The 64645-nt window shown below is 38.9% G+C and overlaps 1 protein-coding gene across 2 annotated transcripts; it reads left to right on the top strand.

Annotated features, from left to right (window-relative positions):
- Positions 1 to 47914: 47914 nt before the first annotated feature.
- Positions 47915 to 58056, top strand: Ts (Thymidylate synthase). 2 transcript variants are annotated; one of them, XM_065238719.1, is made up of 4 exons: positions 47915 to 48177; positions 48249 to 48639; positions 56657 to 57003; positions 57065 to 58056. In XM_065238719.1, exons 1-4 carry the CDS (start codon positions 48175 to 48177, stop codon positions 57272 to 57274), a joined length of 951 nt encoding a protein of 316 aa, XP_065094791.1. In that variant the 5' UTR covers positions 47915 to 48174; the 3' UTR covers positions 57275 to 58056. The 2 variants fall into 2 exon arrangements, with proteins under 2 accessions (XP_065094791.1, XP_065094790.1); XM_065238718.1 differs by lacking the exon at positions 47915 to 48177 and having other exon boundaries at positions 48191 to 48639.
- The last annotated feature ends 6589 nt before the right edge of the window (positions 58057 to 64645 follow it).

Below are 64645 nucleotides of genomic sequence, written 5' to 3' on the forward strand. Positions count from 1 at the left end.
GGAGGGATCGTTTTTGCTTACCGAGCAGAAAATCATGGGTTTGAACCCAAGCCCTCCCACAACAGAATAAACCGCCATCGCTAATCTAAAGCACCGTAATAATAAAAAAATGATATCTATATTTAAATAATTTTTAATTTTAAATATAAATAAATATTCCGTATTAATAAACAACAAAATATTTCGTTGATTTACGCCTCAGTATTTTTTCTGCATGTTCAATAAAATTAGCCGATTATTGTAAACGTTAGAACAGCCTGTAGTACAATTAATTTTCGTTTCGTGTGGAAAACCTGGAATTGGGTTGTATAATTTCGAAAAGCAAACAAATTTTTATACATCATCTGAACGAGCTTCGTGTTCTGAGCACAAATATATTTTTATCGTTCCCATAGACATTCATCTCGATTTGTAAACCAAGATTTAAATTGTCGATAAATTGCATTAGATGACATTAATATCCTTTAAATGACAGTTTACTCTATGGTGAGGGCCGCTAAAATGGTGATGTTTGCAAATGTAATCGCACTGATTTATCATAGTTCATGTCAACCAAAATTTATGAAATTTTGGATTTAGGTTCCATTTTAAAACCATTTTTTTCAACCTATTAATATTGGATTCAGAGAGCCGCAATAATGGCGGCAAGCTCCAACTCGGATTAACTTTTAATACCGTCCCTGTTTGGATGATCTGCGAATTGTTTGCATAGCATCGTGTTGAATAACTCTGATGTCGACATCAAAGCAGCCGGATATTCTTGATCGGGATTTAATCCGAGGATAATACCGATTGGAGCTTACAGCCATAAGTGATTCGCTGATTGCGACTCTCTGAAAACTAAATGCACAAGTTTCATAAGTCAAACTCATCCTTTGCAACGTCCTCTTGTAACTTAAAAATACAAAATGTCATCATAACGTATAATGACTTCATAATTCCGAAAAAAAAACATTTTTCCGAGCGGAATAAGTTTCATCAAGCCTTATGATGGTACACAAGATGGGTCACAAGTTTATATAAAATTTAAAGTGTGGTTCGCAATCTGGGAAAGACTGAGATTTAAGAATTCTAATGTAAATTTTTCATAAATAATGCCAATTTAGAATTCTGTACTATCTAATAACTACTTCTTCGAACTTTTAGGCAGTTTGGATAACACTTTAGCCAACGTATAAGATACTTACTTTACTTTTGCTGGTCCGACGTCCCTCGGAACCTAACCTGCATAACAAAGTTGCACCAACTAACTCGGTCCCTGGCTGCTTGTCTCCAATTTCTCGAGCGTCCCACACTTCCTACATCTTGCTCCACTTGGTCTAGCCACCTAGGACGCTGTGCTTTTCTGCGTCTTGTACCGGCCGGATTTGAGGAAAACACCATTTTTGCGGGATTGTTGTCCGGCATTCTTACAACGTGTCCCGCCCATTGTACCCTTCCACCTTTAGCGACTTTCTGGATATTTGGTTCACCATAAAGTTACGCCAGTTCGCGGTTCATTCTTCTCCTCCATACACCATTTTCATATACCCTGCCAAAGATGGTCCTAAGCACGCGTCGTTCGAAAACTCCCAGTGTTCCTCGAGCATTGTCCATTGTCATATTTTTCATGCACAATAATTTTGTTTATTATATATTTGCAGTTCGTCAATAAGGTAGAAGACTGGTAGCCCAAAACTTTCCGCATTTGTGGAACAGGCAGCAATTTTTGGAGCGATCCGTGAAGGGAAAGGCTTGCCACTTGTATATCCGAACAGTGGACCAAACAAGCCAGCAACCCCGTCCAAAGTGTCATGCATTATTGACAAATTGGCACAGCGGGTCGATTTAAAGGGAGATCTGGAGGCGCAGCGATCTTATTGTCATGATTGTCTGGTAGTTCACTCAAAAATGCTATAACAATCGCCAAGCTCGCTGTAATGTCACCAAGTGCCTCGTCACCCACGAATAGGCGCCTATGTCAGTGGTCTAATAACTCTTAGCGCGCTAATGGCATAGTTCCCCTGCCACATAGAGAGTTGCCACAATGATATTAGGTTAGCTAAGGTCAGTTAACTGACTGGTGGGAAACGGGAGCTTAAGCATTGACTGTTATGTACGCATTTTTATGATGTTATCTAACAACAATGGTGTGTAGTGTTTACACGATCATGTTTCTAATTTCTGTATTGTAAATATAATTGAAAGCATTTGAAAAGTAAGATTCTAGTGTTTGTACTTCTAAAAATATAAGTAAACATCTACATTTGAAAACTTTCAAACAACGTTTACTTTAAACGTTTTGTACATCTGAAAACATCAGAGAACAACAAACAGGAAGTACAATTGAAAACATCCGAACAACGTTTAGTTGTGTACATCCGAAAACATCCAAAAACGTTTTGTTCTAACATCAGGAAACTTCTACATCAAAAAACATCAGAAAACATTTACATATAAAAACATTTAAACAACGTTTAGTTCTAACGTTTTTTACATCCGAAAACATCCGAAAACGTTTGGTTCTAACATCGGGAAACATATACATTAGAAAACATCAGAAAACGTTTATATATAAAAACATCCGAACAACGTTTAGTTCTAACGTAATGTACATCAGAAAACATCCTTAAAGCGTTTGGTTCTAATGTCAAGAGATTGAAATTTTTGACGTCAGACCGACATTAGAATGGCAAAATTTTGTTCCAAAATTTCTGATGTATACACAGCAAAAAAAAATGTAATATCGATCAACGTAATTCAAGCTGATGTATGAAATAATGATGTAATAGCAAAAAGCAGATACAATATTACATCAATGGATGTAATTTTGTTCGCAAAATCGATGTACATCGTACAATGTGATATTACACAACCGATGGATTGACCTGGTTGCATCAGTTTCGATGTAATATTCAACAACTTTTTTTGCTGTGTACACCATGTTACGTTGCTTAAATACAACTAAATCACAATGTTTTCTAATGTTTGACATCAGGCATACTTTTGATTTCGATGCTGATGTAGACATCAAAATCAAACGTTGGGCTAATGTAAATTTCTATTCGGGAATGTTCAAAAAATCGTTGGCTTTGACTATCGAAACAAAACAAAAGTGCCCGAATTCCCGCGAGAAGGTGACAAAATATTTCCCAAGCCATGAGTTGCACAATAACTGCTGCATCTGCTATTCTGTTGAGGCTTAACAAGTTTTGTGTACATAAGTTGATAGACCCGTTTGAAATGTTACGTGAGTATTATTCATGTGTTCATTTTTAGTAAACAGGGCCCCGCTGTTGTGTCACTTTTTGTCGAGTGAGTGAACTCAAATCCATCCGTGCGATAACAAGATTCTCACTTCGTTGTGATTGCATCCATTTTCAATCATTACCACGTTATACGCATCAGAAAAGCTTGAGAAAACAATAATAAATGCAGATACGTCCCTTCGAAAAAGTAATCGAGAATTGATGATTTATGAAGCTGTTGCTCAACATAACAGAAGTTGAATAGAAGTATATATGGAAAAAACGCAACGTATCGAAATCATTGCTAAACAAACGTAATAAAATATGCCTTCTTCCTTGGCCAACGCTGCACGCTATTGGCTATTCAAAAATTACGATGGAATAATGATTACTTTTCTATTTTATAAAGAAGGTATTTTTCAATGACGGCGAATTAAATCGTAAACTAAAGCTGCCGAAGCTGAGTGATGACGATGAGTGATGACGATGAGTGATGACACCGCTTCGTGTTTTGATTTGAGCTGTACCCTCCGCTCAGTGGTGTGGGTTCGTACATGTATAGATGATGGTGTGCGTGTTTTCTTCCAACGCTGCAGTTCAACCATAGAGGTAACTCTAAGACTAGTCGGTCCCGAAGAAACGTGCTCAACTTTTTGGCTCAGCTCTGGTACTATTTTCGGTCCCAAGCTAATCGATTCACCCCTCGAAACATAGGAAAATCCAATAACCCCTCATTTTATCTGTCAAACTTTCATAGCGAATCAAAACAAACATTATGTAGTACTAGAATTTAGACTAGAATGGGGTACGTTAATCGATTTGCTTGGGACCAATAGGCTAGTCAAGTAGTGAGCCAATTTCAAATCGATAGTTTCGTATCAACGTTGTATCGTCAAAGACCTATTGGCGCTGTTATCTGTCTCTATCAATTCCACAGAGTGAAGGGGGTCTGCCTGAATCGAAAATACACAAATGAATCGCCCCTCGGTATTATACATGAACATATTATCATATAATAAACAGTATTCTGATAAAAATGTGATTTCTTTAAAACAAAACAAACGAAAATTACTGTTCTTCCAGCAAAACGATTGCCAATTCATTTTACTGGATAATCGGTACATTTTGCTGGTTTTTCAGTTAAGTGCTGTCAAATTAGCTCTGGATCAATTTGCTGGCCGTTCAGCAAAAGCATGTTGTTGGAAGGATTGCTGGATTTCCAGCTCGGCAAAATCCAGCAAAATGTTGCTGGTTTCCAGCGAATAAAAATGGGTGTGTAGGTTTTCAAAATTCCCCCATTTTTTGACAGCTGCATACATGGTTTGAAAATGGGTATTTTTTTACCCATTAATGGGTTTTCACGAAACACAGTGTACATGTGTAAACGTGTTTTCAATTTCCTTTGAACAATTTATATTTTAATAGGGGAATTTACGTATTCTCGTCAATCTAAGCAGCGTCCGCACTTCTATTAGTTTTGTCAGCGTTACGCACATATATCACGTGTCTGTTTGTTAACATTCATCTGCTGCTTGCTTCTCTATCCATTCCAATCGACAGAATTTTTCAAACCGGTTTGAAAGCGATTTTACAACGCTCCAAACTTCTCAGGTGAGTGTGACTATTGTCGGCAGCCTCTTTTTCTTCGGCAACCTTCCCATTAGAACTGCGTGTTAACCAGCTGTTCTATTATCGGCAACTCGAAATCAGCCCCATTTTGTAGTGCGTATACTTCATTTGAAGAAAAATCTGGCATAATAGGATTGCTCGGTCGTACAAATATAATCAGATTGAAGCTGAAAGACTAAAGAATCGTTTGAATACATTCAGGGAAGTGTGTTGATGGGAAAACATAGTGAAATTATAGTTTAAATTTTGGTTGCCGAAAACAGTCAATGGGTGCCGAAGCCAACATTTACCCTATAATGAACACATAAATTTTTGATTTAAATGAACAAAATTTGGTTCCGTGTACCCATTAATGAATAAACCATAGTTTGCCCATTAAATGAGGAGGGGCTTTTTAGCGAAATGGGTGTTTCTATACCCATTAATGGGTTTTCGCGGAACACCGTGTGCGCTAACGAAACAGCATACAGCAAGGTTCATATGCGTAGCCAGAGGGGGTAAGGGGGGGCAACTGCCCCCCCCCCTAAACTCAGCAACACAAAGGCTTTCGGGGAAATGGCGTTCGGTGAAATGGCATTCGGCCAAATTTTCGATAGTAAATTTTTTTTCGACCCCTTCTAGCTCGAAACCTGGCTACGCGCTTGCCAAGGTTTGAAGATTTTTGTACCCATTAATGTGTATAAAAATACACATTTTTTTAATGGTATGTACACAGCAAAAAAAGTTGGTGAATATTACATCGAAACTGCTGCAACCAGGTCAATCCATCGGTTGTGTAATATCACATTGTACGATGTACATCGATTTTGCGAACAAAATTATATCCATTGATGTAATATCATAGACGTAACTCTAAGACAAGTAGGTCCCGAAGAAACGTGCTCAACTTTTTGGCTCACCTCTGGTACTATCTTCGGTCCCAAGCTTGTCGAATCACCCCTCGAAACATAGGAAAAACCAATAACCCCTCATTTTATCTGTCAAACTTTCAAAGCGAATCAAAACAAACATTGCGTAGTACTAGAATTTCGACTAGAATAGGGTACGTTAATCGTTTGCTTGGGACCAATAGGCTACTAAAGTGGTGAGCCAATTTAAAATCGTTAGTTTCATATTGATTGTTGGTAATATTGTATCTGCTTTTTGCTAGTACATCATTATTTCATACATCAGCTTGAATTACGTTGATCGAAATTACATTGTTTTTGCTGTGTTATTCTTAAAATGTATATTTTTTCACACATTTTAGGATGTGAACCATTCCCTAATAAAAAATAACCATTATCAAACGATAGCCCAAATCGTTGAACTATTCCACAAATTGTTTGGATGATACCCAGAACACGTCGTTAAGCAAATTAATCATACCATTTTTATTAGGGTTTACCAAGGGGGGCGACACATCTAAATCTCAATTTTAGATGCTCAAAACATCTCACACTAGCGAATTAATCTTCAAAAAATCTTCTTGCATTTCTCGCATCTACTTGCATCGAGCATCATCTTTTTGCAGGAAATCTTCAGAATCGTCATCAATCTTCTTTCTATCTACTCAGCGTGCAAGCAGCTAACCATAGCACAACGCAATCTTTCCTGCAGCGTAGATAGAGTCGTCCCCCTCGGGGTTTACCGAGTTAAATTTAACTCGTGGTTAAAAGTGACATTTCGAAAGTTTTTTTGCTTATGTTCGAAAATACCCCTGCTGTCGTTCGACCGGTTTTCGAGCCACGGTCGTCAAAATTTAACTTCTTGTCGGTCAGAAATAACCATGCTCGGATAGCAGGGTTAATCGATAACTTTCCATCTGTCAAATTTAAACAAAAGTTAAAAAATTCGCCAAATTGGCGTTGACGGCACCGTCGAAAAATTTGCTCTTCCACCAAATATAGACAGTTTCTTATGGGAATTTTCGGTGGAGTGAAAGGATAGTACAAAGTTCGCCATGTTTCACGCACAGTCTGACGTTTGCTTATGGATTTTCTCATAGGAGTAAAGAGCTACAGAGTCGCCGTCAACGAAAATGGTTCAGAGCCTTATACACAGAAGAAAAAAAATTGTTGCATATTACATCCAAACTGCTGCAACCAGGTCAATCCATCGGTTGTGTAATATAACGTTGTACACGGACAGAAAATTGTTTGCACTGAACCAAAAAACTTTAGTTGTATTTAAACAAACAATTCCGGTTGAAATTATATTGCATTTTGTTGTTTCAATAATACTTATTGATAAAAATTAAAAATAGGATTCTTGTTGTTTTAATAAGCCACTTTTCAACTGCAACTATTGTAAAAATAACAATGTTCTATTATTAAGCCAACAATAGTTAATTTTGATTTAGCATTTATTTTTTGTGTCTATTCCCTGGGCCATAAATGCAAAAATAACTACCAACCATTCCCTCATTTTCACCCTGACAAAAATGTAAACAATAACGAAACTTGTGAATTTCGGGAAATAAGTTCAAAATTTCAGAAAATCTTGAGACTTTTTTTTTATCTAGTTCGTTTATTTGTAAGGCTCAATCGCGTTAGCTTTACGGAGCCGATAATTCATTGTTCTTTGTTTGTAACAAAATTCACTTAATTCTATGTCTAGTAGGAGTTGGGCCGATTACTCGCGGCTTACTCGAGGTTAGAAGGGTACATTTTCGAAGGATAGGATCAGGGGAGGAGCTTGGGGTAGGGTTTTGTTGTCTCATCAGAGCGTTGTCGCCAGTATGAACGGTAGTGCTGTTCTAGCTTCGTCCGGAGTTCGACCGGCTATGGTGGGTGACCAGTGGGCGACGATGAGACTCATCGAGACGGGGGGACAAGACAAACAAAAACTAATAAAGAGAGACAAAAGACAAAAAGAATTAAATTCTTATACTAGACATTTGAAGAAAAACATAAACGGACTGCATATAGCAGAGATCACGGGTTGCCAACACGTCTCTGATAGGAACATAGGGTTGTCTTCCTTGGGCCTCGAGGGTATTCAAAAGTCGCTCTCTGGCGGCGGCATTATCCGTACATTGCCAAACTGCGTGTTCGATGTCATCGTAACCGTTTCCACACCGACATATGTTGCTGTCCACGAGGTTTATTCTATTGAGATGCGCATCTAGCGAGTAGTGGTTGGACATAAGTCTACTCATCACGCGAATAAAGTCACGACTTAAGCCCAAGCCTTTAAACCACGCTCTCGAAGAAACATTAGGAATAATTGAATGTAACCACCGTCCAAGATTTCCATTGTCCCAATCGGTTTGCCAACTCGAAAGGGTACTCTGACGCACTAAATGGTAAAATTCATCGTGTGAAATTTGCCTGTCATAAAATTCGCCTTCCTGCGCGCCCACCTTTGCGAGAGAGTCCGCCTTCTCATTGCCTGGGATTGAGCAATGTGAGGGGACCCATACAAAGGTAATCATATATGATCTTTCGACCAGTACACTCATCTGCTCCCTTACCTTTGAAAGGAAATAAGATGAGTGCCTACCTTGTTTCATCGACCGAATAGCCTCAATCGAACTGAGACTATCCGTGAAGATGAAGTAATGGTCTGCGGGCATGTTGGAAATCATCCCCAATGCGAAGTTGATTGCTGCCAGCTCAGCAACATAAACAGAACAAGGTTCCTGAAGTTTGCGGAAGGCGCTAGAGTTTTCATTGAAGACACCGAAGCCAGTGGACCCATTGAGACGTGACCCGTCTGTAAAATATCTTTTCACGCAATTGACGTGTTGGTACTTTTCAGTAAAAATACGCGGGATAATAATAGTTCGAAGTTGATCTGGAATCCCATGAGTTGCTTGTTTCATGGTCAGATCATATTCAATTGAGGAACTGCGATTGGTGAAGTGAGCATGGTCTGGAGTGTAACAAGGAAGACACATATCTGACGATATGTAGTGGTGGTAGATTCTCATAAATCGAGATTGTGTGTTCAGCCCAAGAATTTCTTCAAAATTTTCAATTATAAGTGTGTTTGTCACTCCGCATTTGATTAGTATTCTGAGAGAGAGCTCCCAGAAACGGTTCTGGAGGGGTGTTACTCCTGCCAGAACCTCGAGACTCATGTTATGCGTTGAGTGCATACAGCCTAGAGCAATACGCAGACAACGATATTGAATTCGTTCCAATTTTATTAGGTGACTTTTTCTTGCCGAGAGAAAGCAGAAAGAGCCGTACTCTAGAACAGAGAGAATAGTTGTTTTATAAAGCGTTATGAGGTCTCCCGGATGAGCACCCCACCATGTGCCACAAATTGAACGGAGAAAGTTGATCCTCTGTTGACATTTTTGCTTCAAATACGTAATATGGGTATTCCAAGTGCACTTTGAATCAAACCAGACCCCAAGTTACTTGAAAGACAATGATTGAGTAATGTTTCTGCCCAAAAGATTAAGATGCATTTGGGCTGGGTACCGCTTTCGAGTAAACACTACCAGTTCAGTTTTCTGCGGCGAGAATTCGATCCCTAGATTCCTAGCCCAAGAAGACAAGTTATCTAAGGAATATTGCAATGGTCCTTGCAAGTCCACGGCATGTGGACCTCTTACGGAAACCACACCGTCATCTGCAAGTTGTCTTAGCGTGCATTGTTCTGCCAAACAGTTGTCGATATCTTTGACATAAAAGTTATAAAGAAGAGGGCTGAGACATGAGCCTTGGGGCAGGCCCATGTAGCTAATTCTGGAAGTTGTCAGTTGTCCAAGGGAAAAGTTCATTTGCTTTTCTGACAACAAATTGTACAAGAAATTATTTAAAATTCCGGAAAGTCCACATCTGTGCAGATTGTCTGACAGAATTTCAATGGAAACTGAATCAAAAGCCCCCTTAATGTCCAAGAATACTGAAGCCAATTGCTCCTTGTGCGCAAAGGCCAGTTGAATATCTGTGGAAAGCAGCGCTAGACAATCGTTTGTTCCTTTGCTCTTGCGGAACCCAAACTGTGTATTTGATAGCAAGTTATTTGATTCGACCCAGTGATCGAGTCTCCGAAGGATCATTTTCTCCAACAATTTCCTAATGCACGAAAGCATAGCAATCGGACGGTATGAGTTATGGTCAGACGCTGGTTTGCCAGGTTTTTTAATGGCTATTACTTTGACCTGCCTCCATTCAGGCGGTACAATGTTGTTTTCTAGCAAGAAATTGAATAAATCCAGCAAGCGTCTTTTAGCGATATCTGGGAGATTTTTCAGAAGATTGAATTTAATCATATCGCTTCCCGGTGAGGAGTTGTTCGATGAAAGAAGAGCCATAGAGAATTCCAGCATTGTGAATGGTCTATCCAGAGAGCTGCCGCTCGGAGACGCTTCTCGAAGAATGTGTTGTGCTGGAGCTGAGTCCGGACAGACCTTTTTAGCGAAATCGAATATCCATCGGTTGGAGTATTCTTCACTCTCATTGAAAGATGAGCGGTTACGCATGTTCCGAGCCACCCTCCACAAGGTGTTCATTGAGGTTTCTCGTGAGAGTCCCTCGACGAAATTGCGCCAATAACCGCGTTTCTTTTCTTTGACTAATTGTTTCAGCTTTGTCTCAAGCTTTGAATATTCCTCGAAGTATGTGGAGGTTTTGTGTCTACGAAAAGCTTTGAAAGCATCAGATTTTTCTACATACAATTTTGTGCATTCTTCGTCCCATCCAGGTGTGGCTGGTCTCCTTTTGAAGGGCGCACTTGGAACTTTTCTTTTTTGTGCTTCCAGTGAGCTTTTGTATATCAAATCGGCGAGGAATCGATATTCTTCCAATGGTGGAAGCGTATCTATTGATTCGGCACCGATTGTCACCGCCGTTGCATATTTATGCCAATCTATGTTCCTTGTAAGATCAAATGGAACTCGAGATGGTTCTACAGAGTGAGGGGCACACTTAATTGAAATGATGATTGGCAAATGATCGCTACCATGGGGATCATTGATAACCTTCCACAGACAATCCAATGATAGCGATCTAGAACACAAAGATAGGTCGAGTCGGCTTTCTCGAGCCGGAGGTTTTGCTATACGTGTCGCTTCACCAGTGTTCAAAATAGTCAAATTGAAATCGTCGCATAAATCGTAAAAAATAGCCGCTCTATTGTCGTCATATAGATCGCCCCACCCAGTACCATGGGAGTTCATATCACCCAGAATTAATACTGGAGATGGAAGAATCGAAACAAGATTCCAGAGTTGACTACGGCTAATGGAGGTTCTTGGTGGAACATAAACTGAAGCTATGCAAATATTTTTGTTCTTCACATTTATTTGGCAAGCGACGATTTCGACGCCTGATAGAGCAGGAAGGGACATTTTGTAGAAAGGGTAGCACTTTTTGATCCCTAAAAGTACTCCTCCATAAGAATCGTCTCTATCCAGGCGAATAATGTTAAAATCGTGGAAGTTGAGTTCTTTATCGGAAGAAAGCCATGTTTCACAGAGAGCAAATATATCACAATCAGAATTGTGAAGTAAAAATTTGAACGAGTCTAGTTTAGGCACTAGACTACGGCAGTTCCACTGTAGCACAGTGATCATATCTTCAACCTCGTTCGACGAATTATCCATCGAAAGATATGATTGATGCAAGGAGGGGCCATGAAACAGTCAATTGCTTAAGATATGATTCTAGTGTTGGAAGCAAGGCAGAAACTAAGCTTCTAAGAGGGTCTTGTATGTTGAACATATTTAATATGAATTCCACAATGTCCGAAAAAGCTAGCAAACCTCGTTCGGACTTGGATTTCTTTTGAGAAGTTTGAGGAGCAGCTTTTTTGTTTTTCTTATCTTTGTTGGGTAATGGCGGAAAATCCTTACTGCAGCCAGGAAGTGGAGCAGTGGGAGCCTTCGATTTAATTTTTTCATCCCCATTACCCTGGGAATTTTGCAATCCTCTGGGAGTGACTTTAGTTTTCTTACGGCGCACTTTCGGGGAGGAGCATTTTCGTTTTGAGGATCCGTTTGTTTTCAAAGGTGCGTGTACCACCGTAGAGTCACCCTCATCGGATGAGTCAGAGTCCGATTCTTCAGCTGACAAAATCGAAAATTGGTTTTCATCTTGGACGGCTGATGCAGCCTTCACCATTTGTGCATATGACTGCTTGGAGCGTCCAGAGATTGAACGCTGCACTTTATCGGAGTGCTGTTTGTATATCGGGCACTCCTGCAAGGGGTGAGGATTCTCGCCACAATATGCGCATTTTACTGATTCTTTGTGGCAAGAATCCTCTTTGTGGTTTTCACCACATTTGCCACAACGAGTTTTGTTGCCGCAATGGCTGGCCGAGTGTCCCAGCATTTTGCAGTTGGTACAATTATATACCCTCTGTACAAACAACCGCACCGGAAAAAAAGCACCATCAACTTTAACAAAGTTTGGGAGAACTGAACCAGCGAAAGTCACCCGAAACGAGTCTGAATGCTGATAAACTTTCTTGCCATCTTGCAAAGATACTGAATGCAGTTGCCTGACATCCAGTATCTGTACCTGCTCTCCGATTTTCGAGTTTTTGAAGCAACCCGATGCTCGTTTTAAGTCCTCGACACTCAGACTCGCGTCGGAGACCACACCTTCTATCTCCACATCTCGAGAAGGGATGTAGATGTTGTACTCGACACTAAACAGCTCGTGTTCAGCAATTTTATTTGCCACATCATACGTCGGTGCTTCTACACGCAGTTTATTGAATCTCTCTTTATGTACCAAGATTCCCGGATACTTACGCAGCAAATCTCTCGAAATGTCGAGAGTTTTCAAAGGTTTATTTTTGGGCCGAAAAAAGACAACCCATGGTCCTTTTGAAGACGGCTGGTAGTACCTGGTTCGCGCAACGTAGACATCCGAAGACGCCATAAGTGTTGCGCAAAAGCGGTGCACAACCGCTTAAAAAGGAAAAAAAATATATAAAAAAAAACCTTCACCAATTAATCTACTTAACCACTAGTTGTTAATATTTTGTTGCCCAGTGTATGAACAACCAAAAAAAAAAAACAATAAAAAAATTATCAAAAAAAAAAACCCAAACAAAAAAAAACTTTTTATTAGTTGCAAGAAGTTGCACCACTATAGCCCTCACAACCCTATCAGGGGAGAGGGCAAAGCCACGCGCAAAATTGAATAACAAAAGCGCGGCAATGGGCTAGAGAAGACTATTGTATAGTATACTTAACACCGTTTGCTGCTTTGTTGTTGTTGCTTGCTGCTTTGGAGTGGTGATGAGATGATGACGGTGAGATGATAGTCCACCTATAGCGTCGCTAAAGGTGGCTACTTCCTCTGCTGACTGCGGTTGCCTTGGGCACTGAACTTCGTCCACGGTAGGAATAACGCGCGATATAAAAAACCACTATGGTGGGAAAAAAAACTCCACCGGCTACGAAACCAATACCCGCAACGGAGACACGAACAAACTACGTCCGGCTACTTCAAGCTATCGGCGAGGAATGAAAATCTTGAGACTTGAGGTAAGTAAGTATGCTGCAGTTCGAGCTGCAGTTGCTAAATATAATCAATTTTCCGTTTTTTTTTTTTCCTTCATTTTTATCCGTCGATCTTGTTTTCCGTACTGAGTACCAATGCTCCCGATGCCAGGAAGGCAGCTCCCACACCTGGATCCTACATATCGACCCATCAACTAATGAACCGGGGACCAACGGCTTTACTTCCCTTCCGAAGGATGATCAGTGAAAAAGAAATCAAAACATATAAAAATTGGCCATATTATTTCCGAAGTGATTTGAGATTTGGGCGTAATTGCATTTGTAAACAAACACGTCAATCACCGATTTCTCGCGAATAAAAGCTCAATCTCGAAACGTAATAGCACTATGAGGTAGAGAAATGATTCCTCTATCATTTGGTATAGTTTGTTTGTGAGATTGAGCTTTTATTCAAGAGAAATCAGTAATTGACGTGTTTGTTTACAAAAGCAAATCAATAAACATATTTTTATTTCTACTGCGTGAATTGTCAGACTTCATAAAATAAATATGATTGAATCAACAAGAAATCTCTTTTAAAAACAAACATGTTTTTGTTGTTGACCCAGCTGCCAAATTTGACAGCTTACGTCAAAACCATGAAAGCTCTTGTAAATTCGAAAAGATTTTCGTTTTGATTTAACAATCCATGGGTTTTGAGGAACAAAAATACTGGATTGTTGAAACAATAATGATTTCTTTTTGGAGCCAAAACAAAATGAAACTCTTATGGATTTTACGTCAAATCTTATTAAGTTTAAAGTATTTTTTTTTTCTGCGTATACAATGTACATCGATTTTGCGAAGAAAATTACATCCATTGATGTAATATTGTATCTGCTTTTTGCTATTACATCATTATTTCATAGGGGAAATGACGGCTTCGGCATGCCAGACTATTTTCGGCAACCCAAATTGAAACACTATTTTCACTGGATTTTCTTACAAAAACACTTCGCATGCAAACGATTCTTTATGCTTTCAGCTTCAATTTGACTATAGTTTTACCACTGAGAAAAAGCAATCTAGCAAGGTTTTCTTGAAATGAAACACACGCACTACAAATTGTAGCTGATTTCGAGTTGCCGATAATAGAACAGCAGATTTACATGCAGTTCAAATGGAACGGTTGCCGAAGAAAAACTGGTTGCCGACAATACTCGCTCTCACTAGAGAAGATTGGAGCTTTGTAAAAGCGTTTCAAAACAGTTTTTGACAATTCTTTCGACTGAAATTGTTAGAGCAGCTGGCAGCAAAAGATTGTAAACAAACCAATACTGCATATGTGTGCGTTCCTTAGAGAAAAGGGCTATAGAAAGAAGGTCGCTGCTTAGGTTGCCGAGAATACGTAAATTCCCCTACATCAGCTTGAATTACATTGATCGATATTACATTTTTTTTTGCTGTGTAAGATCTCCTAATTTACACATTTTTTGACAGCTGCATGAACATAAAAATGGGTATATTTTTACTTATTAATGTTATTACGCTGGTTACAGTGCATGCGCCGTCAACGCCTCACGGTTAGAAAAAAGTACCCAAAATTATGTTCTTTTCACTCATCTCGGCACTATAGTGCAGGAACCCAAAAGTAGGTAAAGTGGGTCAAAGTAATTTTCATTTACTTGTGTGCAGTTCGTATGGAATTTTCCACTGGCTTTTTAACCAAAAGTAAGTTAGTTGTACCCAACAGTAGGTAAATATGATTATTCATAACGTTGGGTTCCCACACTTTACTACCCCTGTTTGGTGGTTTTGCTCCTCCGTTTTTGACAACATTTGAAGGAGAAAAGGAGACAAACTCTGGAGTCTTTTTTGATTAGGTCGTATGTAACAAAAGTAAACAAAATTGGGTAACTACATTATCCCATTGTATGGCCTCAGTTAATGATGCACTAAAATTTTCAGGTCGATACTACATTTCTATTTACATTTATGGACACAAAACGTAATGACGTATGTCTCATGACAACAATAACAACAACATACATACATTCGACCTAATGACTACAAGTGGTCGAATGTACGGTTAACGTCAAAACAGAAATTAACTTTAAATTGGACCCATGTTGTGTACACTGTTTTCGTAGTTTTCAAACGTTGTTTTGTGGAAAAATCTTATTTATAAAGTCCTATCACATTTCCGAATTGGTGTTTTTTATTATACAATTAGTGGATTTGAATCATTATTAGGTTTGTTAAAATAAAATTACAGGAAAAACTACTTTTGAGATAAAGCTCTTCTCCAATTCCATTCAGATGCAGCTCAGCGACTGGCGGAATTCGAAACACTTTTCAGATTTGCCGGAATATGTTGAAATTCAACTGGAATCCACAGCTGCAGCATCTACGTTTACGGAACATTCCTACTCCTTGTTCAGCAAGGATTCAGCTCACTTGAGGGACCGGAAGGTGAGCTCACCGACAGCTTGGCACCTTCTGAATCGATCGGCACCTTAAGGCATGTTTTTTAATCGTTTAAATCAGCTAGGTGGCATCCCTATCTTGTTTGCCTTGCCTTGAAAAGAGCTAACATCGCTGCGGACCCGCAAATTGCGGGCCCCACTGACAGCTCATAATTTGTAAACAAATAGAAGATTCAAGCCAGAATTTCAAAAAAGGCGTGACTGATATTATGGATATTCTTAATATTTTTGCTTACATTTTGTGAAAAATAAACTTAGGACTCATAAAATATTATTTTCTGATTTTGTACCACGAAGTCAACCATTTATATGGCATAAAAGGGAAAATAATTTCATTTGATAAAAATAAGACAATTCAGTCACGCCATTTTTGCAGTTCACACTGGAATTGTGACGTTTCAGATGTTGGTTTCAATAACATGGCAGCATGCCACCCAGCTGGTTTAAATATATTGAGGTATATTCCAATTGTAGACTTGATATACAACGATTGATGTATATATATATTTATATTGCTCATTTTTGTGTAAGTCTATTTTAACAGTTTTTCCGCTAAATGTTCATCTACATTCAACGGTCTGGATCAGAACTGCGTGACAATCAACGAAATCCGAATGTTACACTTGACGTGTCGTTCAATAATATTTTAGCATCGACACCGTTACCCACCTGGCATAAATTTTCTGAACTACCGGTGGCAAACAAATCTTCTTCAGAACCAGCATCAATCATTAAAAAGCGTAAATGTAAGGCGTAGCTTGTGTTATGTGTTTATCGATGTATTGTCGTTCAAGTTGGACATCGGAAAATCCCACACGCGACATTCGATTTTACCCTCGTTCTGTACTGAAACGATAATATATTCCGATTAATTTATCTCTTCAAGTTTTGTCACAATTGTATTTATAAAAATCATATAGATTGATTTAACTAACTTTTCTACATTCAAAGTGTTTTTATGTTACTTCATACGCGAAGTTAGCGATTTTCAGAGTTGGTTGGAAATGCTAACATGAAGCTTTAGTGTGATAATTTATTAGCTAGAGAATGGTCTTTAGAAGAGAGTAGGTGGATAGTTCCGTTAGAGTACGGCAATTTCAACTTCTATTAGGTACTGCAGCGTGACGTCACGAATGAACTCAGTGTTAATCGGCTGAACCTTTTTGACAGTTCAGTGGTACTGTTTACAAGCACTTAGTCGTTTTTTCCGAGGGGGACGACTCTATCTACGATGCAGAAAAGATTGTGTTTTGCTGTGGCTAGCTGCGCGCACGCTGAGTGGATAGAAAGAAGATTGATGACGATTCTGAAGATTTCCTGCAAAAAGATGATGCACGATGCAAGTAGATGCGAGAAATGAAAGAAGATTTTTAGAAGATTGATTCGCTAGTGTGAGATTTGTTGAGCATCTAGACTTGAGATTTAGATGTGTCGCCCCCCTCGGTTTTTTCTTAAAAAAATTTCTAAAATTTCCGAATTTTAACTTGAAAATTGTCGAGGAACAGCGCGTTGCAAGGATGTTGCCCGTGACCATTGCAGATATTTGGTTTACGTCTCACTGCAGTCTAAAAAATTATCGAGAAAATCCATCCAAGAAAAAATCGACTAAGTCCACTTAAACAGTACCACTAAACTGTCATCAGATTGAGGTTAACCCCGACGGTGCAAAACCTAATTCAATTTTCATACTGCCGTACTCTAACGGAACTATCCACCTACTCTCTTCTAAAGACCATTCTCTAGCTAATAAATTATCACACTAAAGCTTCATGTTAGCATTTCCAACCAATTCTAACTTTTCTATTTAACTCTATTTCAACAGTTCATCCACTGAATATTCAACAACCTTTAACGGCCTTGAGCGCCTATGAATTAGACTGCTTGAGAATGAACGCAACTGCATTGTGACACCAGACGTGACGTTTAACAATATTGTTGCATCGTTATCTAGCATTAAAGGATTAAATCTGTCACAATCAACAACTCTATCTGCAATTGATCTCGATTTGATCGAAATTTATAAAGAGGCGAAATGTCAAAATTGGAACAATCGATTGTCTGTCAAAGTCATAGGAAAAGTCATTCCAATCGAGCAGAAGACCTGTCAAAAGGATAAGATGTCGTCTCTTTATAAATTCAGGCTCTTTAATCTCGATCTTTCGTTCAAACCCCGAACAATACCGAAACCAATGAATTTGATCTTACCAAAAAATGAAAAATATTTGCCTGAATCCGTATCATCGGCAGCAATAGATTTGCGAATGGCAAAACATAATCCGACAGGAAATGTATCTGGAAAAAGTGTCTTTGAGTCTTGGAGCACCCACGATGATCCAGATAAGGATCCAGACTGGTATCCCAGTCCTGTACTTGAATACAAAATAGTAAAAAGCGATGAAGATGGTGATGCAGAACTGTTGAACGAGCTTTCAATTTTCGAATATTTCGAAAAATATCAAACTATCGATAGCGACAGTGAGAACGACTCGGACGAAGAATTGATTTTAAATTCAAAATCATCAGCCAAAAAAGATGGTAACAATTTGGTTCCAATGGAACGGATTTATTTAAATGACGGTATGTGATGATTTTTATAGACTGTAAATAATATGCATATTACCTATCCCCTTCGAAAACATTTTAGACGAACAATTTAACACTTTCCCAATCCCGGTGGAAGTGTGTCCAAGTGTAACTCCCGGATTCAATATAAGCATACATGCTATTGACGACATAGCCAAAGAGTCATTGGAACCACCTATATCATATAGTATTGATAATGGCGAACGTTATAGTTTATTTCGCAGTGCTGTGATAAATATTCAATTAATTAAGTGTGAAATTGTGCTTGTGCCGCAGTAGAATTGATCCTACGCGTGCCCCGTAGTGATAATTTATTGGATAAGTAGGAGAACGGTTTCTGTTGCCGCTGGTTCTCGTTCAATTTTTGTGTTTTCCCTTCGCCCGGCAAGCTATTTGGTACCCTTTTAGTAAGCTACGGCATTGTAAATTTCTGCTTTCGTTCATTTTTACTTGTGTCTCTGTAGTGTTGCATGTAAAGTGTATGTGTATAGGTGAGGTGGCTGAGTGTGAAATATGTAATTTGGGGATTTTGGGAAGTGATTTGCCGGTTATCTGTGTGGGTAAGTGTGCTTGTGTATTTCATTGCAAGTGCACTACACTCACGCGGACTCAGGCAAAGCTTATCACAGATAATGCAAATGTTCTATTCAAGTGTAGTAATTGTCTGTCAGATCAGAGTTGTGACGAGCAGAATGTATCGGTTTCGGATACCAAAATGCGGGGGGAAGCAATGAAGCAATTGTCTTCTATTGCTGACTCTATCACTGGTATACGAAACAACGTTGCTGCTCAGATAGACAACGCGTTGAGAATTGGCATGGAAAAAATGCAACAAAATTTGAACGATTCATTAAGTTGCTTTGAAAAATTAATTAGTGAGAAATGGAATACGATGACTAGTTCTTGTTTTGAAACTAGTACGGAAATTTTTTTAGCTACAACGAATGGCGCATCTAGGGCGGTTCATTCTGAATCGGACCGAAATCCCAGACGCAAAAAACGTAAATTTCAAAATAGTGACAACGATTCGACTGATGATGTTTTTCAAGAAAATGTGAGTTTTGCGGATGTTGTAAAAAGATCTAGTCATGCAAGTAAAAGTAAAAATATTAGTAACAGTAACATTAACAGTAACAGTAACATTAACAGTAACAGTAACATTAACAGTAACAGTAACAAACAGAGTAATCGTAAGACTCGTCCGGTCATTGTGATCAAACCAAAAGAGTCCAAACAAGCTTGCGAAGATACTCGTAAGTTTTTGAAAACTCAGTTGGATCCAAAAACACACAAAATCAGTAATTTTAGGAATGGTAAAGATGGCTCTATTATTGTTGAGTGTGCAACAGGAGCATAAATAATGATGTAAAAAATGGTATTGAAAGCAATCTGGGTGAAAAATATAGTGCTGTTGTTCCCACTTCGGTGCCAAGATTGAAAATAGTGGGCATGAGCAGCGAATCCAAACACATAAAGCAACCAACGATACAGACAAAACGGTTGCTACGACTACCATGACAAACTCGTTCTGTAACAAAGCTCGATCCGAGTGGTAGAAGGATAATGATATATTGCTTGCCTGCTTTGTTGCAATATACACGGATGAGGACCTTGATATGAATCGGGAAAAGACATAACAAAAAAATTCCCATTAACACACGTGTATCATCTTCGGTTTTGCTTCGTGAAGCACCTTGCCAACAATTTGCTCGTTTCCTTCTACCGCCCCGAATGAGTTGTGTCGCACGGGCTGCTTGTCATGAAAAAGTACAAAGAAGATTATATCATTATTGCTTTCAACTTCTGACATAGCGTTATTATTCGGTTCGTTGATCGCTTGTCATTTTTTCATTTGGAGATATTTTTGATTCCTTGGGCATGAGCGATCAGTTTTCCTCCAATGTCTTTATTGACTACTTAAAAAGTCAAAATGAAGACATCGCTATAAATGATGTTAAAGTAGTGAACATGTTTGCAAATCCACGCTTCACTTATAACAAGTTTAGTGTTATAATTGAAGTCGATGTCGATACTTATAAATGTTTGTTATGTGCGAAAAAAGTAAATGTAGGGTTTGATCGGTGCTCGATAGTTCCCGCGATTAATGTGTTGAGATGCTTCAAATGTGGAGAATTTGGGCACAAGAGCATGGATTGCAAAAATTGTGATAGATGCTCTAGGTGCAGCCAACAACACAAAACGTCAGAGTGTACGTCAACTGTATTGAAATGTATTAATTGTTTGAAAACGAATAAAGAACGAAAAATGAGCTTGGACGTCAACCATGCCGCATTTAGCTCGGAATGTTTGCTCTCTAAAGACTTTTTGATCAGAAGCAACGCAGCTTGCGTTTCAATAAATAGTAGCAAAGTTCCAGGAATGTGAATCAATTCGATTTTTTATACTTGAATATTGCGGGGTTGTCAACAAACTACGTAGCATTACGTCAGATTGTTGAGGAAAAACGTCCTCTTTTTATATCTGAAACTCATATTGTAGAAACTGAAGCTTTTGATCAGTATAGTATTCCGGAATATATTGTTGCTGCTTGTTTATCACATTCTAGACACACTGGCGGTGTTGCTATTTATGTCAAAGAATCAGTTCAATTCAACCTTCGTACCAACGAATTTATTGATGGCAACTGGTGCTTGGGCATTACAGTTGTACGTGGCATGAAGATGAGTAATTATGGTGTTTTGTATCATTCTCCCAGTTCTAGTGACCAGCGTTTTGTTGAAGTTTTAGAGAACTGGCTTGAGACATTCCTTGATTCTAGTAAATTAAATGTATTGGCTGGTGTTTTTAATATTAATTGGCGTGATAACCATAATTCAACTCATTTGAAGCGATTAGCTGAGTTTTTTAATTTAAAGCAAACGGTAAATGAGTATTAGACTGATGCAAAATTTGACTTTTTCGCTTCACAGTGCTTAAATGGTTTCAAATCGGGTCCTGATGAGCCTCCCAAAGTTACAACTCATTTGGTTAGAAACAGGCTTCGCACAAGCCATTTGAAGTTTACATGTAAATTACTATGGGAAATCTCAACTTTTTGTTCATTGCCTTCTAGTCTTTTTCCATATTGAGCTACGAAACAGTTCGATAGCCATTCTTATAAACAATTTTCTCAGCTACAACTTTACTGAAGATCGTGTCTATGTAAAACGAGACAGGAAAAAGTTATTAATTATTTAAGAGGTTGGTAAACTTATGACATGATCCAGCAGCTGCTCTGTAGGCAACACTGTATTTTGCAGTGTGACATAGTAGCCATGATTTTAGCAACAATCAATACGAAACTAACGATTTTAAATTGGCTCACCACTTTAGTAGCCTATTGGTCCCAAGCAAACGATTAACGTACCCTATTCTAGTTGAAATTCTATTACTACACTATGTTTGTTTTGATTCGCTATGAAAGTTTGACAGATAACATCAGGGGTGTGTGGATTCATGCAAAACATGCAGGGGTGAGTGAAATAGCTTGGGACTGCTTGGGACCGTTGTTCTGGTACTGAGTGAGCCAAAAATAATAATGATTTTCTTCGGGACCCAGTGGTCTTAGAGTTACCTCTATGATTTTAGTGTCCTACTCAACGCCCCAGAAACACCAATGTTGCCTGCTGAGCAGTTGATTGGGCATGATCATAAGACATCAGCGCATTGAACCATTGATAACTTTCGATCCTTGCATTTATTCAAAATGTGGTCTTCAGCAAAGTTGTAGCTGGGAAAATTTCCTTTATGTACAATTGAAAATTTTTGAAGCAGACTAATATGGTGAATTATTAAATAGACATGAACAAAAATCTTGGTTTTACCATAGTAATTCCCATACAAACTTCAAATGGTTTGTGCCATCTCAGTTTCTCATCAAATGGGTTCAAATTTTGAGAGGTTAGTCAGGATCCGATTTGGAATCGTTTAAGTATTGTGGAGCGAAAATTTCAAAATTTGCATCACTCTAATGAGTATACGCGTATTTCCAGGCACAGTAGAACTTTAATTGACCACGTTTATTCCAATTTCGATTCCATTTGTTCAGTTACGGATACTTATTTGAAAATAACCGATCATGAGACTTTAGTGACTAATGTCTTAGACCATGTTAACGATAATGATAATTTTGTAAAATTGAAGTGCTGGAGGAAATATTCGATGCTAGCTGTTTCGAATCTTGTTGAGAGAAGCCTGGATTTTCCATTCGCGGCCGGTAACTTAGATGAATCTACAGCTGTTCTTAATAACGCTTTGAAAACGTGTACCAATGAACTAGTTGAGCAAAAGTTTGTTTCTTTGAAAAACTCGAACAGCTGGTACAATTTGGATCTTTTGTGTCTTAAACGGAAAAGGGACAAATGGTACAAAAAGTTTTGTAGATCTTATAATGATAATCATTGGACTAGGTACACAATCGCGCGTAATAAGTATTCACAATCGATAAAGAAACTCGTTGTGAATATGCTCAAAGGAAGATTGATCAGTATCAAAACAACAGCAAAGAGCTATGGAAAATTTTTAAATCTTTATTAAAACCTAGTAATTGCAAACCGCGGTCCATAACTTTTAATGGCTTAGAACAGTCAGAACAAGTAATTGCAGCTAAGTTTAATGATTATTTCGTAGATAGCGTTTCATTGATTCATCAATCTATTGAATTGGTCGATGAACCTGACGAAATAAAACAGCCAGTTAATAGTAGTTGTAGATTTGAAGTTTTTCACCCAATCACATTAGATGAACTTAGAGTTATTTGTTTTTCATTAGGAAAATCGGCTGGAGTAGATAATGTTAATGCTAGAGTTATTCAAGATTGCTTTCATGTCATTGGCCACATCTTGCTGGACCTTATTAATGAATCATTACAAACTGGACATGTGCCACAAATTTGGAAGGAATCCTTAGTGGTCCCTATTCAAAAAGTTGCTGGAACGAGTTTCGTCCCATCAACATGTTGCACACATTAGAGAAAATTTTAGAACTTGTTGTTAAAGGCCAGCTGTTGGAGTATTTAAATAGTAATAGTTTGTTGATACCAGAACAATCGGGATATCGGGTAGGTCATTCTTGTGAAACCACGTTGAATTTGGTATTAGCGAAGTGGAAAAATAACTTGGAGTGTAAACATACGATTGCTTCTGTTTTTTTTTTGGATCTGAAACGCGCTTTTGAAACAATTTCTAGGCCCTTATTGTTAAGATCAATCAAGCGCTTTGGAATTACGAGTACTGCATATAAATGGTTTGAAAGCTATTTGTCTGACAGAATTCAACGGACTGTTTTTAATGATTATGTTTCCAGTCCCGTGGGGAATACCCTTGGAGTGCCCCAGGGAAGTGTATTAGGGCCCCTGTTATTTATTATGTATATTAATGACTTGCGACGTGTTTTACGATTTTGCGACATTAATCTTTTTGCAGATGATACTGTGTTATTCATTGCAGCTAAGGATTTAGATGATGCCGTTTTACACTTGAATGAAGATTTGCGTTCTCTAAGTAAATGGTTGAAGTATAAGCAATTAAAATTGAATACAAGTGAAACTAAATTTATGGCAATTTCACGGAATCGAGTAAATGAGAACGTCTCTGTTGTAATTGATGATGAGACTATTGATCGCGTTCGGGAGATTAAATATCTTGGCGTGATTATTGATGACACACTTAAGTTCAACTCTCACATTGACAATGTCATCAAGAAAATTGCCAAGACGTATGGAATTCTATGTCGACTGAAAAACGATTTAACTATTGCCAGTAAAATACAGCTATACAAATCAATCATCTCTCCTCATCTTGGCTTTTGCCCTTACATTTTATTTCTGGACAATGCAACACAAATATCGAGATTACAGCGCTTGCAGAATAAAATAATGCGTTTGATTTTGAGATGTAATAGATTCACTTCCTCAACTTTGATGTTAGACGCCTTACAATGGTTGTCGGTGAAGCAAAGAATTGTATATTTGACTATGGTGTTCATTTTTAAAGTAGTTAACGGCTTGCTGCCTCGATATTTGTGTGATCGAATTGAAAGAGGAAGTGACTTTCATAGATATAATACTAGAAACGTGGTTGAAATAAGAACACCACATTTCTTGACTTGTGCTTCACAAAATTCACTATATTATAAAGGAATAAATGTTTTCAATTCGATGCCTAGACATATCAAACGTTTAGCAACACTTACAGAATTTAAAAGACACTGCATTTCACACGTTAAAACTGTCTTTTGAACAGTTATCCAGTGATTTTTTATGAATTGACAAATGCAAAAACTATTTCTGTTCGCCACGAGGGTGATGATGGATTTTTAATATTTGATTTAATAGTAGATTAATTAAAAAAAAAGTAGTCGCGCGCGTATTACGGATATAGAGGACTGAATTTAACATTTGATAAAAAAAAAATGCAATTTTAAAGCTTATTTGAAAGATACCTTGATACTACTAAAGTTTTCTGGCAAATGTTAGGGGTTCGTGAGCATTCCTGACATTGCTGAAAATTATGATAGCATCAGATTGCGGGGTTGCTAGTGTAATAGGATGCTTTGTTGATTGTTCATTAACTCTTGATTGCTTGTAATACTTGCTTGTAATACTACTATATGAATATTTTAGGTGGACAAAAAGGCGAACTAAGAGGTGGACGCCTGGGATTTTCCACATTTATATCGCTGTGAAGCAACTGTAAACTCTAGAGGGAATTTATATCTGTAACTGAAACCAGTTCGATTTTGTTTGCCAACCTGGTTAAAATGTCATATTCAATTATCTTAAAGATAAATCGTCCAGCTCAAACCTTTGTAGGGGTAAGAGGTGGGACCATCATCATCATCATCATCATCACCAAAAATAAGTAAAGCAAAATTAAAGTTGCTGAACAAGCGTCGCAAAGAAAAGGGCGTACAGTATATCCGGCCAGATGGGAAATTTGTGAGCGCAAGGAAGATAAGAGCACCTTGTGGATGTAGGCTTACGTGCAAGAAAAAATACTCGGATGCTGTTCGTGCAAAGCTCCTACACAATTTTTTGAACTTGAAGTTATCTGGTCAAAACCAGTTTCTAGCCAGTCATATAACAGTGACCAAAACTGTAAGACTAAAGGTAAGTTTCATTACACTTCAATCAGAAAATTTAGTGCCAACCATACTCATCAGTTGCCCCTGATTATTTTACCTAACTGTTTATTAGTACAAAGGAGTTTCGTATTATTTTTTTATGTGATCAATTCTCGTCGAGCTTATTCTCATCTATATAGACTACCTGGCGTTGATGGATCGGTGCCGGTTTGTAAACTTATGTTCATGTCAACTTTCGATGTTGGCGATCGAAAACTAAGAAACCTTGCTGCAAAAAAGTCGCTGGTTTGGGTGTAGCATCTGATGACGGAAGAACAGAAAACACCTCAGCCCGAACCATTAGTCCAGAGCATGTACAATATTTAAAAAAACATATGCTTTCCTTTCCGGCTCACACGAGCCATTATTGTCGAGAAAAGTCCGACCGTTTGTACCTTTCTGGAGATCTGAGCATTTCATCTTTGTATCAATTATATCAATCACAATGCGGTTCTGATAACCTGATTCCTGTCGGCTACAATAGCTATCGGTTGATATTCAAGTAGGCTACAAAATGGTGAGTTGACAACCTGGAAGGAGCGGAATACCTAGCCCTGGTCCTCACAAGTTCCTACTTCACGCCTCCTCGAGTCATATAATAACAAAAGACTACCAGCTGAAACATGGACACAGCTGGTTGGCGTAGCCTGGGCAATGTTACCAGTCCGGCAATAGCAAAGTGAAGAGGTGCGACGCGAACACTGGCGCGGTAACCATAGTACGGTGATAGAGGAAATGCTTCACTAAACCTGAGCGTCTGCTCACCATGGAGGTGCGGCTCAAAACGGCGTCTGTTCTCCATGTTAGGAGCGGCTGATCACCGTCCTAGTGCCAGCGTGGGACTCTAAACAGAGCTGTGCACGATGGTCCCCCGGCGAGACAGGGGGTTGGGGCAGGCCCAACAAGCCGCCCTGGTAAAAAAAAAACAAAGTTGCAAATACCGAAGAAAGAAATACGGATCGGAACAATCGGCACAGACCTACGCGACGAAATAAGGACTACGATTGGAAACTCGGAACATGGAACTGCAAATCGCTCGGCTTCCCGGGTTGCGATAGGTTAATCTATGAGAAGGTGACCTGCGGACCCTTCGCAGACTACGAGGCTGGCGAACTGTGGCCATGGATCGAGTAGAGTGGAGATGACTTCTTCGGACATCAGAGGACAACAAGGCCTTAGCCTGATTGGTAAGTAAGTTGATATTCAAGTCATTGAATTTGCATTTTCGTAAACCCAAGTCGGATACTTGCGATGAATGCGATCGTTTAAAGGTACACGGACAGAAAATTGTTTGCATTGAACCAAACAAAACTTTAGTTGTATTTAAACAAACAATTCCGGTTGAAATTATATTGCATTTTGTTGTTTCAATAATACTTATTCATATAAATTCAAAATAGGATTCTTTTTGTTTTAATAAGCCACTTTTCAACTGCAACTATTGTAAAAATAACAATATTCTATTATTAATCCAACAATAGTTCATTTTAATTTAGCATTTATTTGCTGTGTCCGTTCCCCGGGCCATGAATGCAAAAATAACTACCAACCATTCCCTCGTTTTCACCCGGAAAAAAAATGTAAACAATAACAAAACTTGTGAATTTCGGGAAATAAGTGCAAAATTTCAGAAAATCTTGAGACTTGAGGTTAGTAAGTATGCTGCAGTTTGAGCTGCAGTTGCTAAATATAATCAATTTTTTTCCTTGATTTTTTTTCCGTCGATCTTGTTTTCCGTACTGAGTACCAATGCTCCTGACGCCAGGAAGGCAGCTCCCACACCTGGACCCTACATATCGACCCATCAACTAATTAACTGGGGACCAACGGCTTTATTTCCCTTCCGAAGGATGATCAGTGAAAAAGAAAACAAAACATAAAAAAAATTGCCTTATTATTTCCGGAGTGATTTGAGATTTGGGCGTAATTGCATTTGTAAACAAATACGTCAATCACCGATTTCTCGCGAATAAAAGCTCAATCCCGAAAAGTAATAACACTATGAGGTAGAGGAATGATTCCTCTATTATTTGGTATAGTTTGTTTGTGAGATTGAGCTTTTATTCAAGAGAAATTAGTTATTGACGTGTTTGTTTTCAAAAGTAATTACGCCCAAATCTCAAATCACTCCGGCTTTTTGATTCAATAAACATATTTTTATTTCTACTGCGTGAATTGTCAGACTTCATAAAATAAATATGATTGCATCAACAAGAAATCTCTTTTAAAAACAAACATATTTTTGTTGATGACCCAGCTGCCAAATTTGACAGCTTACGTCAAAACCATGAAAGCTCTTGTAAATTCGAAAAGATTTTCTTTTTGATTTAACAATCCATGGGTTTTGAGGAACAAAAATACTGGATTGTTGAAACAATAATGATTTCTTTTTGCAGCCAAAACAAAATGAAATTCTTATTGATTTTACGTCAAATATTATTACGTTTAAAATATATTTTTCTGCGTGTACAACTACGAATGGAGCTTGAGGATGATGAGAAAGCAAGGCTGAAAAAAATCAAGAAAATCACCAACTTTCGGCACAGAGAGTGTATTTAGAAAAGAGGAAGGATGTGAATAGATCCAAATCGGATGCAAGGGTTCGAACTGTTTCATTTGATGTCCAAAAACAGCTACCCACTCCTTTCCTTAAAAATGGGCGATCATTCTACTCAAGGCAACTGTACACGACGAATTTAACATTCTTTGAAAGTTGTTTGGGAGAAAACAAAGCTTATTGTTATTTGTGTGATGAAACCAGGGCAAGGAGGGGGTCCCAAGAAGTGGGTTCCTGCTTAATGAAAGATCTGCTGCAAATGCCGACGACCGTTGAAGAGGTTATATACTATAGCGATCGCTGCTCGGATCAGAACCTGAATAAAAATGTAGTATTCCTGTTCACCCACATTTTGGAAATATTTAAGAAGCGTGGTCGATCTCTCCGTATACACCATAAATTCATGAGAACCGGCCACTCGCACATGGAGGTGGATACGGTTCACGCAGCTATAGAGCGGGCCAAAAAGCGAACTGCAATGAATATTGAAACTCCGCGATGGGGCGACCCCGGCGTAGTGGTTAACATCCATTCCTCTCACGCCAAAGTCACGAGTTCAAATCTCACCCCCGGACAAGTCACGAATGACCCAAGAGTGTTAAAGTTACCATAATAAAAAATAAAAAAAAAATTAAAAAAAACTCCGCGATATTGGGTAGTTTTTATATCTGCCACACGGCGGTCCATACCTTTCGAAGTTATTGATATGGACCAACGGGAATTCCTAAGAATTAAAGATCTTGAGGAACGCTACTCTATACCGAAAATTACTTCGGCCGGCGATCAATTTCGTTTCAAAACTGTTATGGAGTTCGCATACAGTACCGAACACATTGAAAAGTAAGTTTCAAATATGATGTTGGAGAAGAGACCTACCAGGAAATAGACCTGATAACCAAGCAAAGGAGCATCACGGGAGAAATGGAACTCAAACCGATCGAGATGCAACCGATACCTTTATCAACTGCAAAATTAAAAGATCTTCGTGGCCTTTTACCGCACGTATCCCAAAAACAGTATTATGAAACCTTACTCAAAACTTTAAGCGAACCAAAAAGGGGAAGAAAATCCAAAAATAATGAAGTGGAGGACCACTTTGATGCTGATATATACGACGCCAGTGAACCGCAAGACGAGTTAAGTTAGATTTTATTTGTGATTTTCGTTCTAAATTCTAATCAATTCGATTATTCGACAACAAGGCTCTAAAATATATTTACTGTTGAATGTTGATACCGTTATTTCGTTTCGGATTTCGTCAGATTAACTTTACTTCTTCTTCCTCGCATTTCAAGCTTATTGCGTATGGCATATTAGCTTATTGCGTGCTCTCAACTTAGTGTTCTTGATGCACTTCCACAGTTATTAATTGAGAGCTTTCGATGCCTGTACCATTTTTGCATTAGTATAATTGTGTGGCAAGTACAATCATAATCTATGCCCAGGGAAGTCGAGAAATTTTCCAACCCGAAAAATTCCTAGACCGGACCGGGAATCGAACCCAGCCACCTCCAGCATGGTCTTGCTTCGTAGCTGCGCCTTTACCGACTGAGCTAAGGGAGGTCCCGAATTAACAGATTAACTTTAATCAACTCTAAATCATAGATCGGGATAGCAGCACTCTCTCATCCTGTAGGTAGTAGGCTGGATCCGGTAGGTTCTGCAGCTTTCGTTCCCTTCAGTGAGATGACATCGTTGAGACACTATCGCGAACTTCAAATCCACCCGGTTTTCGGAAACGTCACTACTATGGCCTAGAAGCTCCCATTGATGAATGTCCAAATCGAAACTTGATCAGAAATAACTATCCTGTATTAGCAGACAAATCCAAATTCATCAGCATCCTAAAAAATAAAAATATCGATGAATACCTTCAAATAGCCGATTTTATAAAAGAGGTTGGAACCAATGTTTGAGTAAACCGATCGCGAATTTTTAATTGTTTAGACTTTTAACATTTTCTTAAATTTAAATCTTATATTTTCAGGGCTGATAGCAGTGTTAAGCAATAAAAATAGTGAATTAGTGACTAAAATCATTATAAAAAGTGACTAAAAAGTGACCAAAATCATTTTAAAAAGTTACCAAAAAGTGACTAACCTTATCAGAAAACTTTCAGAAATAGAATTATGCAAATTGATTTGTCAGTCACCCAAAAAAATGTAGGCATCGATTTTCTATCTGTACGAATTCGTCAAAAGTTTATATTGCAAGATCTTGCACAACTAGTTTAAAAACTAACAACACTGTGTAACACGACGTCCAATAACAGAGATATTTTACCATATTTGAAATGATTATGAATTAAATGAATTAAATGAATTAAAGTCTAGAGTAAATCTATTCTCTAACACGTCACGCGTTTTAGATATGAACTATGATAATCTTTATGCGATCTGCGAACTTGCATCAAGAAGGTGCTCCGCGTTTGCTTGGTTACCTAATAAGAAGACATTACCTAATTATTAGAACTATTTACGAAGTGAGGAATGAAACGTCGAGATAGCGTTTTAAAATATTAAATAACATAGTTACCCAGATCTAATTCTTGAATTACAAAAAAACAGAATTCTTCTACAACAGGAGTTGCTATTCATGTGCCGAACATCTACTGTGCCGAAGATTTACTGGACCGAACAAGGCTGAATAAGTCATTAGGTCGTCTTGGGACAAGTTTTTCCGAATGTTTCTACCATAAAGTACCGTAAAACGGGGTAACATTGATAGTTTTTTTTAAAGTATATTCTAAATATTTTTTACAGCAATGAATGTTTTTCAAATTTTATATTTTTAAAACAAGTGCTGACGATCCAAGACTTAATGCGTTAGTAATATGTTTAACGGAAATTAAAGCATTTGCACTATTTTTTAAGTTCTGTGACCGAACTTCAGTATTTTGATTTGGGGTTACTTTGATAGTGCTCGATGAATGTAGAAAAAAATGAGTCAAACTCAAACAATTCAGTTCTCTAAATATGAAATTTTGAATGAGTACATAATCAGAAAACATCATAACAATAAGAATACAACATTGAATTTGTGATGGCTATATCGTAAATACATTTCATAAGTGATGGTTTGAGTGCTTTTTCAAACAGGCGAAAAACACGAAATTTGTTTTTCAATATGTTTGTAAAATATGTAGCACATACTATATAAGAACTATATACGATATCAACGGAAATACCCTAAGCTACAATATTAAAGCAATGTTACTAATTTAGAAAAAGCACAACGAGTAAATTTAATCTTAAAATTATACTATCAAAGTTACCCGCATTATCAAAGATACCCCGTTTTACGGTACCATAGTTTCATTAACCTATGATCCTAATTTCACGCATTTTTCGAAAATACAATCCAAATGTAAAATGGAAACATTTTAAATTGAGATATTACAACATCTTAAGAAAACTATTTTAATTGACTCTGCAATGCTCATTACATTATTAAAAATTCTTGCTAGGAATTGCCAGAAGAATTCTTCTGAAAATTCACTTGGAGTTCTCTGTGGGAGAGTCGGATTGACCGCACAGGGGAATCAGCGTTGGTTTCGGATTACCGAAAAAGGAATCGACCACGAGGATTTAATAAAACTATCAAAAGGGAACTTTTAATGGGTCTTTCTTGTCGGATGTACAAAGTTCAACTGAAACACTTCTCTATTCGCGCCGTCTCAGCGTCGGCGAGGTTTGGTCGTCCCAATGGAAAAAAGATGTGTGGGGCACGACCAACCGGTAGATGACGAGGGGCAGCACACATTGCTAATTCTCTTCACTCCTCCTCAATGGTTGACCCTCGTCTCGCCACTGTCCAATCCAAGCTGCTTGGCAAAGCCGTGATGCTTGATTCCACCCAACGGCTTCGTGAGAACGTCCGCCTTCATGTCCTCCGTAGGGCAGTACTTCAGCACCACCTCATCGCGTTCACAAAGGTCCTTCACGAAGTGTCGTTTAGTCTCGATATGCTTGGACCTCTTGCTAGATCGTTCGGACCGAGCAAAACTGAGGCATCCTTGATTGTCGCCGTTCACCACAGTTGCGGCGGCCTGCTTCTCTCCAAGATCATCAAGTAGTCGACGCAGCCAGATCACCTCTTGGCACGTCTCCGTTAAGGCGACGTATTCCGCTTCCAGTGTCGACAGCGTTACACATTCTTGCCGCCGACTGGCCCACGAAATCGCTCCTCCTGCATAGAACACGACGAAGCCCGTAGTAGACTTCCGTGTTCCGACATCTCCTGCCCAATCACTGTCCGAGTATGCAACAAGTCCACTATTTTCGCCCCCGAGAGTCAGCTTCCAATCGCGCGTTCCTTTGAGGTAGCGGATAACGCGTTTGGCCGCCGTCCAGTCTCTCTCGGAAGGAGCACTAAACTTGCGCCCCAGGATTGCAGCACTGTTCATAATGTCGGGGCGAGCGCAAACGGCAATATACATCAATGTACCCACTGCGCTTCTGTACTTCGTAATGTCTTCCAGCGGTTCGCTGTTCACTTCATCACTCAAAAATCCTTTGTCCATCGGCGTTTTCGACACTTTTGCTTCACTGAGTCCCGTCTTCGCTACCAACTGGTCTATGTAGTTCATCAAGCTTACGCTGTACACATTGTTCTTCTTCTGCACTTCGAGACCCAGGAAGCACTTCACGTTGCCGAGACACTGAATGTCAAAACTCTTCTGCAACTGTTCGTATACGCGAGTAATCACTGCTTCGCTTTCACACCCCACGAGAAAATCGTCCACGTAAACTACCAAATACACTTTCTTCCCGTTCACGGTGCTCACAAACAAACACTGATCAACCTCACTCGCTGCAAACCCCATCTTCTTCAACACTTCCGTCAGCTTCTCGTACCAGCAGCGGGCTGACTGCTTCAGTCCATAAATGCTTTTGAGCAGCCGGCAAACAAGCTCCTCCTCGCCTTTAGCCGCGTAGCCCGGGGGCTGCCTCATGTAGATTTCCTCACTGATCTTGCCATACAGATAGGCGGTTCGGACATCTAGATGCTTCAGTACGAGGTTCTTCTTCCCAGCCAACGTCAGGAGAGCTCGAAGAGTGGCGTGTCGCGTCACAGGGGCGTACACCTCATCGAAATCGACGCCAGGTGTTTGCGTAAACCCCTGCGCCACGATTCGTGCTTTGTAGCGCACGACCTCGTTGGTCTCATTCCGCTTAAGTTTGTATACCCATCGACTGCCGACGAGCTTCTTCCCTGGTGGAAGTGGCACCAGCTGCCAGGTACCATTCTTCTTCTGTGACGCCATCTCACTGTCCATTGCAGCCATCCAAGCATCCCGATCCGGACCAGATACTGCCTCCTTGAACGTAGCCGGCTCCTGCTCTGAGTGCGCTGCTACCCCAACCACGTAGTCCGACAGACGGCCGGGTAGCCGCGTTCGCCGATGAGATTGACGACCAGTGCCTTCTGGAGTCAATGTCGCAGGTGCTTCCAGTTCTTCCTCCTCCTGCTTCACGGCCAGGGGGTCGCGCTTATCATCCGGATCCTCCATTTCGAAGTAATGCGAGTCTTCACCGTCTTCATCTTGATCCTCTTCATCAGCCTCTTCCACGGCTTCTTCCTGATCCGAAGGAACATCTTCTTCTTCAGCTTGCTGTTCCGTGCTGTCCTCGATTGGCCAAAACTCTTCGGCGCATTCAGGCTCCTGGCTCGGACCCTGCTGCAAGCTCTCCTTGGAAGATCCATCATCCATCTCCAGGAACCGCGCGTCCCGGCTGATGGTGATCTTGTCGGTGCTAGGATCAACAAAACGGTACCCTTTGTGTTCTTCGGAATACCCAATGAAACGAAGCTTACGTGCCTTTGCATCAAATTTGCCTCGTTTGACGTCTGGCACGTGTACGTAGGCATGGCACCCATAGACGCGGAGGAATCCCAGCTCTGGTTTGCGTCCGTGCCATTTCTCGAAAGGAGTCGTATCTACAGAACGTGAAGGAAGCCTATTCTGCAGGAACGCCGCTGCCACCACTGCCTCCCCCCAATAGCGCATGGGAAGATCAGCGTCAAGGAGCATCGTACGCGCCATCTCCTGCAGCGACCTATTCTTCCTCTCCGCTACTCCGTTTTGTTGCGGAGTGTATGGAGTCGTATATTGTGCCTTTATTCCCTCTTCCGCAAAGAATTTACGCAGTTCCTGGTTGCAGTACTCCCCGCCGCCGTCCGATCGGACAACCTTTGGTTTGCGGCCGAACAAAGTTTGGACAAAACGAACATATTCTTTGATCTTACCTGGAGCTTCCGACTTTTTGGCGAGTAAGTAGACGACCGTATAACGACTAAAGTCGTCAATCATCGTCATGATGAACCTCTTACCGCCCGGCGTTGTTGTCTTCATTGGCCCACACAGGTCGGTGTGAACCAACTCCAACGGCTGCGTAGACCTGCGTTCTGCCTCCTTCGGGATCGGGTCCCGAGCCAGTTTGCCTTCGATGCATGGCTCGCAGGTAAGCCAAATGCCGCACTTCACGACCTTCATGCCTTCACCTAACTTCTCGTTGCTGATTCGGCTAATCGCTGTCGGATGCCGGTGGCCAAACCGCCGGTGCCACTGGTGCTGGCACAGCGGATTATGCACTTTTTCTTCCACTTTTCGCGACACTTCACTGAGCTTCAACCGATACAAGTTGCCGCAGCGCTCCCCGGCAGCGACGACGTCACCGGCTTTATCACGGATGTCACAACCACTAGCCCCAAACACGGCCGTAAAACCTTTGGCGGTTAGTTTATCAACGGACACCAAGCCGCTTGTCAGCGACGGCACAAGCAAAACGTCAGAAAGATTCACGTTGATGACGTCACCGCTACCGTTCACTCCGCGCAGTGTGCCATAACCACAACCCGCCGTTTTAACTACTTTTCCGTCTGCCAAAATAACACTTGGTCCGTTCTTCTTCTCCAATTCCGTGGAAAACCGCTCGTCATTCGTCATATGACAGCTTGCGCCACTATCGATGTACCACGAGGTGCATTTTTCGTTGGCAACCATAAAGCATACATCGTTAGATTTCTTCGCACTTTTATCGGCTTTCTTCGCACTCGGTTTCACTTCGGGCTTCTTCTTTTCTGCATCGCCCTGCTTCTCGTTCTTCCACGCTCGGCAGTCACGCCGAATATGGCCCGCCTTTCCACAATGGAAGCACGTTTTCCCCGCACTATTCTTCTCGCGACTCTTCTTTGTCGCACTCTTCATGGCGGTAGCCTCACCGCTCGCCGATCCACAAGCTCTTCCAGAACGCTCACATCGGCGTTCATATTCGTCAAGCACTTTCACTTTCACTGCTTCCAGCGTCGTACCGGCGTCGATCTGGCTCTGCAACAAAGTTGCCAGCCCTTGATACGATTCGGGCAAGCTTCGGAAGAGCAACACAATCTTGAAAGATTCACTTAGAGCGTGCCCCACAGCCGCAAGCCTATCGTATAATGCATCCAACTCCCGAACATGACACTCAACATCACCATCCTCGGAAAGATCCATGCGCCACAGCTTGTTCAGCAGCGCCACTTGCGTCGTGATGCTCGCTTTTTCGTGGTGTGCACACAAATTATCCCAACACTTTTTCGCCGAATCAGCAGTTCTCACAAGGTAGAACTGGTTCTCCTCGATCGAAAGGTTGATAGCCGTTCTCGCCTTCTGGTCAGCCTTTTTCCAGTTGTCGTCCGCTGGCTCCGGCTTCGGCTCGGCAATCGTGTGCCAAACCTCGTCCCGCGTGAGCAACATTTCGATGCGGAATTTCCATGCGCTCCAATTGAAATTGTTCAATTTGTCGAAATTGAATCCCTTGAAATCCGCCATTTTGTTCACTCACTCCCGACGCCGACTAGCCACTTGCGACGACCGCAACGCGAACCGAAAAATTTCTCAAAAATCTTCTTTCGCACTTTCCGAAACGCTTCCTGGGCCCATAACCTGTGGGAGAGTCGGATTGACCGCACAGGGGAATCAGCGTTGGTTTCGGATTACCGAAAAAGGAATCGACCACGAGGATTTAATAAAACTATCAAAAGGGAACTTTTAATGGGTCTTTCTTGTCGGATGTACAAAGTTCAACTGAAACACTTCTCTATTCGCGCCGTCTCAGCGTCGGCGAGGTTTGGTCGTCCCAATGGAAAAAAGATGTGTGGGGCACGACCAACCGGTAGATGACGAGGGGCAGCACACATTGCTAATTCTCTTCATTCTCCTCAGCATTTACTTAATATTATCCTGAAATTCCCATAGAATTATCTTAGAAATATTCTTTTTAGTTCTGCTAGGAGATCCCAAAAATTCTTCGAAATGCTGATAATGCTAATGATGATTAAGATAATTAAATATGACATTTTAACCAGGTTAGCAAACAAAATCGATTACATTTCAAAACCAAACGCATTTTTTTTATTCTGCAAGCGCTGTAATCTCGATATTTGTGTTGCATTGGCCAGAAATAAAATAGAAGGGCAAAAGTCTAGATGAGGAGAGATGATTGATTTGTATAACTATATTTTAATCGTTTTTCAGTCGACATAGAATTCCATACTTCTTAACAATTTTCTTGATGACATTGTCAATGTTAGAGTTGAACTTAAGTGTGTCATCAATAATCACGCCATGATATTTAATCTCCCGAACGCGATCAAAAGTCTCATCATCAATTACAACAGAGACGTTCTCATTTACTCGATTCCGCGAAATTACCATAAATTTAGTTTTACTTGTATTCAATTTCAACTGCTTATACTTCAACCATCTACTTAGAGAACGCAAATCTTCATTCAACTGTAAAAACGGCATCATCTAAATCCTTAGCTGCATTGAATAACACAGTATCATCTGCGAAAAGATTAATATCGCAAAATCGTAAAACAAGTAATTAATATACATAATAAATAACAGGGGCCCTAATACACTTCCCTGGGACACTCCAAGGTTATTCCCCACGGGACTGGAAGCAGAATCATTGAAAACAGTCCGCTGAGTTCTGTCAGACAATTAGCTTTCAAACCATTTATATGCAGTACTCGTAATTCCAAAGCGCTTGATTGTTCTTAACAATAAGAGCCTAGAAATGGTTTCAAAAGCGCGTTTAAGATCCAAAAAAAACAGTAACAATCGTATCTTTACACTCCAAGTTATTTTTCCACTTCGCTAATACCAAATTCAACGCGGTTTCACAAGAATGACCTTCCCGATATCCCGATTGTTTTGGTATCAAAAAACTATTTCTATTTAAATACTCCAACAGCTGGCCTTTAACAACAAGTTCTAAAACTTTCTCTAATGTATGCAACATGTTGATGGGACGAAACTCTTCGGTTTTAATCGTTCCAGCAATTTTTTGAATAGGGACCACTAAGGATTCCTTCCAAATTTGAGGCACATGTCCAGTTTATAATGATTCATTAATAAGGTCCAGCAAGATATGGCCAATGACAATGCTGCTGGGATTCTCCTTTGAATTATCTGAAAAAAAATAACACCGGAATATCCTTAGAATACTCTTCGAAATCCACTTGAAATTTAGCTCAGAATTTTCTAAGGATTTTCCTAAGAAATCCGTTGGAGGTATTGTTTAAATTCTAATTGAATATACGTTGGAATTACCGTTGAATTTTGCTCCTATTCCTTGGTATTCAACTCACAACTATGAAATTTTCACCTGAAAAATTACTGTCCGAAGTACCATGGTATTACATATCTCTAGAATCTATTCTAAAATCTGTTCAAAACTGCTTTGGAAAAAAGTTCTTTTAATAGTTCTTTAAAGTAACTGTATCCAAGGGTCTTGAGATTTTTTAAAGAGAGGAAGAAGCATCTTTTTTTCTATTTGGCATCGAAGTTCACGAGTTTATCCCGGTGACATCGAATTTCCGGCATTTTCCAGTTATCCCGATTTTCCGGTCACACTGATTATTTAATTTTGCAGTTGAATCTGAACTCCTACAAGGTGCGAAATCTCAAATAAAAGTGTGCTTTGATGATGCATCGTCTTGGTTTCTTCTGCGTACTTTTTCGTAAGTTAGTTTAATGAACTTCCAACTAAGAACTAAGCATAGTGTAGCACTGTTACAATTTTTATTTATTTTTTAACAAATTTTACATTGCAATGCAAGCGGGAATGGCGAAAATAGTGACTTTAGTGACTTTTTGTCGAAAATAGGGACTTTTTAGTGACCACCTTCAAAAAAGTGACAAAGTCACTAAAAAGTGACCCGCTATCAGCCCTGTATTTTGCACTCCTTTCCAAGACATTCTGTTTATTTTTGCTTGAAAATTTCTGGCAGAAGTTAACCAAAACATAACATAAATACCGTATACGTCAATTGACAACCAACTATCACTTGATACGCCTGGCTAATTAGGTTTTGCACCATCGGGGTTAACCTCAATCTGATGACAGTTTAGTGGTACTGTTTACGTGGACTTAGTCGATTTTTTCTTGGGTGGATTTTCTCGATAATTTTTCAGACTGCAGTGAGATGTAAACCACATTTCTGCTATGTTCACGAGCAACATCCTTGCAATGCGCTGTTCCTCGACAATTTTCAAGTTAAAATTCGGAAATTTTAGAATTTTTTTTTCGAAAAAACGACTAAGTGCTTGTAAACAGTACCACTGAACTGTCAAAAAGGTTCAGCCTATTAACACTGAGTTCATTTGTGACGTCACGCTGCAGAACCTAATTAGGTACTGCAGCGTGACGTCATAAATGAACTCAGTGTTAGCCGGCTGAACCTTTTTGACAGTTCAGTGGTACTGTTTACAAGCACTTAGTCGTTTTTTCAAAAAAAAATATTCAAAAATTTACGAATTTCAACTAGAAAATTGTCGAGGAACAGCGCGTAGAAAGGATGTTGCTCATGGACATTGCAGAAGTGAGGTTTACATCTCACTGCAGCCCGAAAAATTATTGAGAAAATCCACCCAAGAAAAAATCGACTAAGTCCACGTAAACAGTACCACTGAACTGTCATCAGATTGAGGTTAACCCCGACGGTGCAAAACCTAATTCTCGTTATCACTGTCGGTTGAAGCTCTTCTCTATGCTCAACGAGAGCCTTTGGAAAACACTCTTCATTTTTTACCGCTTATACTACGTTCAGACTACAGAGTTATAACATGTTATAGCGCTATCTTGATGGTGGTTTCTGTGTTGCAATTATTTGACAACTGTTATAACATGTTATAACTCTCCAGTCTGGACAGCGTTTTATAGTACGTTCAGACTACAGAGTTATAACATGTTATAGCGCTATCTTGATGGTGGTTTCTGTGTTGCAATTATTTGACAACCGTTATAACATGTTATAACGGTTGTCAAATAATTGCAACACAGAAACCACCATCAAGATAGCGCTATAACATGTTATAACTCTGTAGTCTGAACGTACTATTACTTTTATATCAGACGGCTTATAGTACGTTCAGACTACGAGTTATAACATGTTATAGCGCTATCTTGATGGTGTTTTCTGTGTTGCAATTATTTGACAACCGTTATAACATGTTATAACTCTCCAGTCTGGACAGCGTTTTACTTGAAATTAAACAAACATGCAAACTTAATTAAGACATAAATTTTGTTTTGTTTGTTTGTTAGGTTAGTTAGGTTAGGTTAAATTTAGGCTCTTTGTGTCGTATGTAATGTTCTGCAATTTAATTGGCGTTGACGGCGACTCTGTAACTCTTTACTCCTATGAGAAAATCCATAAGCAAACGTCAGACTGTGCGTGAAACATGGCGGACTTTGTACTATCCTTTCACTCCACCGAAAATTCCCATAAGAAACTGTCTATATTTGCTGGAAGAGCAAATTTTTCGACGGTGCTGTCAACGCCAATCTGTCCAATAATTTCGCACGTACACTGAACGAAAACATCCGCAATACTTCAACTGATTATTGTATTGCTCGAGCCCTTTAACAATATTCTGTCGATTTTTGGATGATTTCCTTATGGTTGAATTCGTCATCAACTGATGAGCATCCATATGACCATATGACTGTCCTCCAAATAAAGGATGATATTTATTTGAAAATTGGATGTAAAACATACAGGGCTCAGAGGACAACAATTTAAGGATATGATGACTTGCAAATGCTTTAGAATAGATTATTAATTTGATTGTTTATATTTCCATATGAAATAGCCATGAACAGCCATTCATCATGGATACAAAAATCCCTTATTGGTTGGTAGAGGAAGCTTCCTCCACCATGAATTAGACAACTTACGGTTTCCACGATTTGGCAATGCTCGAACCACCCCTGATAGCGATGGCTATACTTCCACCTCGTTTGTCTGCTCAGAGCAACAAATGACGTTCGATAGAGTTATTTAAATCATCGTTTTGAATGATTTGTGTTAAGGGGCTGAGCCAATACCAAATTAATTTCAATTTAAGATGACTACCATTCTGCAGAGAGCATTACGCATTCCAACTGAAGGCCTCATCCCTTTTCATAACAATGTTCATCCTGTATTCGAGAGGAAAATCATCTGATTTCAAAACAACCGTCATCCGGTTGCAGCTATCATTCGCAAAAGCGATTTCGATGTTTCGATTTGAATGATGGTCTGAGGTTTCATTCAAACATAGGACGGTGGTTTGGTACAGTGAGTCACATGACAGATGAAAAAAGGTCGAATCTCTTAAAGCCCTACAGTAAAAGTATGGACGACTGACACCACAAAACTGAAAAAAGCTGTTCCAATTGAGCAAAGCGGTGCATTTTGACGGTTCGATTGGAACAACTTTTGACAGACGTCCATACTTTTACTGTAGGGCTTTAGAATCTCTCAGGTCGAATGTCACGCTCAACATTTCATTTGGACCTATAATCTTTTTTCTTCCATAACTTTTAGTTTATCCAAGAAAACAACTATTGGGCTTCACAATTAGCTAAAATCTATAAAATTCAACATTTTTTAGCTAGCTGTGAAGAACAGCATCGATGCCGGGAAAAATGGGAATTATTTTTGTCTCGAAAAACTTTGAGGCTCATTATGTCAGCTTATTCGAAATGTTACATACGACCTAATGAAAAAGGACTCCAGAACTAGTCAAAAGTAGGTAAAAGTGAACTCTCCGTTGGGTACTTTTTTCTTACCGTGCAGAGATTGCTGTCAGTGATTTGTTTTCATCGGGAAAATCTTCCGGTTCTGCAGCGTGACGTCACAAATGAACTCAGTGTTAATCGGCTGAACCTTTTTGACAGTTCAGTGGTACTGTTTACAAGCACTTAGGCTCTGAACCATTTGGTGGATTATTTTAACTTTAGGTTAAAATTTGACAGATGGAAAGTTATCGATTAACCCTGCTATCCGAGCGTGGTTATTTCTGACAGACAAGAAGTTAAATGTTGACAACCGTGGCTGAGTTCTTCTCGGAAACCGGTCGATGCACAGCACAGGGATTTTCGAACATCAAGAATAACTTTCGAAATGTCACTTTTAACCACGAGTTAAATTTAACTCGGCAAATGGTTCACAGCCTTAGACTGTGAATCATTTACCGAGTTAAATTTAACTCGTGGTTAAAAGTGACATTTCGAAAGTTATTTCTTATGTTCGAAAATCCCCGTGCTGTCGATCGACCGGTTTTCGAGCCACGGTCGTCAAAATTTAACTTCTTGTCTGTCAGAAATAACCATGCTCGGATAGCACGGTTAATCAATAACTTTCCATCTGTCAAATTTTAACCAAAAGTTTAAAAAATTCGCCAAATGGTTCAGAGCCTTAGGCTGTGAACCATTTGCCGAGTTAAATTTAACTCGTAGTTAAAAGTGACATTTCGAAAGTTATTTCTTATGTTCGAAAATCCCCGTGCTGTCGATCGACCGGTCTTCGAGCCACGGTCGTCAAAATTTAACTTCTTGTCTGTCAGAAATAACCACGCTCGGATAGCAGGGTTAATCGATAACTTTCCATCTGTCAAATTTTAACCAAAAGTTAAAATAATCCACCAAATGGTTCAGAGCCTTAGGCTGTGAACCATTTGCCGAGTTAAATTTAACTCGTGGTTAAAAGTGACATTTCGAAAGTTATTTTCTATGTTCGAAAATCCCTGTGCTGTCGATCGACCGGTTTTCGAGCCACGGTTGTCAAAATTTAACTTCTTGTCTGTCAGAAATAACCATGCTCGGATAGCAGGGTTAATTGATAACTTTCCATCTGTCAAATTTTAACCAAAAGTTAAAATAATCTACCAAATGGTTCAGAGCCTTAGTCGTTTTTTCGAAAAACAATATTCTAAAATTTCCGAATTTTAACTTGAAAATTGTTGAGGAACAGCACGTTGAAAGGATGTTGGTCATGGACATTATAGAAGTGTGGTTTACATCGAGGTTTACATCTCATTGCCAAGGAATCAAAAATATCTCCAAATGACAAAATAACAAGCGATCAACGAACCGAATAATAACGCTATGTCAGAAGTGGAAAGCAATAATGATATAATCTTCACCGTTCTTTTTCATGACAAGCAGCCCGTGCGACACAACTCATTCGGGGCGGTAGAAGGAAACGAGCAAATTGTTGACAAGCTGCTTCACGATGTAAAGCCGAAGATGATACACGTGTGTTAATGGGAATTTTTTTGTTATGTCTTTTCCCGATTCATATCTAGCTATGTCCTCATCCGTGTATATTGCAACAAAGCAGGCAAGCAATATCGAGCAATATATCATTATCCTTCTACCACTCGGATCGAGCTTTGTTACAGAGTTTGTCATGGTAGTCGTAGCAACCGTTTTGTCTGTATCGTTGGTTGCTTTATGTGTTTGGATTATGAGTCATTGCAGTCTGAAAAATTATCGAGAAAATCCACCCAAGAAAAAATCGACTAAGTCCACGTAAACAGTACCACTGAACTGTCATCAGATTGAGGTTAACCCCGACGGTGCAAAACGACCTTTTTGATCAATGAATACAGAGAGAGGTAAAGCAGATCGTGAAATATGGTTGTATTAGTAATCCAAAAAATCAACGTAAACGCAATTAGTGACGTCACTAATTGCATGTGCGTACAGGGATTTTACTCACACAACTTAACCGACTGCTTCACCTCGGTAATACAGTTCATTGCTTTTTTTATATTTAATAGTCTTTCTCTATCTAGTACACAGGGATGAATGAATGGTTTGTTTTTCCCACTAATCTGTTTCCCTCTTGCTCGCACTCTTTTCATTTAAATGATGCATTACACTGAACCAAAACATCCGCAATACTTCGAATGATTATTACATTGCTCGAGCCCTTTAACAATATGCATTCGAATTTCGGATGATTTTCTTATGGTTGATTTTGTCGTCAGATGACTGTCATCCAAATACAGGATGATTTTCGTTTGAAAATTAGCTATAAAACATACGGCACTCAGTAGACAAACATTTAAGAATAGTGTGACATACAAGTGCTTTTAATTAGATTTATAATTTGATTATGTACAATTCTCGACAATTCCATACTGAATAGTCACAATAAGCCATTCCATCATGGATACAAAAAAATTTCGTGGTTCGTAAAAGCTCTGATAGCGATGCATATGCTTCCACCTAGTTTGTCAGCTCAGATCAGCAAATGACGTTCGATAGAATTATTTACATCATCGTTTTGAATGATTTGCGTTATGGGGCTGAACCAATACCATATGCATTTCCATTTAGTATGACAGTCATTCTACAAAGAGCATTACGCATTTCAACTGAAGGCCTTACACAGAAAAAAAAAGTTGTTGAATATTACATCCAAACTGCTGCAACCAGGCCAATCCATCGGTTGTGTAATATAACGTTGTACGATGTACATCGATTTTGTGAACAAAATTACATTCATTGATGTAATATTGTATCTGCTTTTTGCTATTACATCCGAGATTACATCATAATTTCATACATCAGCTTGAATTACATTGATCGATATTACATTTTTTTGCTGTGTATCTCTTCTCATAACAAGTTTCATCCAGTATTCGAGAGAAAAATCATTTGATTTCAAAACAACCGTCATCCGGTTGCAGCTATCATTCGAAAAAGTGATTTCGGTCTTTTGTTTTGAATGGTCTGATGTTTCATTCGATCAGAGGATGATGTTTGTGTACAGTGTAGTGTGCGCCGATTAAGCGTCAAAAAACTCAATTAGGTTTTGCACCGTCGGGGTTAACCTCAATCTGATGACAGTTCAGTGGTACTGTTTACGTGGACTTAGTCGTTTTTTTCTTGGGTAGATTTTCTCGATAATTTTTCAGACTACAGTGAGATGTAAACCACACTTCTGCATTGTCCACGAGCAACATCCTTTCACCGCGCTGTTCCTCGACAATTTTCAAGTTAAAATTCAGAAATTTTAGAATTTGTTTTTTGAAAAAACGACTAAGTGCTTGTAAACAGTACCACTGAACTGTCAAAAAGGTTCAGCCTATTAACACAGAGTTCATTTGTGACGTCACGCTGCAGAACCTAATGAAGTTTTTTTTCCCGATGAAAACATTTTGCGTATTAGGTTCTGCAGCGTGACGTCACAAATGAACTCAGTGTTAAACGGCTGAACCTTTTTGACAGTTCAGTGGTACTGTTTACAAGCACTTAGTCGTTTTTTCGAAAAAATATATTTTAAAATTTCCGAATTTTAACTTGAAAATTGTTGAGGAAATGCGTGGTGAAAGGATGTTGCTCGTGGACATTGCAAAAGTGTGGTTTACAGCTCACTGCAATCTGAAAAATGATCCAGAAAATCTACCCAAGAAAAAATCGACTAAGTCCACGTAAACAGTACCACTGAACTGTCATCAGATTGAGGTTAACCCCGACGGTGCAAAACCTAATTAGGTTCTGCAGCGTGACGTCACAAATGAACTCAGTGTTAAACGGCTGAACCTTTTTGACAGTTCAGTGGTACTGTTTACAAGCACTTAGTCGTTTTTTCGAAAAAAAATTTCTAAAGTTTCTGAATTTTAACTTGAAAATTGTCGAGGAACAGCGTGTTGCAGGAATGTTGCTCGTGAACATTGCAGAAATGCTGTGTACATCTCACTGCAGTCTGAAAAATTATCGAGAAAATCCACCCAAGAAAAAATCGACTAAGTCCACGTAAACAGTACCACTGAACTGTCATCAGATTGAGGTTAACCCCGACGGTGCAAAACCTAATTAGGTTCTGCAGCGTGACGTCACAAATGAACTCAGTGTTAAACGGCTGAACCTTTTTGACAGTTCAGTGGTACTGTTTACAAGCACTTAGGGTGTGAACCATTTGCCGAGTTAAATTTAACTCGTGGTTAAAAGTGACATTTCGAAAGTTATTTTCTATGTTCGAAAATCCCCGTGCTGTCGATCGGCCGGTTTTCGAGCCACGGTTGTCAAAATTTAACTTCTTGTCTGTCAGAAATAACCATGCTCGGATAGCAGGGTTAATCGATAACTTTTCATCTGTCAAATTTTAACCAAAAGTTAAAATAATCCACCAAATGGTTCAGAGCCTTAGTCGTTTTTTCGAAAAAAAATTTCTAAAGTTTCTGAATTTTAACTTGAAAATTGTCGAGGAACAGCGCGTTGCAAGGATGTTGCTCGTGAACATTGCAGAAATGCTGTGTACATCTCACTGCAGTCTGAAAAATTATCGAGAAAATCCACCCAAGAAAAAATCGACTAAGTCCACGTAAACAGTACCACTGAACTGTCATCAGATTTAGGTTAACCCCGACGGTGCAAAACCTAATTAGGTTCTGCAGCGTGACGTCACAAATGAACTCAGTGTTAATCGGCTGAACCTTTTTGACAGTTCAGTGGTACTGTTTACAAGCACTTAGTCGTTTTTTCGAAAAAAAGAATTCTAAAATTTCCGAATTTTAACTTGAAAATTGTCGAGGAACAGCGCATTGCAAGGATGTTGCTCGTGAACATTGCAGAAATGTGGTTTACATCTCACTGCAGTCTGAAAAATTATCGAGAAAATCCACCCAAGAAAAAATCGGCTAAGTCCACGTAAACAGTACCACTAAACTGTCATCAGATAGAGGTTAACCCCGAAGGTGCAAAACCTAATACGGATACGTGCAGCTAGCTGGCATCCCTATCTTGTTTGCCTTGCCTTGAAAAGAGCTAACATCGCTGCGGACCCGCGAATTGCGGGCCCCACTGACAGCTCATAATTTGTAAACAAATAGAAGATTCAAGCCAGAATTTCAAAAAAGGCGTGACTGATATTATGGATATTCTTAATATTTTTGCTTACATTTTGTGAAAAATAAACTCTAGACAAACATTTCAAAAGGTCCTATCTGTCATTGAAGCTGATTGGAGAAAAATTGATTTGAACTTTTGCAATATATTTTTAAATGCCTTTTTTAATTACGACATAAAACGATAATCTTTTGTATTCTCAAATGCATAGGAAACACATAGAATTTGACTGAAGTGTATGTTTCTTCGTTTTATTCATAATTTTCAGGTTTATTTCGTGGTTTTGTTACATAGGACCTTTGGCTTTTTTCTGTATCAGTTAGGACCTGTCAAATTGGTCTGATTGCAAAGTTAATGTTACTTAGGACCTTGGTAAGAATACGGTTTAGAGGTCAGATAATTACAACTACATCATTATTTGTAATTGTTCATGGGCTTAAAACTACTATTCTGTCAATTTATTAAGTAAACAACGTTTATAATAAGAACTTGTCCATTATTTTTTTCTGATGTAATTGTATGGACAATTTGCATATTTTTTAATATTCGGTATATTTTTATAAACAAACTCTTTTTTTTTCATTCTACATCATTCGTTTTACATTTATTAGCTCAAGCTGTTCATCAATAATTTACATTCATTCATGTTATTCGATCAAATCTACATCGCTGTCCTCCAGTGGATTGAGATCCACATCAAAGTGGTCTACAACCGTATTATTGTTCTTCTTCCTGTTTTTTTTTCTGTTGCAATGTTGCAAAATAATCTTTTTGCTTGACATATGGCATCAGTTTGCGTAAATCGTCCAATTCTGGCAATTCAAGTGGTTGATCCGCAATTGGATCGAAATCCTCGTCCAAATTCACGCTTGTAATATCGCATGTCGGATTTGACAGAATTTTGAATAAGCTTTTGCCTTGGTGTACTCCTGGAATCGCAATCAATTCGTCAACTCCATACCAGAAGCAGAGCGATTGATTACAGGCATCGTAAATTAAACTTTCTCATATCCCACTTCCCAGTTAGATCTTGGATCCATAGGAATTTCTAAAACTTCATGTTCATATTAGTATAGCATTTCCAACTAACTATAATGAGTTTTAGTTTTTCTATTCCACGTGAAACACGAGATGAAACAAAGGTCCTAATAGCATTTGTATTTTTTTTTTGGTTGAATGACAGATTGGACTGTAAACATGTTTAAGGTCCAATCAGAGAGCTGTGCGATATTACAAAAACTTTCAAATTGGACGTTTTTTTCATATATTTTTATAATTTTCTGAATATTGATAATTAAAATTTCTAGAACAATACTTAGAGATGGTGAGCTCTGCAGTGCAGAGAAGCATTAAACTCGATTTGTTTACAAATGTCAGATAGGACCTTTTGAAATGTTTATCTAGAACTTAGGACTCATAAAATATTATTTTCTAATTTTCTTCCACGAAGTCAACCATTTATATGGCATAAAAGGGAAAATAATTTCATTTGATAAAAATAAGACAATTCAGTCACGCCATTTTTGCAGTTCACACTGGAATTGTGACGTTTCAGATGTTGGTTTCAATAACATGGCGGCATGCCAGCCAGCTGGATACGTGACATAGTGTGCGTACGATTAACGTCAGCAATCTCTTATACTGAGATCCTGCAGCATGCATGAAGAACTCCATAAAGCCGGGTTAAGATAATTCAATTAAGCGTTCAACTCACTCGAACTGCACGTCTAGAAATTTGGTCGATGTCGGATTTGCTCTATTCAATGTCAAGTCAAATGAACGCCGACCACCAGAGGTGAGTTAAAGCTGTTAAATTTAACTCACTTACCTTATCAAAAGTTAGCTAAAAAATGGCGGGAAAACTTTGATTGTGCGAATTCTGAGTACAGAAAGAAACAGTTAAAAAAAATAAGTGTATACAAATACAGAGTTATATCTCCGGTTAATAATCAGTTTCATTCAGTTTATCATCCGAGGAGGTTCGAATTGGCAATAGTTGAAAATGGTAAACTAATTTAAATTTCTACAATGTATCGTTTTATTTACCGAGCGTTCTCATTTCCTAAATGTTATAAGGCTTCTTCAGTGATCGAAAATGGTGTAACTTCTGCTGATAAATCAGTTGGCAACGTAGAAAACAATGAACAAAAATACTGCAATGAGGAAGAGATGCAGTATCTAAATATGATTGACCGCACTATAACCACTGGAAATAAACGGCTAGATCGCACTGGAGTGGGTACTTTATCCATCTTTGGTAGCCAGATGCGCTATAACCTCCGAAATAATGTACTTCCTCTGCTTACTACGAAGCGTGTATTCTTTCGAGGCGTGGCAGAAGAGCTTCTATGGTTCATTAGGGGTAGCACAAATGCCAAGGATTTACAAGCTAAAAATATTCACATTTGGGACGGCAATAGTACCCGAGAGTTTTTGGACGCCGCTGGATTTGTCGATCGAGAAGAAGGTTAGTATATAATAAAAATTAATCGTGTCGAGACCTACCAGATTTTTCACCTGAAACTGTGCGTAGATATTTTCCATCGCACATTTCAGGTGAATATAAATGGCGGTAAGCTCTGATTCACTTTTTATACCATCACGGGTTGGATGATCTGCTATACGCTTGCTTAGCGTCGTGTTGATTACATCTAATGTCGGCATTAAAGCAGCCGGACATTGTTGATCGGGAACGCGTCTAAGTGCCGGTAGCGCCAAATTGGTTGAAAGTGGAAAATTTATAAAGGAAATCATGAGATACTAGCGCCCCGTAATGGCGATGTTCCCACTTATCTTTACGTTTCTGACGGAAGTTGGACGTTTGTTATCTGTGCCAAACACTTATACCCTGGACAGACTATGGCTTATATCATGTAATATAGGCTGTCTTGCAATGAGCACTCATACATAGGATTTCCAGTGAAAACTAGATGTATGAGTGCTCATTGCAAGACAGCCTATATTACATGATATAAGCTATAGTCTGTCCAGGGTATTACGGTGGTAAGCTTCAACCGGTATTATCCTCGGATTAAAGTTTTGTAATTTGCAGATTGGCAAATCAAAGTTGGCACTCGTGGAGAATAGAAAAACTATGGAAGGGATGATGGTTTCAAAATTTTCCACAGAGAGGTATACGAATGCAATCTTAAAATGCTTTTATTTTGCAAATGGAGCATATTATTTAATTTTGGTTGCAGCTACAGTATCTGCTAAAATCTATGTATACACCTAAAAATCTGTAAAGATATTATTTTTTCTATATCAGGCATAACGGCTCAAAAGCATTTGTAAACAAACTTTCTAAGGCCCTTTCTACGCGAACCAAAGTACGCCCACGCAAACCAACATCATCGGCTAGAGGCAACTATCACCTTTCCGAAAGTGGTATTGGTTTGCAAGGGCGTACTTTGGTTCGCGTGTAAAGGGCCTTAGAAAGTTTGTTTACAAATGCTTTTGTGCCGTTATCAAATGTTATGCCTGATATTATGTCTTTTGAATAATAGTCCCCAAACGGCGCCGGTGGTGTAGTGGTAAGCGTGATTGCCTCTCACCCCAGTAGGCCTGGGTTCAATACCAGTCGGCGCCGCCGGGATGTTCTGAGGCATAACATCTCTGATCACGCCTTCCTTCGGATGGGAAGTACCGTTGGTCCCCGGTTCATGAGTTGATGGGTCGATAGGTAGGGTCCAGGTGTGGAAGCTGCCTTCCTGGCACGTCGGTAGCATTGGTGCTCAGCACGGAAAACAAGATCAACGGAAAAAAAAACAAACCAAAGGAAAAAAAAAAGAATAATAGTCCTTAAGTTTTCTACTAACGTAGCATCAACCACATTAAAATAAAAATGTTTCATTTGCAACATAAAAGCATTTTAAGATTGCAATCGTAAACCTTACCGTGTAAAATTTTGAAACCATCATCACACCATAGTTCATCTATTCTCCACGAGTGCCATCTTTCTTCTATTCTCCACTAGTGCCAACTTTCATTTGCCGACCAAAATTGCCCTTCTTATTCTTCTTCATTCCTTTCCCTAATAAACAAATACCATAAACGAACTGTATCCCGGATGGGTAAACTATCCCACAAATGGTTTGGATGATACCTCGAACACGTCGTTAAGCTCTCTTTTATGGTTATTTTTATTAGGGCTATTTAAAGAGAAAATTTTCATTATGCCGCAAGTAACATTCGCACCGTTCCGAGAAAATAAAGATTTGTTTTGATGACCGAAAAGTTATTCCTATTTCCAATTACAAACATATAATCTAATAGTGATAGCAATGTTTAACATATTAAGCAGGGTTTTAATCATACAAAGCAGAGCGCTATAGGCCTTTTTAATAGAAACTAAACGATCGATTCAGCCTCTGGTGGTGAATAGGAGAACGTCAAAAAGAGTGTTGTGAGCATAAATTTTTGCCTTGAGACATAGGAAGCGGAACACTTTTTTACTTTTCCTGATAAATTGATTCATCTGAGATGCTGCAAAACTTAATCTACAGTTGAAAAATTTAATTCTGTAACGTTTTTGAAAAGATCCTGCTGGAGTTCAGGAATATTTTTGTTGAGAGAAATGGAAAATTAGAAAAGTGCCTTAGTGGTTATGATCTTCCGGATTTCTTGTGTGTGAATAGTTTAGGTGCAAATCAGTTCAGATTTGTGGAAAATCGTACAATAAGACAATTACCGATGGAAATTGGCAAGATTTTGAATGAAAAATGCTGTTATTTGCGTTGGGGAAAATACTTATTCTTATAACAACAAACGGTTTGGTTGACGTTTCTTCTCGAACTCGCGTGGTGCACTCTACGTTGGTGGTGCATTAAAAAGGCGTATAGCAGGAGCATCGATTGACACTGATAGCTCAACTTTGTTACTTTCGACGTAATGAAAATTTGCTCTTGCTATTAAAAAGGCGTATTGGCAAATCAAAGTTGGCACTCGTGGAGAATAGAAGAACTATGAGTGTGATGATGATTTCAAAATTTTGCACGGTGAGGTTTACGATTGCAATCTTAAAATGCTTTTATGTTGCAAATGAAACATTTTTATTTTAATGTGGTTGATGCTACGTTAGTAGAAAACTTAAGGACTTCTCAATTGGCAAATCAAAGTTGGCACTCGTGGAGAATAGAACGTTGGTGGTCCTTAGAGTGCGCCACGAGAGTTCGAGCAGAAACGTCAACCAAAACGTTTGTTTACATCAGAATAACTATTTTTCACAACGCAAATTAAAGCATTTTTCATTCAACATCTTGCCAATTTCCATCGGTAATTGTTTTATTGTACGATTTTCTACAGATCTGAACTGATTTGTACATTAACTATTCACACACAAGAAATCCGGAAGATCATAACCACTAAGGCACTTTTCGAATTTTCCATTTTTCTCAACAAAAATATTCCTGAACACCAGCAGGATCTTTGCAAAAACGTTACAGAATTAAATTTTTCATCTGTAGATTAAGTTTTGGAGCATTGATTCATCTGAGATGCTCCAAAACTAATTATCAGAAAAAGTAAAAAAGTGTCCCGCTTCTTATGTCTCAAGGCTACAATTTCTGCTCACAACACTCTTTTTGACCTTCTCCTATTCATCACCAGAGGTCGAATCGATCGTTTAGTTTGTATTAAAAAGGCCTATAGGATATACTACAATAGAAATCAAATTACTGGTAGCAGTGGTGTTACGTCACGAACAGAGAAAAAGCTATTAATATATGTCATTAAATTGATGAATTCTAACACCATACCAATAGCTTGATGAGATAGCAGGTGATATTAATTTGCTATGATTTTGTTATTCTATAGACTTTGCTATTGCCAAATATATTATATTAACAATATGATCCACTCTTTCCCTCCCCTTGGCTAGTTTTTGCACCTTGCTGTTGGTGGGCGGGCTTAATTTCGTGCTTTATAGTGGAGTGTTGGAGACGGTAGGTTAATGGCCGGTGTTGCTGGCTCATGCCGCGATAGAATAGCGTCATGGGCAGGCAATGGGGATTACTAAGCTTCCCCTCTCTGATAAACCACTGCATGAGAGAACCAAAGATCTAGTCTAGCAGTGATAATATCACATTTGTTACTCCTTTGATTGAGAGCCGCGTCGTAGTACGCTTACGTATAGGCACTGACGTTGGGTGCGATACTGGCGGTTTTTGCCGCAAATCACTCTTATTTTATTTATTTTTACGCAGATAGATTTATTTGGGTTTGTAAGGGAATTATACTATTGAAATGTTTCAGACAATGCCCAACGGTGCTCCTTCTATTTTCGTGACAAGCTTTCATTGTTGTTTTCATTGAAGTATTACTCAGGAAACAATGTTAAACATCATTTTTGTACATGTGCTTCATTTTGATTTGGGATAAGTGTTTGAACTATGGCTCGGGATTTCCACTGTGGCGTGCGACATAGTGGAAGCGTGTGAGCATAGTTGGAGCATATACCTTACCTTACCAATCAGGCTAAGGCCTTGTTGTCCTCTGCTGTCCGAAGAAGTCGTCTCCACTCTACTCGATCCATGGCCACAGTTCGCCAGCCTCGTAGTCTGCGAAGGGTACGAAGGTCACCTTCTACTTGGTCAATCCACCTTGCCCGCTGCGCGCCTCTTCTTCTTGTTCCTGTTGGGTCGCTTTCTAGAACCATTTTCACTGGGTCGTCGTGCGGCATTCTTCCGACGTGCCCAGCCCACCGTAGTCGCCCAATTTTTGCAATGTGGACGATGGATGGTTCTCCCAGCAGCTGGTGCAATTCGTGGTTCATTCGCCTCCTCCACGATCCGTCATCCATCTGCACTCCACCGTAGATGGTACGCAACACCTTCCGTTCGAAATCACCAAGGGCGCGTTGGTCCTCCACGAGCATAGTCCAGGTCTCGTGGCCGTAGAGGACCACCGGTCTAATCAGCGTCTTGTGGACAGTCAACTTCGTGCGGTGGCGAATTTTATTCGACCGGAGCGTCCTCCGGAGTCCAAAGTAGGCACGATTCCCTGCCATAATGCGTCTTTGAATTTCTCTGCTGGTATCATTTTTGACGGTCACAAATACACGAACTCATCGACCACCTCGATTTCGTCACCGTCAATCTGAACTCGGGGTGGGAGACTAACATTGTCTTCCCTAGAACCTCTTCCTTTCATGTATTTTGTCGTTGATGCGTTGATGGCAAGTCCAATCCGTCTAGCTTCAGCCTTCAGTCTGATGTACGTATCCGCCATCAACTCAAAGTTCCGTGCCATAATGTCAATGTCATCGGCGAAGCCAAGGAGCTGGATGGACTTCCTGAATATCGTGCCACTCGTGTCTATCCCAGCTCTTCTGATCACACCTTCTAACACCGACAAACCGACATGAATGCCCATAACAAAAGCACACTACTGACATCTGGCTCCGTATTTGCGGGAACTATTTAGCTAAGTCATGAACCCGCATGCAAAAGTTATGAATTGGTTCGTGTCTGATCTATTCTGGACAAATTATTTTTATCTAGATCAAAAAATCCTATGGTTTTGACAGTTCGGACCGTTTACGATTTTCGGGCATAAGTCAGAATTAAGTGTCATGTCGGTTTGTCGGTGCTTCTAACGCGATGTTGAATAGCAGACACGAAAGTCCATCACCTTGCCGTAACCCCCTTCGAGATTCAAAGGGACTCGAGAGTGTCCCCGATACTCGAACAACGCACATCATTCGATCCATCGTCGCCTTGACCAATCGCGTCAGTTTGTCCGGAAATCCGTATTCGTGCATAATCTGCCATAGCTGATCTCGATCGATTGTGTCGTATGCGAATTTGAAATCGATGAACAAATGATGTGTGGGCACGTTGTATTCGCGGCATTTCTGCAGAACCTGCCGAATCGCGAAAATTTGGTCCGTGGTAGCGCGGGCACCTATGAATCCCGCCTGGTATTGCCCCACGAACTCTCTTGCAAATGGTGACAGGCGGCGGCATAGAATTTGGGAGAGTACCTTGTAGGCGGCGCTCAGCAGTGTGATCGCGCGGTAGTTGCAGCAATCCAACTTGTCGCCCTTTTTGTACATTGGGCATACGACACCTTCCATCCACTCCTCCGGTAATATCTCCTCCTCCCAAATCTTGGCAATTACCCAGTGCAGCGCTCTAGCCAGTGCTTCACCACCGTATTTTAATAGCTCACTTGGTAGTTGATCTAGACCAGTTGCTTTGTTGTTCTTCAGCCGACCGATCTCCTCCTCAACTTCTTGAAGATCAGGGGCCGGTAGCCTGTCGTCTTCTGCGCGTGCGCCAAGGTCTGTTGCCATGCCACCTTCGTTTTTCGCTGCTTCACCGTTGAGGTGCTCGTCATAGTACTGCTTCCACCTCTCAATCACCTCACACTCGTTCGTGAGAAGGTTACCGTCCAAGTCCTTGCACATATCGGCTTGCGGAACGTAGCCTTTGCGCGAACTATTTAGCTTCTCATAGAACTTCCGTGTGTCGTTTACGCGGTACAGATTTTACATCGTCTCGCGATCTCGGTCTTCCTGCTGACGCTTCTTCCTTCGGAAAAACGAGTTTTGTCTGTTCCGCGCTTGTCTGTATCGCTCCACGTTCAATCTCGTGCGGTGTTGCAGCATTCTCGCCCGTGCTGCATTCTTCTCCTCTACTAACAGTTTGCATTCGCCGTCAAACCAGTCATTTCTTCGGTCCGGGATTGCAGTACCTAGTGCCGCTGCAGCAGTACTACCTATGGCTGAACGGATGTCCCTCCAGCCATCTTCAAGAGAAGCATATACCCTATATAATTTAAAAATCAGCTAGGAAACTAACTTCAAAATGAAGTATTTTAGTCACATGAAGGTGTTACCTGGGTCGAACTAAGATATAATAAATAGGTATAGGCCAAAATCAAAAGTACTTGAAACACGTTAATTTTAGATTACAAGCACAAGTGCAGGTATTTAATAAAGCATGGGTTATGATTGATTAGGTGAATTAGAGCTTTTAATAATTTATTAAATTAGACTAATGAGATATCATAACCATTATTTTTTTTTTATTATAGTCACTTTAACACCTTGGGTCATTCGTGACTTGTCCGGGGGTGAGATTTGAACTCGTGACTTTCTCGTGAGAGGTATGGATGTTAACCACTACGCCGGGGTCGCCCCCATAATCATTAAAAATAAAAACTTAAATAAGAAACTTCAGAAAGTCTAATGACATTAAGTAGATTAACAAAAGAATTAGGATGCGGGGGGTCCGCTTAGGGAGCCATTAACCTTTAAAATTGTAGAATAAATCTTCGTATTTAGTCTTGAACTTTAATAAGAAAACGCAAGCAGCACAATAGCATTAAGCAGATTAACAAGGAGAGGAATAGTTTAGGAAATAAGTAAAAGTAGAAATACGTGACAATTAATAACTTTTAAACTTTTGGAGGTATTGTATTCTTATGAGTTTGTTGTACTCGATTACTATATTATTCTCTTAATACGCGAAATCTCTAATATATGCGGTTAAAGCATTTGAGTTAACTTATTTCTTAGTGTTCAAGTACTTACATTTGTAAACAGCCGTCAATGTTAATCTATGAACTAAACCCTATGTAAAATCGATCTTTCCTTATGTGATATTGATGCATGTTCAACTTTTCGCGGTTGTCGGAATCAACGCACCTACGTCTACAGAGCTTACGCAGAAGTGATACGCAATGAGGTAGAGCTCACCAAAATTTTTTGAGCTTATGTAGTTTATAATTTGTTTGGTACGGTCGCGAAATCTTAAAATGATTGATACGTGCGGTAAAATAACTAAATTGAAACAAAGCTCAACAGTAAAATAAGTAGAATATTTAGGGAGGAAACATTTCACATTTATTTTGGTGGCACTCTTTAAAACCGTGTAAAAAAACCGCGTAAAAAGCGACTCCAGTGTATTTGCTATTACTCAGTTATGGGTCCATATCTATTTTTGATATTTTACCTCTTAACTCAATTTTTGATGTTCTGTTCACCAAATTCAATAGTAAAACTTGCTATTGATTTAATATTCTCGTCTACTCGGGAAAGTTTTACTCAAATTTGCGTACCAAAAACGAAGAGAAATAATCACTGCTCATTTCAGATTTTCAATGAAAAAACTCATCGGTGAGAATTTAAATGTTGTGATTTAACTACTCTATGCGTGTGAACTCTGATTATATTCTGTTAATTGCTTAAAGTAAGTTTTATCAACTGAGTGAAAGTTATTAACAAAAGAGCAATTTGTGTAAAAAAATGAGCATGCTTGTAGCTACATCTATTTACTTTTAAATAAAGAAACGTATCCTTTAGTGACAAGTATATACAATTGGCGTTATCAGTACGCAGTAAAGATTAGTTCGCCGTATTTCTTACAGCTGCAATTAATAGTAAACAAATTATGATTACAGTGCACACTTACTTATAATCATGATTGCATAGCGGAACACGTTGTACGTAACTGATCAACACCCTTTCATATATTTTATAGGTGATCTCGGTCCGGTGTATGGATTCCAGTGGCGCCATTTTGGTGCAAAATATAAAACATGCAACGAAGATTACACAGGCCAAGGGGTCGACCAACTGACGGAAGTGATTACCCGTATCAAAAATAATCCAACCGACCGGCGCATCATCATGAGTGCTTGGAATCCAATTGACATTCCACAAATGGCTCTTCCTCCATGTCACTGTTTGGCGCAGTTTTTTGTTGCCGATGGCGAGCTCTCGTGCCAGCTATATCAGCGATCAGCGGACATGGGCCTCGGAGTCCCATTCAACATTGCCAGTTACGCACTCCTCACGCATATGATAGCACATGTTACCGGACTAAAGGTAAATTGAAATAATGTAAACATAAATGAGTCCATAGATTATTATACAAAACCTTATTCAGGCTGGTGATTTCGTTCATACCACTGGTGACACGCACGTGTACCTCAATCATATTGAACCTTTGAAAGAGCAGTTGAAGAGAGTACCTAGGCGGTTTCCTACACTTCACTTCAAACGAAGTATCCAATCAATAGATGAGTTTCAGTTTGAAGACTTGGAGGTTCGCGACTACGATCCGTATCCAACTATTAAGATGCAGATGGCCGTTTAATCAATAATCTTAAAATAAGTAGAAGTTTCCAGGAAAATTTAGGTTTAAAAATCATGGAATGATAAAATATGTTATACCGTACCACTGCTCCTGTAGTTTCCCTTCACCGCTCACTGTATAAATATTTTTATAATGTTTTTTCTTAATGCCGCGGATCCACTTGTATGACAAACTAGGAACATGAGCATTATTTGCTTTGATTTCCCTCTTTTCACATGACTTTTCCTGAAGCTTGCATGTCACAGTAATTAATTGAAAGCTTTCTATGCCAACTAATGCATGAATCTGTATTATTACAAGCACAGTGATACTCTATGCCCAGGGAAGTTGAGAAAATTTCCAACCTGGGAATGGAACATACTGAGTTCATAAGGTTATACGATTCCGCGTCCATAAATCATAGGCACTTTCAATACCACTTTGAGTTTTCTAGGGAGTTAATCTCGGGCACTATTGCGATTTGAGGCACTTAATTGTCATCACAGTTTTGTTATTGTATGTTTTCCGGTAGCAGATAATGGACTCCTGGATAAAGCGAATTGGAACCAGAGCCCGAGGTTCTGGATCGTATCACCTTAAAACTATGTCTATGTTCTGCGTCCTGCTTTTCATTAGTCAGGCAAAAGATCCCTTCAGACCTAACGCGTTTGTCATAGTGGTCTTTGGTTTTTTGTTCATTTTTTTTTTTTCCTTTTATTTGTTTTTTTCCGTCGATCTTGTTTTCCGTGCTGAGCACCAATGCTACCGACGTGCCAGGAAGGCAGCTCCCACACCTGGACCCTACCTATCGACCCATCAACTCATGAACAGGGGACCAACGGCTTTACTTCCCATCCGAAGGAAGGCGTGATCAGAGATGTTATGCCTCAGAACATCCCGGCGGCGCCGACTGGGATTGAACCCAGGCCTTCTGGGGTGAGAGGTAATCACGCTTACCACTACACCACCGGCGCCGTTTTTTTGTTCATGGTTCCGTTAAAAAATCTGGGACTTTGAACAGTTATCTGAAGTCTACACACTTCGAAATTTTTACAGATATCTGTAAAATTTAAACGAAATCTCAACAGCTGAACATTCGGTAAACAGTTTTGCAGATTTCCTGTAATTTTACACAAATATTTGTGAATTTTTCACAAATATCTGTAAATAATTACAGGAAAACTGTTAAATTGTTTACCAAACGTTCAGCTGTTGAAATTTCGGTAAAATTTTACAGAAATCTGTAAAATAATCTTAGTGTGTATGACTTGGAAAATAGGTAACTACACTGCAATGCTCATTTATGTTTGTCAAACTTTGTAAACATATCAAACAAAATTGAATAAATAGTGTATTACTGAATTATAAGTGGGGATGGGTGGCATTCACTAGCCCGAGAATACCCTCCAGACGCTAGCCTCTTCACCAACCATACATCAGTACACACTTATCGAGTCAGTAATTTTTACCGAGTTTTTGAATTGCGGAACTCCTCGGTAAAATTTAAAAAAAATCTGTGAAAAATTCAAAGTTGAAAAAATGTATTACGAAAATTTACAGACTAATTTCTGTTAACCCAGTGTAATGATGAAACATAAAATTTGTTGATTTTAGCCAATCTTTACGAATAACAGTCATTTGAATTTTAACCGAGTCAGTAATCCAAAAATCCTGTAAAAATACTCACCTCTATTCCCGTTTTCGTACGAACCGAATTCGTTCGAAACGAAAGCAATTTCCCATTCCCGTTTTCGTTCGAAGCAATTCTAACTTTCGAACATCGTTCGATCGAACGGTTTTGGGCTATTCCCATTTTCGTACGAATGCGTTTTTTTGTCCGCTTGTCAAACGTCACACCAAACTCGCGAATCGCGAGACGACCAGGGGATAAAAACTTTGAAATTTTTTGTAATGGCCTTATTGTAAAAAAAAAACTAGGTTGTTTGATTGTAATAATTTTACTTAAAGATCTCATATGGAAATTGATTGAGAAATCATGCAATAAAAATATAATTTAGAAATAAAACAAATTTAAACCCGAAGTCTTAGAAATATGAGAGATCGAAACAATTAACCACTTCATTCGAGCAGTTAAAATGTCGTTTACTATCACTCGAACTTTGAAATTAAACATTATTTTGAGATTTTTTCTTCTAGAACCTCGAGAAAAGTAGCCAAAATTTGTGCGTTTCATAAAAATATAGAAATTAGTTGGTCCAGTTTTGTGAAATCGCTGGTAGAAAGTCACGCCAAAACTGCTTGACAAAGTGTTCAATTAGAATATTTTGGACAAAGGCATTTCTCACATAACAAATATTTATGTAATTATGACTCCAAAACATTAGTACAAAAAACTTGAATTCTAAAGTATTCTGACAATATTTCTTACCGTGTGGGGTTCGCTCAAGACAATAGTTTGACTTTCGTTAAAACTACATGTAAAGGTCACACACTAAGATTATTTCACCGAAATCTGTGAAATTTTACCGAAATCTCAACAGCTGAACGTTCGGTAAACAGTTCGGTGATTTTTTACAGATTTCCTGTAATTTTTTACCGAATATTCTGAAATCGGTGTATGGTGTTTTCTTCTTGCTCCATACAATTTTGGATTCGGCCTATAAGGAGTCGCAAAGTGACTATAGCATGTATTGCATGGGGACGCATGGTATCTTTTATTTATTAGTATGGAGTTTTTTAACGTTCGTACCTATCCAACACACACACACATACATTGTATGCAATTAGCTCCATGGAACATACCAAGTTATACGTCAAATAATCAACTAAGATAAAAAGAAGGAAAAATTCTTGCAACAAACAAAATTTTCCCTTCTTTGTATCACAGCTCGTTCTTTAACGTTTTGAAGAATAAATATCTTACTAATTTATAAAACTGATATCTAATCGTAATCAAATTAAAAAAACGAGCCGTTAGGGGCCATACATTAATTATGTCACGCGAAATTGAGGCAAAATTAATCAATCACAGATTTCTACACGTCCCTCCTTAGGGCGTGACATAATTTGTACATCACCCCTTATACAAAGAAGAAAAATCGTTGTTTGTTTCAAGAAATGTTCCTTCTTTGTAGCACAGCTCGTTTCTTAACGTATCGCATAATACCTACCCTAATAAAAATGTTATGGTTAATTTGCTTAACGACGTGTTCTGGGTATCATCCAAACCATTTGTGGAATAGTTCACATATTTGGGTTATCGTTCGTTTATGGTAATTTTTTATTAGGGTATCTAATTGGTTTTATCAAAGAGATATCATTTTCCTTTCTTTGTATCACGGCTCGTTCTTCAATTTTATTACAATGAGATATCGCTTTGATAAATTAGTAAGATATTTATTCTTCAAAACGTTAAAGAACGAGCTGTGATACAAAGAAGGGAAAATTTTGCTTGTAGCAAGAAATTTTCCTTCTTTGAATCATAGTTCATTCTTTGACGTATAATATGGTATGATCCATGGAGCTAATTGCATACAATGTGTGTGTTTGTTTGATAGGTACGACCGTTAAAAAAAAACTCCATACAAACAAAGAAAAGATATCATGCGTCCCCATGCCATACATATTAGTCACATGGCGACTCCTTATAAGGTGTATGGAGCACGAAGAAATCAATATGTGTTGAATAAAGACAAAAGTTTGACTTTCGTTAAAACTACATGGAAAGGTCAAAAGCTGCTGAAATAGGATTACACCGATTTCAGGAGCTTGACCTTTACATTTTGTTTTAACGAAAGTCAAACTATTGTCTTTATTCGACGCACATTAATATGTTTATTGTCGTATTGTTCGATACAAGTACCAGCGAAGATGCGCAGATTCGGGAAATGGTACATTCGGGGAAATTATTTTCTGGGAACTGTGCCATTCGGGGAATTGTATTTCGGGGAAAAGTTACATTCGGGGCAATAACTTTCGGGGAAAGCGTTTTCGGGGGACTGGTTTTCGGAGAAAAGTCGTACCTACAATCATTTAAAATTCAAATTAGTCAATCAAAATTAGCTCTAAACTAGAAAATATTCACACGGTTTATAATTTTTTAAATTCTTAGTTCGGCTTATTGAAGACAATGTTTAATTTTAGATTAAGAAACGCTATATTAAGGTTGGTCAAGTTTATATGATGGATCACTACCCTCCCCGTCCCTCCTTTCTGCTATTTCGGTGTGTATTGAGGTCCCTAGTAACTGTGCTAATCGTATTTGGTCAAGATCTACATTTCCGGGAGAATTTTACAATTTCTATGGGAAATGTACACGGAATTTCCATTTGAACTGCGTGTTAACCAGCTGTTCTATTATCGGCAACTCGAAATCAGCCGTATTTTGTAGTATGTATATTTAATATAAAGAAAAATATGGTATAACAGGAATTCACAGTCGTAAAAATGTAATCAGATTGAAGCTGAAAAGGTAAGGAATCGGCTTATTACATTCAGCGAAGAGTTTTGATGGGAAAATACAGTGAAATAAACGTTTCAATTTCGGTTGCCGAAAACAGTCAATGGGTGCCGAAGCCATAATTTACCCTATATAAAATATGTAGTAAAATGAAAAATATAATAAAAAATAAAGATGTATAACAAAACACAAATAACCTAGATTATTGGGTCATATACACACACTTTTTGTTTTATGTGCCATGAAATGACATAATGCATCATTGTATGTTTTGAAAATATAATACTAAAGTATTGAATCAATAGACCGAAAATCGAGGTTATTTGGACATGAGACATTATATTTAAAAGGATACTACCAAACCGAACATCAAACGCACTGCCCACAAAAGCAGACACGTCCCCTCGAAAATGCAATCGAGAAATGTACAAGAACAATCCTCAACTGGAACGTACTCACCAAATCAATATATCCGGGAGCGCATTCCCGATGTCGTCGAACGGAAAAAAGGGAACTCATTGAGCAAATTAGTGATACGGAATTTTCACTGAAAACAACCACGAATTTCACCACATCCAACTGCGAAACACGTTCAGAAGCACTTTTGGTACACTTTCGATATCAATTTCTTTTGATTTATTTTTTTATTTTTTGCTAAAATAGTTACCAACATCAACACCAATCGTGCCAAGCTTTACACGCACCTTGCAGCGCGTACATAAACTGGAATTAAAATTTTCACTCGCGATGCCACAAATTTCTGGTCCGGGAGAAACAATCAAACCACGCAGCGCCACACCTTCTGATGCTTGTTATTTTGCAAACATCATGAATCATGTTTTCTTTCTCGATTCTAAAACTTCTCGGAAAGCGAGAAAACTACCACTCACACACGTATAACCGTCCGGGAGGCAGAGTGCCAGCGCTAATCCGGCAAATGCAGCCGAAAACTATGAAGGCGAACGCACGCACAAAACAGAGAACAAACACAACCTTATCCAAAGGGGTTCCGTGCGCGACTGCTGTCGAAAGTTCACCCTTTGCTCCATAAATAACGTGTACATGGTGTTGGGAGTGCACCTACCCACATGACTCTTATAAAGTTTGTTTGCATTCTTCCTTCAGCAGTTCGTGCAGGTTCGTTCGTTCGTTACATTGTTTACATCCGAGTATTTAAGCAAGTTTTTTGTTGAAGAATATTAGTAAAAAAATGCCGAAATGACAATATTTTCAACATTGACCACAATACCATAGAGGTAACTCTAAGACCACTGGGTCCCGAAGAAAATCATTATTATTTTTGGCTCACTCAGTACCAGAACAACGGTCCCAAGCAGTCCCAAGCTATTTCACTCACCCCTGCATGTTTTGCATGAATCCACACACCCCTGATGTTATCTGTCAAACTTTCATAGCGAATCAAAACAAACATAGTGTAGTAATAGAATTTCAACTAGAATAGGGTACGTTAATCGTTTGCTTGGGACCAATAGGCTACTAAAGTGGTGAGCCAATTTAAAATCGTTAGTTTCGTATTGATTGTTGACAATACTTTCTCTGCCCACGGGGATGACTTTATGCCTAACGTCCATTATGCCTAATGACCGTATGTCTAATAGTACGTTCAGACTACAGAGTTATAACATGTTATAGCACTATCTTGATGGTGGTTTCTGTGTTACAATTATTTGACAACCGTTATAACATGTTATAACTGCTCAGTGTGGCCAGCGTTTAATGCCTTGTTCAGACTTCAGAGTTATAACACGTTATAGCGCTATCTTGATGATGGTTTCTGTGTTGCAATTATTTGACAACCGTTATTACATGTTATAACTCTCCAGTCTGGACAGCGTTTAACGTCCGTATGCGTAACGTATTTATGCCTAATGAATGGGGTACACTCGCATAAAACAACACCAGGCAAACTTGAATGTTTGAGTGATTCCCTACGAATTCGCAAATCGGTTTTCATTTGGTTGAAAATTAGCAGAAACATTCCTTATGACCGACAATGCCATTTTGCATCTTCATATCACCATTTTGAATCCAGCCTTATTTTTGAAAAGGGCATATAGAACAATATCAAGCCTATGTTCAGAATTTTGTTACTCGAAAACTGTTTGTCCGATCGGTTTGGTGTCTAGAACAATATTGCAGGTGATGAGACTGTTTAAACAAAAAATATGCACTCAAAAGAAAAATTTACCCAATTTCTTTTTTGAATTTTAAATAAAGTCTTAAAAACATTTTTCTCGAAAAAGGATTTTCTGCATTTTTTTTATTTGTTGATATGTTTTAGGGGACAAAACATGCCATCTATTGCACTATAGGTCAAGATGGAGAAATGATGGACAAAAAAGTTCTGATTTTTTAAAAACCTCAAGTTTTTGGAAAAATATCCAAAACTTGTTTCGACTTTATATAATGAAATAACACCAAATTTACAATAAAAAAGCACCCGAGTAAAATTTTGCTAAGTCACACCATTTTCGAGGTGTAGTGGTTTGAAAATAGATAGTTTAAAAATGTTGGTAGTTTTTGGCTATTTTTAAATGTATTTCGCGGTTCTCCAATTCCGAAAGCATTTTTCCGAAAAATCAGAAATTTTTACAATGAAAATGCTCTTGGTGGCTCATCGGTATGATCTAAATTATACGGAATGTGTATGTTTTAACACAATTTATTTTCTTGCAAATACATATTTCGCTCGTTAGCATATGCAAAGAACTTATAATTACGGTTTTTCAAGAATGATTTAATTTATTTTTACATTGTTAGATTGATAAAGTTGTAATAGAAATACATACCTTAATACTTAGTAATATCAACAATTTTCTTTACATTATTACAGTTTGAAAAGTGTCTGACTTCTATTTGTCTTCACGGACAGAAAATTGTTTGCATCGAACCAAAAAAAACTTTATTTGTATTTACACAAACAATTCCGGTTGAAATTATATTGCATTTTA

Source organism: Ochlerotatus camptorhynchus, unplaced genomic scaffold (genome assembly GCF_037179485.1).
Source record: "Ochlerotatus camptorhynchus isolate MF236.1 unplaced genomic scaffold, CSIRO-AGI_Acam_v1.1 ptg000917l, whole genome shotgun sequence".
NCBI lineage: Eukaryota > Metazoa > Arthropoda > Insecta > Diptera > Culicidae > Ochlerotatus > Ochlerotatus camptorhynchus.

Excerpts from the sequence above, each read along its gene's own strand:
- Ts (XM_065238718.1), top strand. The coding sequence starts at position 48,201 with ATGTATCGTTTTATTTACCGAGCGTTCTCATTTCCTAAATGTTATAAG. Across the intron at positions 48,640-56,656 it reads ATTTGTCGATCGAGAAGAAG|GTGATCTCGGTCCGGTGTAT; the intron begins GTTAGTATATAA and ends TATATTTTATAG. Across the intron at positions 57,004-57,064 it reads CACATGTTACCGGACTAAAG|GCTGGTGATTTCGTTCATAC; the intron begins GTAAATTGAAAT and ends AACCTTATTCAG.